The sequence below is a fragment of the Balaenoptera ricei genome, chromosome 20, assembly GCF_028023285.1.
Source record: "Balaenoptera ricei isolate mBalRic1 chromosome 20, mBalRic1.hap2, whole genome shotgun sequence".
Classification (NCBI taxonomy): domain Eukaryota; kingdom Metazoa; phylum Chordata; class Mammalia; order Artiodactyla; family Balaenopteridae; genus Balaenoptera; species Balaenoptera ricei.
This window is the reverse complement of record NC_082658.1, coordinates 42905039-42965986: the sequence shown is the minus strand read 5'-3', so window position 1 is coordinate 42965986 and position 60948 is coordinate 42905039. Positions and strand designations below refer to the sequence as shown.

At 43.3% G+C, this 60948-nt stretch overlaps 3 protein-coding genes across 3 annotated transcripts; 1 reads left to right on the top strand and 2 right to left on the bottom strand.

Moving 5' to 3' along the window:
* The first annotated feature begins 1076 nt into the window (after positions 1 to 1076).
* TAF15 (TATA-box binding protein associated factor 15) lies at positions 1077 to 31328 on the top strand. Its single transcript, XM_059907111.1, has 16 exons — positions 1077 to 1329; positions 7850 to 7889; positions 9389 to 9440; positions 9523 to 9607; positions 9690 to 9792; positions 11457 to 11650; positions 13068 to 13188; positions 20346 to 20380; positions 20993 to 21025; positions 23719 to 23828; positions 24885 to 25014; positions 28056 to 28148; positions 28843 to 28924; positions 29041 to 29129; positions 29237 to 29660; positions 30998 to 31328. The coding sequence occupies exons 1-16, from the start codon at positions 1077 to 1079 to the stop codon at positions 31035 to 31037; spliced, it is 1884 nt and encodes a 627-aa protein (XP_059763094.1). The 3' UTR covers positions 31038 to 31328.
* Positions 31329 to 39170: 7842 nt separating this feature from the next.
* On the bottom strand, positions 39171 to 51832 carry HEATR9 (HEAT repeat containing 9). The gene is made up of 15 exons (XM_059906424.1): positions 51745 to 51832; positions 50547 to 50596; positions 48771 to 48952; positions 48381 to 48507; positions 48098 to 48154; positions 47847 to 47903; positions 47101 to 47158; positions 46588 to 46718; positions 42686 to 42868; positions 42197 to 42289; positions 41971 to 42090; positions 40834 to 40907; positions 40307 to 40358; positions 39777 to 39863; positions 39171 to 39545 (listed from the first exon to the last, which is right to left on the bottom strand). Exons 1-15 carry the CDS (start codon positions 51830 to 51832, stop codon positions 39171 to 39173), a joined length of 1734 nt encoding a protein of 577 aa, XP_059762407.1.
* Positions 51833 to 54419: 2587 nt separating this feature from the next.
* On the bottom strand, positions 54420 to 60623 carry CCL5 (C-C motif chemokine ligand 5). The gene is made up of 3 exons (XM_059907476.1): positions 60458 to 60623; positions 58939 to 59050; positions 54420 to 54906 (listed from the first exon to the last, which is right to left on the bottom strand). The coding sequence occupies exons 1-3, from the start codon at positions 60531 to 60533 to the stop codon at positions 54819 to 54821; spliced, it is 276 nt and encodes a 91-aa protein (XP_059763459.1). The 5' UTR covers positions 60534 to 60623; the 3' UTR covers positions 54420 to 54818.
* Positions 60624 to 60948: the final 325 nt, after the last annotated feature.

The following is a 60948-nucleotide window of genomic DNA, read 5'->3' as shown; positions in this document are numbered from 1 at the left end:
CTCGAACCCGTGTCCCCTGCATCGGCAGGCAGACTCTCAACCACTGCGCCACCAGGAAAGCCCTGAATCACTTTTAAAAAAAAAACTATTTGTTTATTTGGTTGGGCCGGGTCTTAGTTGCCCGCATGCAGCATCTTCGTTGCCACGTGTTTAGTTGCGGCATGCAGGATCTAATTTCCTGACCAGGGATCGAACCCAGGCCCCCCGCATTGGGAGCGCGGAGTCTGAACCGCTGGACGACCGCGGAAGCCCCAAATCATCAAAAACACTTTTCCCCACTTAAGAAGTGGTCAGCTTCAGCACATCACCTATGGTTTGTCTCAGATGTCACGTCGCCCTTGGGGAAAATGTCCTTGTGTGCTCTCTGAGCTTTGATAGCCTCACCTCAGACTCGAGAGCTCGAGCCCCCTGTAGGCAGGGCAACAGAATAGTTAGACCCACAGGCAGTGGTGCCAGGTTACCAGGATTCCAATTCCACATTGGCCATTTACCAGTAGTGCGACCCAGGGCAAGTGAATTCTGCCTTCTCGTCTGTAACGTGGGAATAGTATTTCATCAGTCTGTTGTGAGAATTAAACGAGATGATGCAAGGTGCCTGACGATTAGAATTAGCTATTATCCTAGCACCGAAAACTAGAGCTCGACCCCCTACCCTGATGCATCCTTAGGGTCCGGTTTGTGTGTGATTTCGTTTTAAGGCACACGTTTGTTCCAGTATCACCTTGTAGTCTATCTGTTACTCGGCAAGTTAGTTACAACAAACCGGGAGGCGACTTGGTCCCGGAGTTCGTCACGACTTTCCGGCCCGGAGCTCAGCAACTCCCAACGCCCCCAGGTGGCTCAAGCCTTCTGCAGCCCAAGCGGAGCGAACTAGGACATACCGTTCGAAATTTCCTTTTCTAACCATATAACCTGCGTTTATAAGGCCTCTCCTCTTTCGCTTCCTAACCTCGAATTCTATTAGATCCAATGAAGTGAAAAATAGGACTGTAATCAGGACGTACCGGGTAGGTTCAGTCCCCTCCCCCATGCCGATCACGGCAGTGGTACGGCCTCTCCACAATTCCCTCTCAATAATGGTACCGTCCGCGGAGGGGGGAACGGGGATTCTGAAGTCCTCTGGTTTCTGGTATAGCACAGAGCCACCCCTCGAGCCGTGGCGTTGTGGTACCGCCCGCTGCCCTCTGATTGGCTGCCGAAGTCCCGCATTCGGGGCCAGCTCGCCGCGCCGCCCTCAGTACGGCTCCGGCCGCAGCGCCGCTTGGCTCTGGTATTCCTTGTTCTCGGCGGGTTGTGGGGGCTCTGCGCCGCGGCCGTTAGTCATGTCGGGTAGGTGACTCCCTCAGCGAGCAGCGGCAGCGGCGAGAAGGGGCCCGGCGGGGTTGGGCCGTCTTCCCGCCCATCGGAGGGCCCCGCGGGAAAGTCTCCGGTCCTGAGGGAGGCTGGGGTGGGGGGGGGTGGGGAGGGCGGACGCTGCCGCCGCCATGTTGGACTGGAGGGACGCACGCTCCCAACGCTCTCCGTCTGCAAATCCCGGCGGGAGCTCCTCGAGCCCCCTCCCTCTTGGCCCTGTCCTTGGAACCCGAGGCGACGTGCTGCTCCCGGGGGAGGGTGTGTGAATCGGGGGGCGGAGGCCGCTACGCCATCGCAGGGGCGGGGGGAGCCCGTGATTAGAGCATCGGCCGGAGAGAATCGGTGCTTCTGGTTCTCCGCTCCGCCTCAGATCTTTCAGCGAGGCCTCCGGCCAGTCATCTCGCCGCCTCGTCCCTCAGTTTCCCCATCCGTGACGTGGAGCTGGGCCTTCCTGACTCACCCATTCATCAGGTGGGGGCCTTGACGCTCTGGGAGCCCTTTTAAACGACGTAGCCTGACACGAAATCCTACATACATGTCGTCATTCCCTCCGCACCAGCTTCCCGGATTCGAGATGGGGGTGCTTGCGTATAATTCCTCTTCACCCTTCTCTGTCATCTTCACCTCTTCAGTTGTTTATCTCCTGCACGAGCTTGAAAGTGAGCCCTATCTATTATTGATGGGCTCTTATAGGTCCCTGTGGCATTTACTTTGAAACATACAGACCAAAGGAAAGGCAGTCTTCCATCAAGCACTTAAATTGACAGAGGCACCCCCGTTGTGTGGAAGAGAAAAAGAGGCCTTGGTCTTATCAGGACAGCCCGTTTAGATCTTGCGAAAGCAGAATATAAAGTCCGGGACGTGGGTCTGCTCTTGATTTAGCAGTCCAAGCTGCCACACAAGGCCCTCTGTTGTTAGGCACATCTCAGGCTGCAAAGAAAGACCCGGCTCTCCACTTGCTAGGCACCCATCATGAGAATTACATGTTACTTTTCAGGTGGAAAAGCAGAACACGTCCCGGAAAGCCCTATGGTTGGGGTGAAAATGACTGCTGGCAGAGTATTTTACATTTTTTTTAAGGGAGAACCTGTTGATATTAAAAAAACAAAAACACAACCACTCCCCCGCCCCCCCCCCCCCCCAAGTAATCCAGTTTTGCAGAAGAGTGGAAATATGTGACAAAAAGGAAAGCAGCAGGCTGAGAGGAGACCAAATTAGCAAGAATGGTTGGACAGGGGAATGATAAACATTCTTTAGATTAACATTGATGTTAAGCCAGAAGGTTGATCTTTAAGGGGAAGGGGCATCTATCTGATGTAAGAGGCTGTTAATTGCACAGAATTTGTCTCTTTAATTCTCGCTCAAGCAAGAAATAATTTCTTACCCCAAAGGTGACATTGGTACATATTTTACCAGGTGCATAATTTGGAGTGAAGTCTGGTAAAGCTCCATAGAAGTACACTCAGGAGGGTGTGTAACCCATCCGTGATGTAAAAAAATTTTTTTAAAGATTCTCCTACCTTCATGCAGAAATTTACCATTTCAATGGATACAGTGCTCATTAAAAACCATTGACCTGTCTCGATTTTTGACATAATGATTGGTTTAAAGCAATGGCTTATTTTTGTAGGACTGGGTAGCTTTTATGGAAAGTTATATTTTAGAGGTGTACCGTTTGTAAAATCCAGGATTTTCAGTGAGTCATAATAGTGTGTGAGCTGGGTCATCCATTATCACTGGTCTTCAAAATTACCAAGACAGCACTTACTTGTCATTTTGTAATTTGAGTTTTTTTTAACATCAAAATTGGCTTTCATGTCAAAAAGAACTATCTAATAATTGCTTGTTTCTACATTAAGTCAATTAGAGTTAGAATCTTTTAAGTTCTACTTAGTGTTGTTATATACTCTTTGTACATTTTGTAATTTGTGTATAAAAATAATACTTTCGACTTTGTATAAAAATAGGAATAATGCTTTTGACTTGTTTTTGATGAATGTTTAAGTGAATAAATTTAACAGAGCAGACTCTCCCCTAAACAACTAATGGCATTAAGTTTAGTTAAGTCCTTTAAACATTCCAAACTATACTTGTAAATTTAACTTATCAAATTGACTCAGCCACTACAGGTGCCTGACAGGACGGACTTATAAGCCTAATAAACTAAATGCTTACATAATAAATAAATCAGAGTTGTAAATATTGTGAGTCAGACTCTCAGACAAATGTGAATTATCTGACACCTTTGAAGTTAAAATCAAATCTAATATCAGTTATACATATAAAAATTACGAAGTCAAGAAACTTCTTTTGGCACTATGGCAGACTAAGATAACTTGTAAATCCTCTGTCTACGAATAACTAAAAATGCAAGAACTTACATAAAACAAAGGGTGAGCCCCTGCTGCCAGAAATGAAGTAGAAGCCAGCATGGTAGTCATAGAGGAGGGTGTAGGTCTCATTATTCAGAGACTTGGAGTTTATTGCCCAAATAACTAAGGACAGGAGATGCAGCCTTGAGACCATTAGAGCCATGTAATGGGAACCCTTACATAAAACCTAGATGTTTGAAGGACTGTATTTTCAGTGAAAGAATGAACTAGAAAAACCTTTGTACCAGCATAGGAGATAACAAGGAAGCCTGGGCCTTGAGTGAGGGAAAAAAGTTTTTTCCTGAGAATTTGTAACCTGGGACCTGTGCTTCATACAGTTTCGGTGTACATTTAGACTAGTTATGAGGTCCAGGAAACTTCAGGCCAAGAAATTTAACATAAAAATTGGTTCTAGACTGACAGTAACCTTGGGGTTCCTAGTAAAAACAAACAAAAAACCTTTTCTGAGGAAATTTCAGAGCCTAGGTCACGAGGAATCTTACAGAAAAAACAAGCCTTGTAGAACATAAGTTCACAGTAAAACATTGCAGAATTCTGGAAAACAATTCGCCAAAATGAGAGTGACAAATGACATTTGAATCCCTAATAGATAGTCTGAAAGCGAGTATTAATGTGTTTAAAATTATTAGAAACCTAAAAGAAGGAATCAACCCTAAGACCAAGACGTGGAAAATGGTTACGTAGATTTGAAAAAGAACCAAGTGTAACTTCTAGAAATGGAAAAAGTGGCTAAGTTGAATTGCAGATAGACCTAGCAGAAGAAATAATTAGTGAGGTAGAAAATAGATATAATTACCCAGGATTCAGTTCAGAAGGATAGAGATGAAAATTGAAATTTTAAGAAGCATAGGAAATAGATTGTGAAGCCCTGTCATACATCTAATATGAGTTCGAGAAGGAGTAAATGGTGAAGAATTAATAGATAGTTGAGAGTTTTCCAAAATTGATGGATCAAGAAGCAGTAGTCTCAAACATGAGACATAATCCATTCGTACCTAGATACATAAATGTGAAACTGCAGATTATGAAATACCAGTGACCAACCTATCAGAGGAAATAGAGAAAAGGTAAGATTGGTAGACTTCTTAAAAGTTTTAAGAAGCCACTAAATGATCTTTGGAATTTAGAGGAAAAAATAACGTTTGACCTTGACTTTTTTACGCAAATAAAAGACTAAGAATACCACTTTTCAGGCCTTTGCTGAAAGAACTAATAAAAGAAATCCGAAAGGGAGGAGTAGGATGCAAAAAGATACAGAGGAAGCAAATGCAGTAGATAAAAAGTATTGACTGTATGGAATCTAGAGTTTTAAAGTGGAAGCAAAAGATAACGGAAAGAAAAAGTGGAAGCAAAATAATAGGTGAAGACTGTGATTGGCATTATAGCATTAAAATCCTTGTGTGCTAGTGGAGGTCGAAGATCATTTTGAACTTTATCAAGAATGCATGTTAAGAATTGAACATACTCTTTAAATCACGAATAATAACTTATTAAAAGGACAGAATTTGAACGTCTAACTTCCAGAGCAGTAGAGGGGGAAAGGGAGTAAGGAAAATCCAATAGAAGGAAGTTAAGGAGTTGAAAAAAAAAGACCATGGTAAGTAGAGAGTCTAGTATAGGCTGGTAGGAATAAATAAAAAGTAACAATAATAAAAATATGAAAACATCAGTTGAAAGACAAAGATTTTCACATTGGGAAAAATTGATTTGGATGTATGCTGTCAAAAATGACATACCTAAAACATCAGAATAAGAAGTGTTAAAAGTATAGAGATAGAAAAATATTAATCAGGCAAACATCAACCAAAAGGAAGATTGTTTAGTTACATTACCAGTCAAAATAAAGTTTGGACATTTTTAATGATAGTCTTCATGTAATGTTAAAAGGAAATTCAAAAAAAAAAAAAAAAAGGACATTCACCAGGAAGCTGTAAATCTGTACTTTTATGTGCTTTAACAATATGGCCTCAAAATGTAGAAAGCAAAAAAACTCAGTAAAAGAAATTGACAAATACAGAGTCAAACAGGGAATTAAAAAAAATTTAAACATACTTCTCTGTGTAATTAATAGATCAGGTAGACCGAACATGAGTAAGAATATGAATGATAGAACTAACAAGCATAATCTTACAGATTTACAGAATTCTTTCAACATTTAGATAATACAGTTCTTTTCAAGCACATAGGAGACATTTATGCAAGTGGAAGTGTTTACCAAGGGGACAAGCGAAAAACACCAAATCCTAACAAATACATGGAATAGTACAGAAAATACCTTTTCTGGCTGCAATGGAATAAGAAGACAAAACCACAAAGAGTATCAAAACCCTATACACTTGGAAATAAAAGTGCCTCTAAATAATTCATGGGCCCAGATACAAGGCTCAAGTGTCAAGTACTCATAATGAGCAGTTGTTTAAAATGCCATAAATAACATTTATAAACTGATTTTCTCTGGTGAATGTAAAACATCTACTTTCACTAAGAGCTGGACTTGTTGGTCAATACGCTTATTTTTATATTCTAGAGTTTTAAAGTCAGCCAGCTAAAGAAGTCAGATTTACAGTTTCAGAGAGCTGAGGTGACTGGGTTAAGAGCTCTGATACTTATTAGATTTAAGCCAGGGTCATATGACATATGTGCTGTGTACTTCTATAATTTTTGCCTGAGCCAAAGTACAATAAGGTCTCGGACTCCACTCTGTCACTGGGAGAACCCATGTCAGTGCCTTGGGATATAATTTAAGTTAAAGCTTCATGCATCTCCAGTGTATGTATATTTGTTTTACTCATACACCCCCTCCTCCCACTGTAATCCTTTTTAGTTTCTCAATTGGTTGAAACTAACTTCCTTTGCCATTTGATAGATGCATCTAATCTCTTTATGATCCAGTTAGATTCTGTATCCTTTTCATATTTTTCTTATTTGGTTAGTTACAAATCTAGTCATCTTATTATTATGGGCAGTGATGCACAATTTTATTTTTCATCTCAGGTAGCCTTATGTCCACATTCATAAAAGAAGTAGTTTGTGTCAGGATTATCATTCAATATTTTAGTAGTTAAGGATTAAAAAAATTCTTGTTCAGTCTGATTGGAGATCTCTACTGTAGAAAAGTGGCAAATTTGATGCCACCCACTTATACAGCCAGTGACAGTGTTTTCATATTGTAGCTTTATATGAATTGAATGAAAAAGTCATTGATGTGATTTGATATTTGGCGGGTTTTCAGAACTGTTCAATAACAAATGGTTTTATTCAGATTAGATAAGGTTGGGCCTAATAGCAGTTGAAGACTATCAGTCATATTTTTGCAGTTGAAAGAGTATTTCATATGATATTCGTCTCTTACTCATCATTAATAAAATTAGGTCACTCATTTGAGGAGAAGCCTAAAGGGTAGAGCCTCTTCAAAAATTTTTGGAATAACCGACATTTTAAAGTATTGAGAAAAGTTCACAGTTCAAATTATTATTATTATTATTTTTTTGACATATATTACTCAACTCATGCCTTCCTTGGTAGTTTTTATTGCCAACAAGGAAGCTAGAGGTAAGTATTGCTGAGTCGGTATATACCAAGTGGCTTAGCTGCTTTTACCAAGTCTTTGGACATCTTTTTGTTGCTGCTGACAGCCAAAGCAATCCAATCCAATACAAGGGAATGGTGTATATGTTAGGCTGGCAAGGATATGAAGTAAATGTAATCCTGGGGATTTATCTTAAGAGTGTGTATTTTCCCCTTTTTGATCTTGATTAGTTTTTTAACAGATGTCTTTTTGTATATAAAGATAATACAGCTTGAGCTTTTGAGTTTTTGTTAAAAGGATGGGTTTTTCACTGACTTTCTCATTTGTTCACTTGGTTTTTGTGACCATCAGGACATGTTTGTAGAGTAGTTGTTTTCAAAGCTGTAGTTACTGTAAATAGCTAATACTATTGGCACAGATTTTTCCTTGCACTGTATTTTTAACTTCTAGTTTTTCTTTGTGTAGTTAATTTTTATGATATTTTCTTATCACATTGCATCTGTAAGAGCTAAAGTCAGCCTTTGAGGGAAGCCTAATTTTAAATAAGATTAAAAATTCTTTTTATGTGTTTTAGATTCTGGAAGTTACGGTCAGTCTGGGGGTGAGCAGCAAAGGTAAAGTATACTGTACATTTCAATAATACCATGAACGAGTAGAACTGAGAAAAAAAGATAAATGTAGTCAGGCTTTCCTCTTGAGATTTGATATCTTGATGTCTTAAAAGAGTTAAATCTTAGCTTGTGAAGGGGAAAGAGTCAGCCTATGTACATAGGTGCTGTAAGATATTTTTCTTTTTTTAAAAGGCTGTTTGAATCAGTAAATATAGGTGCCCCCTAGAGATTAAAACAAATCTCATAGGTATTATAAAGATTGTTTTCCTTAAGAAATTATTTAGAAGAAACAATTATTAAAAGGATTTAAGTATTTGAACTATAACAGCTTAGAAAAAGCATTTAATTTTTTTGATTGTATATAATATGCTAAATGTGTTTTTTCTGGAGTGGATTTTCTTGAAGCACTATGATAGAAGTGTTTAGCATTTTAAAAATCATCCTCACCATGCTCACAATAAACAGAAAAGTCAGTTTTTATGTGAATGTATACATGCAGTAGGATTCTCTTGCTTACCAGAAATACAGCCTTCACTTGTACTATAAGTGTTTTGCAGCTCAGTGTGAGATATTCGGAAGAGCATCTCAGATACCTTCTGTCATCAAGTTTTAAGCTTCATGGAAACAAAACTGATTTGATTTTTTTATTCTCATGGGGTAGACCCTCATAGTAGGCAACTAGCAAATGTTTATTCAATGAAATATGTTTTATAAAGTTAAGAAATTCTGTTAGCACTTGATAGCTCTAAAATAGTAAGATTTTTTTGGCATATGTTTTATTTTTCTTTGGTATATATTCAGAAAGTTTGTTTCTGACTTGTTAAAGCTTATATGCGCTAAAATTAAAGAAAGTTCAACTCTGAGAAAGCTGTGTGTATTCATTCATTCAGTCAACAAACTATACCATCCTATGCTATGACACTGGGGATACAATATTCTTTCGTTCTATGATAGTATTCTGAAGATATACATGCCTCTCATTAGTGAGGCACTAAAAATTGGACGTTTAGTGCCACACTGTGCCTTTTCTAGGATGTTAGAGGCAAATTTAAGGCAAATGGTAGGAAGAAATTAATCTGTCAAAGCGCAGCTAAATTGATTAAAGCTCTAACTTAAAGAGTCATTATTTTTCTGCTTCAGATATTTATTATGGGTTTTGCTACCGTGTAGTCACTCCCCTCCACCCCCAGCCTCCCACCCATCCAAGCATAATTCTCTTGGAATTTTCTAGCTCTGGTGAAGTTTTGTTTATTTGTGGGAGATTGTCGAAGCAAAACTTCTGGTGTGTGTTTGGCATTTAAGAGGTCTGGGAATGATTTCATTTGTGTCTTTGACAGTCTTTGGTTATCACCTTTCAATTTAGACTCGAAGAGGTAGGTAGATCGACAGTTTCTCAGGAAAGAAGCTTGTATTTGAGTTGAAAGTTGAAAATGAAGATAGGGTTAATTTAAGCTTTTAAATTCTAGCACATTTCTTTCAAGTAGTACACTTTTCTTTTACAGTTATTCTTCCTATGGGAATCAAGGCAGCCAAGGTTATGGACAATCACCACAAGTAGGTTAAATATAAATTGAGTTCTTTATAAATAGTTTTAATCTTAAATATGCAATGAAACTTGTATTTGCCTAAATTTCAGAGCTATTCTGGCTATGGGCAAACTACTGATTCTTCATATGGGCAGAACTATGGCGGCTACTCCAGTTACGGACAAAGCCAGTCAGGTTGGACTGATTTGTTAAATTTGCTGTTTTAGAAATTTAAAATCAGAACCTTTCCTAAATGGTATATCCATTCAATCTTTAGGTTATTCACAGTCCTATGGTGGTTATGAGAGTCAAAAGCAGAGCTCATATGGCCAGCAATCTTACAATAACCAGGCACAGCAAAACATGGAATCATCAGGAGGGTAAGGAAACAGTAAAAGTACTGAGGTGTTGGGAAGTGGAAATAACACTTTGGGTATTAAACAGTTTTCACTAACAAAGTCCTAGCTTTAAACTTTTATTTTTTTTTTCCAGAAAAGTGTTGATGGTGTATGAATTTCACAGTTTTGTGTTATAAAGAATGTGGAAGTTGTCAATATTGATATTTGATTCTTATGATGTGTTATTTGTACAGTTAGTTTAGCTGTAAATGAATGCACATGATTTAAATGTTAAAAAGTAAAATTTGGACCTCTGCTTTATACCTGAGATGAAATAAAAACCTGCCTATAAAAGGAGACTTACCAATGCTTACTTTTTATTTCCATTTTATTTTTTAACCATTTTAATGTATTTAATGTCCTTCTCAGGGACAAAAATATTAAAGAAAAAAGTGCCAAAATCTATGCACGTATTTCAAATACCCTAAAAAATGTTTTAATTGTTAATATAGTTAGGTGAATATTAGCAATTTTACAGGTATTATATATTTTTTTTAGAATTTTCTGATTTGAGGAGCCTGTACTTATTAATTTTAGTAATAGCAACTTACTTTTTACTGTGCTTTACAAAGTACACACGTAGGGAATACTATCCAGAAAGCGTGTTACATTAGAAGGCTCTTCAAGCCTGGTTAGTTTTAAATTTAAGGAGAATCTTTTCATAAGGATGCATTTTTGGTAATGTGACTTATAAATGTGGACCAAAGAGAAATGTTAGATTTGGTGTAACAGTCATTCTAAAGTGAAGGTCTAGGGTTCTGACCTTTGTGATGTGCTTTGGGTAGGGAGTCGGGGAACCGATCTTTATTAGATTGTTTTGATCATTTGATGCAGAATAAGATGTGACTATTAAGTTGTGAGGCCATTTTTGTCCCCCCCGCTTCTCTTTGAGTAAACATTAGAACTCAAATCCAATTAAGTGTTTCTTTCAACATTCCCATCCTGAGAGCAGGTAATTAATAGTCATATTTCTCAGAACATACTTAGAATTTTCTTTTTGAATTGCAAGAGAAAATAAAGCAGTCTCATTTGGTAGTTAGACTTTGTTTCAGTTAAAAAATGGCATCACAAAGCAAGTTCCTTCCTCTTACTCAGCAGATTAAAAGTTTGAATGATTTATTGCTATTTTCTAAAATTTACTATTATTGAATATGCTTAGAAGAATGTACTAAAGATAAGGTTCTAAAGATAAGAAAATAGTCCCCAAAATATTATTAAATAATACTGTTGTTAAAACTGAGATAGAGCCTTTTAGTGTAACTATTAAAAGGAGTCAGCACTTGCTGTATCATGTTTGTTAAAGAGTCAGACATATTACCGTACTTCATGTCGTCTTTAATTTTTTTTTAATTCAAGGAGATGATAAAAACCATAGTGATTTTCTTGCTTCTCTACAGTTTTCAAAGGTGTGTGTGTTTTTTCTCATAATGTGACACCTCTTCAGTGATAGTAGAACTGTTGTTTGAAAGTCATTCCATTGGTGATAAGATTCTGTAGATAAAAGAGCTAAATGATTCCTACCAGAAAAGGGTAGTAAATGTGGATGAGGTCTAGCTGGGCAGGCCTCTTATAGCGACCAGTCTCAGTCAGCCTGCTGCAGTAACAGTCCTTCTGTAAAATCGCTCAAGTTCTTGATTTCTGTTTAGCCAAGGTGGAAGAGCGCCTTCATATGACCAGTCAGACTATGGTCAACAAGATTCATATGACCAGCAGTCAGGCTATGATCAACATCATGGCTCTTATGCCGAGCAGTCAAATTATGATCAGCAGCATGATTCCTATAATCAAAACCAGCAGTCCTACCATTCACAAAGGGAAAATTACAGCCACCACACACAAGGTAAGATATGCTGACCTCTATTATTTTTCCTTTTTTCCCTTCATAGAATTGTGTATTGAATTTTGTATTAAAAGACCCACAGAGGATTTCAACTGTTTGTAAGAATTCAGAGTGACCCTGAACATATGTTCTGTCTCATGTCCATCAAAACTAGTTTATTAGATTGATATTTCTGAACTTCTTGGAGACTCCAGATGGTCACCTGATTTTTTGCTGGCTGAGTTTTTGAATTTCCTTTGTTGTCTCAGTCAACTGATCATTTGACAATGCTGCTGCTACCCGTTCTTTTTTATAATTTAATTTAATTTTTAAACATTTTTTATTTTTTGGCTGCACCGCGTGGCATGTGGGATCTTAGTTCTCCGACCAGGGATCGAACCTGTGCCCCCTGCAGTGGAAGCACAGAGTCTTAACCACTGGACCTCCAGGGAAGTCAATGCTACCAGTTATCTTGGTACTGGTGCTGTATGTGATTTGAGGAAATTATGATCCTATATTAGCCTTCTCTAACCTCACCTAAGAAGGACCGGTCATTCTTTCTTTTATATATATCACTTTATATATATCATGATATTTAGGAATCTGACCAGCCATGAAAATGAATGCTTCAAGGGCAAAGGTCCTGCCTTACTCATTTTGGTACCTGCTCGATAAATATTTGTTGAATAGTTGAATGAATGAATAAGTGAATGAGTAAGAGTGGAAGCTCATTCACTGAATATCTTCTTCAGTGAATATATTCACTGAATATCTCAGTTTGAAAATCTAGTTATTCCTTGTCTGTGTTTGATTTACATTGAAATATTTTCGACATGAAAAATATAGTAACTTTTAAGATTAGGGTATTCTTTTAAAGTATTGATTGACTGATTCATTGATTTGGTTGTACCAGGTCTTAGTTGCGGCTCGTGGGCTCCTTAGTTGTGGCAGGTGGGCTCCCCAGTTGCGGCTTGCCAGCTCCCTAGTTGTGGCATGTGAACTCCTGGTTGCGACATGCATGTGGGATCTAGTTCCCCGACCAGGGATTGAACCCGGGCCCCCTGCATTGGGAGCGCGAGCCTTAACCACTGCACCACCAGGGAAGTCCCTAAGATTAGGGTATTCTTTTAATTTATTAGAGTTCTGTACCTAATGTACTTTACTCAGACTACTCCATATTACCATCACATCAAATGGTGATATCCACATCACCATTTTGCTGTCTGACTTTGGTAGAATGGAATTTGACACACATATAATTCTCATACATTTAATTCCAGATGGTGTTATGATGACTTGCACTTGAGTTTTGTGCACATGTGCCATTTTCTGAAGGTCGCAGGTGACCTAAAGAGCTATTTAAGATTATGTTGTGGAAAGCCTTTGTCGGAAGTTTCAAGTTGTTTATGTATGTATGTATTAATTTTCTTTTTTGTAGATGACCGTCGTGATGTGAGTAGGTATGGAGAAGATAATAGAGGATATGGCGGGTCACAGGGAGGAGGTAGAGGGCGTGGGGGATATGACAAGGATGGAAGAGGTCCTATGACAGGATCAAGGTAAGTTTTTAGGTACAGATGTCTACATTTCTTCTCTCTTTTTTTTTTGTTGTTACTTAGCTGGTTTGATTCCATCATCTGATTTAGTTAAGAGGCCTAAAAAAGAGATTATGTTGTAGAGAAGAGGACAGAAATTCGAAATTTATTTTCAGTCTTAAGATGTCACATAAATTACCTCAAAATAGGCTTTGTTAGCCATTAGTTTATGTGGTATATATTAAATGCCAATGGAGAAAAGTCCCCTACTATGGTGTGGTTAAACCACTTAACTATGTTTTTCCTGCCAGAGCTATTGACTCTAAACTCCTTTAAAAGATGACTCTGGGAAATCCAAGTGTTTTATATGTAGAAAATACAAGGTAAGTTAATTCTAGATTGGAAGGTGGAGAGGCTGTTCTTTAATCTTGAATCCCCTTGGGAAGGGAAAATATTAGGAGGCAATAGCAGATTGTAAAGTTGGGGTTGGCAAATGAGAGAAAGATTTTATGTAACTGAACTATTTTGTCCCCATTCTTAAGTAAATAATTATTGAGATAATTAGTGCAATGTCACATACCATTGCGTATTTTGTCTAGACTAAGCTGTGGAAAAGGAATGACTTTGTAATTCAGCTTTCCTTTTCTACATTGTTAGTGTTATCAGGTTTTGGTATTTATGGCATATGTTATGAAAGGTGGCTTTAAAATTACTTTCAAATATATGTGTAAGTTTAGCGCTTTTGCTCTAAAAATAGGAATGAAAAAGTAGTTGACATTTATTGTCCTCAGATGAGGTTTGTAGGTTGCACATTTTGTGTGTACAATATACAGGCTTAAAAGATAATTTGTGTTCCTTGGGAATTGAAATTGTCAGCCTGTTAACTGACGATAATGTATCAATACCAGGTCACTCTTTTGCTTCTTAGGGACTGATTGTCTGTTCCCTGAGGTGACCTGAGAAAATCAGTTACATACAGCACTGTTAATTTTTCAAGTGAGCCAGGAATTTGATCTCATTGACTTTCTCTCTGTTTAGTGTATAGTGCTTTGGTCTGGCAAATCTAAAGTCTAAACATATTTGATAAATTTTTATAAGACTTGAACATTAAATGTCTTTTGATTGATAGTCAAAGTCAATATATTAAGGTAAAACAAGTATATTGTATGCCTCGTCATTATCATGTGGATGTAAGTGAACAACGTAGAGTGGTACGGTGCTTACTCTCTACCTAATAGCCTCCTTCCCTCAAACAGAATCCCAAACAAGATAACTAACAGGTATATGTCATTTTCCGGTTAATATGTTTTAGATAATTGGCTGCCTTGGGATGCTATACGTTTTACAGCATATCATAGGTTTAATTTTCTTCGTAAGGAAGTTATAATTATATCTATAGATTATCTATTAAACTATGACAATGTCTGACTGAGAATGGTAGAACCCCACTTTTCAGGAGGAGGAGGGTAGGGAAGTCTTTAAAAATATGTTTTCGTTTTTGAGAGATGACTTATCTTAGAATCAAAGAGTTGAAAGGACCTTGAGTGATCCTCCTGCTAAAGGAGGGACGATCTGTATCTTAACCAACCCGGGCGTACCAGTTAAGCACTTTGATAAACCTCTTTGGCAACATTTCAGTATAATTTTTGGCCCAGGTACTGAATCATGAACTAAGGTTTTGATTTTCAAATCTTTTTATTTAACTTTAGAACCTCTTCAAACAAAATCTTGTGTAGAAGCCCAGTATATATTAGGTCAAAATGATGGTGATCTGGTTCAAGTCAGGGTAGGGTTTTTGGGGGAGAGGTCTTACCCAGTTGCTGTCTGTATACTCCCTCCCTCCCCCCACCCCACCCCCTTAGCCAATAAATGGAATGTGTATGAAAGGCCTTTTTAAGAAATTTATGTGGATGATTATACTTACTCTCTATATTGGATGGGCAAACTTTTTATGTGAAAGGCCACATAGTAAATAATTAAGGCTTTGCAGGCCATGAGGTTTCTTTTGCAACTGCTCAGCTCTGCTCCTGTAGCACCAGAGCAGCTATAGACAACATATAAATGAATAAACATGGTTGTGTTCCAATAAAACTTCATTTATGGATACTGAAATACGAAGTTCATATAATTTTCATGCGTCACAATATCTTGTTCAGGATGTGATTTTTAGCTTATTTATAGGGGTGAAGTGTTTCAAATTAAAAAAAAAAAAAAAAAGCCCAGTTTCAGGGCTTTTTTCCCCCCTACACTTGGTTTTACATTTAAGTACCCAAAATACCCAAACATTTTTTGTTAGTCTTCATCAACACTCCCATTTGTGTTTGTAATCATCTTACTTAAAAATAGCAAGGTTGAAAATATGATCCTTTCAGGGCTGTTTGAAGAAAATCTGGCATTAGTTGGGTTTATAATTAAAGAAGGGGCACAGTTTGCAGGTGAAGGTGGGATGTGTGGTAAAGGATATGACATTCTTAGACTTAAGTTGTATGATTGCTTGACTGCAGGAAGAATTCAGACCAAAGGAAGCTGTCAGCTTTCCAGTTTTGGGAGAGAAACGTGAAGACTATAGGGACTGTAGGAAACAGTGTTTTTCTTTGAAAAAGCAGTTGCAGCAAAAAAGACTGAATTTCTAATTGTCATCTAAAATAGATCAGTGGCCTCCTACTGGACTAGAAGCTTAAGGCCATACATGTTCTCAGTGTTTTTAACTTTAGCATTGTGCTGAATGCATGGCAAAATTACTAGAACTTCATAGGTAACCATTTTCCATTATTAGCATGTCATCAAGTTAAGTAGATTTTTTAGGCTTTAATATCTCAAGTCTCAAAAAAGTTATCTTGAATTTTGAATGCCTTCGTGTAAGAGTTTTTGAATAGCTTTCTTAAAAACGTGCATGTGTGCTGGTGATAGTCTAGCCAGTGCTGCCCAGTATAAATATAATGGGGGTCAACTGTGAGCCATAGGTGTAAAGTAAAATTTTCTAGTAGCCACATTAAGAAAAATAAACAGCTGAAGTTAATTTTGATAATATATTTTATTTAATCTAACATATCACAAATATTTTATGTAATCAGTATAAAAATTATTGAGATATTGCACATTCTTTTTTTTCATACTCAGACTTTGAAATCCATTTTGTATTTTGCATTTAGAGTACATCTCAATTTAGACTCTCCATATTTCAAAAAGTCAGCAGCCACATATGACTAGTAAATGTTGTATTGGACAGTGCAGCTCTAGAATGGTAGATTCTTGGCCTTCTGAAATGTTGGTAAATTACTAGTATGAAAAATCAAACACAGAACAGTTTTTAAAAAACTAATCTTTTTCAATATTTAGCTAAGTTCCTTTTTCTCTCTGTGTATTGAATTTTCTGGGAATAAAGATTCCTGTATTGTCCTTTTACTTCTTGGCAGTTTTAGTCCTTGAATATAGATATATTTGGATTTTTAAAAATTAAATTTTGGGAATAGAGATTCTGTCAAAGTATATTTTCTTTCTTGACAAGCACCTGAAATTAAATCTGACTGTCGTCTCTAAATATGTAATGCTGTAACAGTGAAAGAACTCTCAGCGTCTACCCTAGAGTAGGCTGCTCATTGTGGTTTTGAACTTGGGACAACGATTTCTGTAGTTGAGTCAAGAATATACAATTGATTTTCTTATGCAGGGGGCACTCAGCCATAAAATTTGAGTATTCTTATATTATGTCTCTACTCTAGTAAATACCTCTACTTCTTTACGTTAAAATGTCCTTACTTCAGGAATTCTTTATGTGTACAAGTTTGCTTCTTTTTCTGGGAGGAAAACAAATTTGTTGTGGCAACATCTTGACTCAAATGTTCACATGCCTTTGTGTCTTAATTTGCTAGTGGGGCCTTAACTTAGTTTATGGAAAAGGGACATGTAACTTGACTGCAGATTTGAAAGAAAGATTCTTAACCACAGGCCCATCTTCTGTTAACTGATTTAATAGTGGTACTATTTGAGATTTATTTACTGTGTTTAATATAATAAATTTCCTAGTAAGGAACTATAATTAATTAATATGAAATTTCTTAATAAGGAAAGAGAAAAGAGACTGAAACATTGGAACTTGAAAGAAAGCCTCACATAGAATTATAGGTCATGTAGACCAGTGCTTCTCTAACTGTAATGTACATATGAACTCCTTGGGGATCTTATTAAAATGCAGATTCTGATTCAGTAGGTCTGGGGTGAGCTTGCTTTTCTGAGATGCTCCCAGGCTCTGCCTTTGCTGCTATTCCATAGACCACCTTTCAAGTAGTAAGGATGTAGACCATTATTTTGCGAAGGAGGAAACTGAAGCCTAGGGAGAATTACTGACTTGTCCAAATTTTCAAGATTGATTAGTGATAGTTAAGACTATACCCTGAGACTCTTACTTTGAAGACTAGTACTTTTTCGAATGTACTTATGGGTGTTTCCATATTTACGGCCATTGTGTTTGAAGTGTTCAGCTGCTGAATTTTCAAAGGAGATGCTCAGTAATGATGACTTAAGTTAAAATGCCGTTATATGGAGGAATAGGAAATTATAAACGTATTCAAGTGTCATTTGTTTTATATCCTTTATATTTTACCATGGGTGTGTCCTTTTTTAAAAAATTGTTCAAAGTTATATTGCTGACCAGAATAGAAATTTTAGGAACTACTTGATGTATGAAATTGCATATTTTCCCTCCATTGTGGCCAGATAAACAATTTGGTACTTGGTTAAGATGGCAGCAGAATAATTAAGTGGTGCCTCTTCCAGCACTTAATTGTGAAAATTTCCTATTTAAAAAAAAAAAAACTTTATCCTGGGTACTTTAACGTCCTGACATAGGAATGTGGGTTTAATATTATTATTTTTTAAAAAATTTTATTTATTTTTGGTTGCATCGGGTCTTTGTTGCTGCACGCAGGCTTTCTCTAGTTGCAGCGAGCGGGGGCTACTCTTTGTTGCGGTGTGTGGGCTTCTCACTGCGGTGGCTTCTCTTGTTGCGGAGCACGGGCTCTAGGTGTGCGGGCTTCAGTAGTTGTGGCTCACAGGCTCTAGAGCGCAGGCTCAGTAGTTGTAGCACACAGGCTTAGTTGCTCTGCGGCATGGAGGATCTTCCTGGACCAGGGCTCGAACCCCTGTCCCCTGCATTGGCAGGCGGATTCTTAACCACTGCGCCATCAGGGAAGCCCGATTTAATATTTTCACTAGGTCTTTTCTCATCATTTTTAGAGTTCTAATGATCATCTTTGAAGAAACCTGAGATACCTTGTTTCTAATAAGATTTTTAGCAATTTAATCTCAGAACTCTGTTTGGCTTCCTTTCCTTAAAGAGTTAAGCTATGATATATAGGCCATTTAGAAGTATGGGTTGGTGGGAGGGCTTGGGTGATGTTCTGAAAGATAGGTCTTAGACACTCAATAGGAAACTATATATATGAAAGACCTGAGCTTCGCTTTGTCTGCATAGCCTTGAAATAGTGTTATTCTCCTTTTTAGATTTCCTGGGCATCAAATAAAAATTAATGGCGAGTTAAGATGCGTGTGTCCATACCTATGCTAGTTGCAAGGGAATTTTTTTTTACGTCAAGGTAGTAGAATAGACTTGTAAAGAAAAAATTCTTTCTCATTTAGTCAGAGTGGTTTTTCTCAGGATGGCTCAAGAAAAGCCATCTAGAGGGCAGGGTTATTACTAAAGCAGAGGCTTTTAAGCAGTGAAGAGACATTAGTATATTGGATTAGTTTCTTGGGTTATAGTAGAAGATGAGTAGTAGTAGAAAATTAGATATCACCATCTGAAAACTTTGGGTGTTTTTGTATCCATGTCAGCACATGAGTCTTAGAGGATTACATAATTTGGTTAAGAGAAACAAACTTTCAGTGTATGAGTATTTTAAAAAGTTTCTTGATAAGAGAGATCTTAGATTTCTTACAGAAAGCTATGCACACAAGGGCCATTGACTTGCCTGGCAGTGGAAATTGCCAAATAAAGTCATTTTCTTGTGGAGTACGTAGCATTCTGTCTCTGATATGGTCTACTGATTGGTGTACAAGAGCATTTGGCAGCATGAATTTCAGTAGCTCTGCTGTGAAGAAAGCTAGCATGTCGCAGTGGGCATGGAATAGGAGGGCAGTTTAAAGTTATGCTTTCTTTTAGTGCTCATTTTACCAGATATCTGAATGATTTGAATTTTTAAGACTGCTTTCATTCAGTCTCACTTTTGTGTATATTTGTACCTCACTTTTTTCTTCATCTCATAAAACCCACTGTTTGCTATCACAGTAGAACATAGTGCTCGAGTTTTTACCTCTCCCATTCTGTTATCAAAATTTTAACCTTGCTTTATATTTTTCTTCTAGTCTTTTTCTCATATTTAACAAAAATATCCCCTTTAACAAAAATATTCCCCTTTAAGGGAATATTGACATTCATCTGAATTCTTAAACTTTTAATAAAACTTAATTTATATATTTACTTTGTGAATCTGTGATGGTTACTTACAAGGATTTTGGAAGTTTTTTTTTTTTTAACATCTTTATTGGAGTATAATTGCTTTACAATGGTATGTTAGTTTCTGCTTTATAACAAAGTGAATCAGTTATACATATACATATGTTCCCATATCTCCTCCCTCTTGCGTCTCCCTCCCACCCTCCCCATCCCACCCCTCTAGGTGGTCACAAAGCACCGAGCTGATCTCCCTGTGCTATGCGGCTGCTTCCCACTAGCTACCTATTTTACATTTGGTAGTGTATATATGTCCATGCCACTCTCTCACTTTGTCCCACTGACGTTTCATGCCTTGGTATTATTACTGTTTTTAAATGACTTCTTTCCCCTTGGAAAGAATGTTTATCATTCTTCCTGTTGTGCCTCCAGTTTAAGTGGATTTGAGTATTATCCCTTTGGCTTGGGGTTGGGAAAATTTTAAAATAAGAGTATATTAGGTATGTTCTGTAATAAGCTTGAAAAGGCACCCTTGTGGAGATAGATCCTTGGGAAAACATTTAGGTGAAAACAACATTTTGAAGTCTATGAAATGAAATTTACTGGAAAGTTAGAGGTGCTACTGTTTTCCTGGGCGCTCAACTTGTGACAGTTAAGTATAGATTGAGCCCAGGGCTCAGCACATTGGAGACCTAAGGAAGAAATCATTTCTTCAATTTTTCCTCTGCAGTGGTGGTGACCGCGGTGGCTTCAAAAATTTTGGTGGTAAGTGCTGAGTATCCCAAAATGTTTCAGTGGAAATGCTATATAAACCTAAAAGCCACCAATATCCCGCAGACGTAGTCTAAGCCCTTTCTTACTCTGTTGAGGCTGGTGTGTGTTGTGTGCTTAAAAAAAAATATGTATATGCATATATATATCTCAAAATATTAAAAAGACAAAGTTGATCTCAAACAGTCCAATGGGTTTCTACACAGTGAATTTGCATGAAAGAGTCTGGTGACCAATGAATGAGACCTTCACTGGATTTTGTCAATATGTTTTTTAATAAAGGTAGCTGACGTGGTGTTTTTAAATTATTAGGGTTTTCCAATCAGCCTTCACAACCAGAGCTTAAAAAAAGTGATACTAGCGTAATGCCAAAGTGGCTGGTGCTGTCTGGGACAAGTTTAAGGGAATATTGACATTCATCTTGATTTCTTAAACTTCTAATAAAACTTAATTTATATATTTACTTTGTAAATCTGTGATGGTTACTTACAAGGATTTTGGAAGTATTGACTTTTCATGCCTTGGTTATTATTACTGTTTTTAAATGATTTCTTATGAGTTGCCTTAAATAGCTTTCTTTTTCTTTTTCTTTTTCTTTTCCCTTAGGTCACAGGGATTATGGACCCAGACCAGATGCTGGTAAGGTTTATGGTAGTTTGTGACTCTGCCATTAAGAGAATGTTAGTTTTCCATTTTTTCAAGGGAAAAGTGTGTGTGTTTGGAGGAGTTAGTACAGAAGGAAGATTTGATTTGATAATGCTGCCAGAATCAGGGAGCTTCACTTCTAAAGATGTACCAGCAAGAAAAATTCAGGGGGATTGATTGGAAAGTTTGCCAGGAAAAATTGCTATGTTTGCTTTCCCATGCTCTCTACTTTTTCTTTTGTGAAGAAATACTTGATTTTGTACTGCTAATTAGCATTATTTATTTAATTACTGCAAATCAAGTATGAGAGAATTGGTATCATTGGGGAATTAGAATAGCTGTGTTTAAGAAAACATTACAGTGGATTGATAGTCTGCTCAGTGGGCCTAAGAAACCTGAATTCATATATGAGAGAATTGTCTTACTCTGGGCAGAGGTCACTAATTTCTTTTCTTTTCTTTTTCTTTTTTTTTTTTTTTTTTTACGAAACATCTTTCTTTCTACATGTGTCTTTTTTTTTTTTTTTGGGCTGTGTTGGGTCTTGGTTGCTGCGTGTGGGCTTTCTCTAGCTGTGGCGAGCGGGGGCTACTCTTGGTTGCCGTGCGTGGGCTTCTCATTGCAGTGGCTTCTCTTGTTGCAGAGCACGGGCTCTAGGTGCGCGGGCTTCAGTAGTTGTGGCACGTGGGCTCAGTAGTTGTGGCTCGGGCTCTAGAGCACAGGCTCAGTAGTTGTGGCGCATAGGCTTAGTTGCTCCGCGGCATGTGGGATCTTCCCGGACCAGGGATCGAACCCGTGTTCCCTGCATTGGCAGGCAGATTCTTAACCAATGCACCGCCAGGGAAGTCCCCAGAGGTCACTAATTTCATGTGCCTTTATATTTTCAAATGAAATTCAAGGCTGCCTGGAGCCTTTTGAAAGTTATGTAGAGATTAAAAATCTATTTGAGCCAAATTTTTTAAAAATATTAATTAATTAATTATTTATTTTTGGTTGCATTGGGTCTTTGTTGCTGTGCGCGGACTTTCTCTAGTTGTGGCGAGCAGGGGCTGCTCTTCGTCGCGGTGCGCGAGCTTCTCATTGCAGTGGCTTCTCTTGTGGAGCACGGGCTCTAGGTACATGGGCTTCAGTAGTTGTGGCACGTGGGCTCAGTAGTTGTGGCTCGCAGGCTCTAGAGCGCAGGCTCAGTAGTTGTGGCACACGGGCTTAGTTGCTCCGTGGCATGTGGGATCTTCATGGACCAGGGCTCGAACCCGTGGCCCCTGCATTGACAGGCTGATTCTTAACCACTGCGCCACCAGGGAAGCCCCCCAAAATTTTTTTTTTTTTTTTTTTAAATTTATGTCATACATTTATAGCTACTTTATTTATTTATTTATTTATTTTTGGCTGTGTTGGGTCTTCGGTTCGTGCGAGGGCTTTCTCTAGTTGCGGCAAGCGGGGGCCACTCTTCATCGCAGTGCGGGGACCGCTCTTCATCGCGGTGCGCGGGCCTTTCACTATCGCGGCCCCTCCCGTTGCGGGGCACAGGCTCCAGACGCGCAGGCTCAGTAGTTGTGGCTCACGGGCCCAGCTGCTCCGTGGCATGTGGGATCTTCCCAGACCAGGGCTCGAACCCGTGTCCCCTGCATTAGCAGGCAGATTCTCAACCACTGCGCCACCAGGGAAGCCCCAAAATTTTTAATGTATATTGAAATCAGAACTTTTGTTTTTATTAAGATGCTAAAGTATTCTATATGGATGGCAATTTCTGAATTATCCCTTGATGGACTGAATTTATGTGCATCTTTCTTATTTTGTTACACTAATCCAAAAGTGTGTGTGTAAGGTAAGGTGTGTGTCAAGGTGCCCCTACCCTCTGGTATATATAAAGCTTATTGCAATGAATGGGAAACCAGCAATTCTGCTTGGCTTGCTTGGAAGTCCAAAGTGTCAGATTTGGGCAATTTTCTACTAGAAGCTTTAAAAGTATTGATTAGCCAGAAAGAATTAAAACTCTCCAAAGAAAGGAATGCTACTTTATTATTTTTTTTAATTAATTTATTTTTTTAAATGAATATATTTATTTGTTTTTGGCTGTGTTGGGTCTTTGTTGCTGTGCGCAGGCTTTCTCTAGTTGCGGTGTGTGGGCTTCTCATTGTGGTGGTTTCTCCTGCTGGGGAGCAGCTCTAGGCAGGCTCTAGGTGTGTGGGCTTCAGTAGTTGTGGCACGTGGGCTGAATAGCTGTGGCACACGGGCTTAGTTGCTCCGCGGCATGTGGGATCTTCTGGGACCAGGGATCGAAATTGTGTCCCCTGCATTGGCAGGCGGATTCTTAACCACTGCGCCACCAGGGAAGCCCAGGAATGCTACTTTATACTAACTTTCTTCATCTCTTCCTGAGCTTGAGTCCTGTATCTGAATCTGAAGAGTGAGATTTGTAAGATCTCCCTTAATTGGTCTATGTATTTGACATAGTGTGGACTTGATCTACTTTACGTGAAGTTTAGTTGTGAGAATTGACCTACCAAAGAACTGTTATGACCACTTTGCATGTTTATCTAAGAGCTTTCGTATATTGGTCCTTTTTCCTTTTGGTCACAGAAATAGTTGAATATTGAATAATAAATTATTATTCTTGATTACTAAACAGGATGTAGTAAACCTAAGGAATATGTAAAATTAATCATGGTTTTTTTTATCCCCCATAGATTCAGAATCTGATAATTCAGATAACAACACAATCTTTGTACAAGGACTTGGGGAGGGTGTGTCTACAGATCAAGTCGGGGAGTTCTTTAAACAAATAGGAATTATCAAGGTGAGTAAAAAATTGGCTTATGTTGAAAATCTCATAATTATTAACATATTCTGGTTAAGCTACATAGGTTACATAATAAGCCCATACTCCAGTAAGTCTTGTCTCTTAAAGTTCCCTGATGCACATGCTCACCCATGTCTGTAGGCCTTTGCTAAATTTGCTAAATACATGAAGATTTTATTCCTTGCTTGTGTTTACCTTTCCACAGCCTTCCACAGCTTTGGCTTTCAATCTTAGGACTCTAAACATAGTCTCTGCCTAGCTCCTAAAATTGTGAGAACCAAATGAAATTGTGAAAACATTTTAATATTCTGAAATGCCAACATATGAAAACCCAAGTTATTACTAACAACTTTTTATGTTGGTATTTAATGTCTGCTATATATTTGCCCAATATAATAATGCTTTATTTCATAACTTTATTGTACTTAAGTGTCTTGTGCACTGTTTGTTTCATGCATATATTTTCATCTCCAACTAGAAAGCATTTAGATCAGTGTTAGTAGATTGAAGCATTTGCCTGATATCAGTTTGCAATTGCTCTTGTTTTGGTGTCCGTGGAATTACTATTTTTTTCTCCTTCTTGGAGAGTAAAAATTTCTTAAGAAATTATTAATTACACATGAAATATGTAAAAAATTCACACAGTTCTTGTCTTCCACTCCCTTCCCAGCAAAATCCAGTGTGTGCACCTTAATGGTAATTTATTTATTTGCTTGGTGAACATTCTTCCTGGTCTTCTTTTTTTTTTTTAGTTTTACGAGGTATATATTTATATGAAGCATTATCTATGTTTTCTTTTTTTGTGGGTTTAAAGAAATTATACATAGATAAACCAGTATATACTGTGTATCATTTTTATAGTTTGGTTTTCACTTAATGTATTTTAGAGAGTTTTCCTTTTCAGAACCTACAGATAACTTCATTTTTTATGTTAAGTTGCTAGTATTTGTAGCATGGATATGTAAATTCCTTTAAAAAATAAAATTTTAATTATCTATGTGGTTCATGATCACTTTTTCTTAAAATACTAACACTCACTTGTTTGTTCCTCAGACAAATAAGAAGACTGGAAAACCAATGATAAATCTGTACACAGACAAGGACACAGGAAAGCCAAAAGGGGAGGCAACAGTATCATTTGATGACCCTCCTTCAGCTAAGGCAGCCATTGACTGGTTTGATGGTATACCTCATTCGTATAGTTTCTTTTTTTAAAAAATTTATTTATTTGGTTGTGCTGGCTCTTGGTTGTGGCAGGCGGGCTCCTTAGTTGAACTCGCCAGCTCCTTAGTTGAAGCAGGCAGGCTCCTTAGCTGTGGCTCCAGGGCTCCTTAGTTGCGGCTCCAGGGTTCCTTAGTTGCGGCACGTGGGCTCCTTAGTTGCGGCATGCATGTGGGATCTAGTTCCCTGACCAGGGATCAAACCCAGGCCCCCTGCATTGGGAGTGCAGAGTCTTATCCATTGCGCCACCAGGGAAGTCCCTCATTCATATTGTTTCAATGTGCGGTTTGGATAAACGTTTTCTAGTCTTGAAGTCAAAACATGTTCTCATAGACGGTGATTATCTTCATGTTTACTTTTTTAGATATTCTATTGAGAATACAGGCCAGAGTTTTTACATACCTTTAGAAATGAGATGAACTCTGTCTAAAATATTTCCTTATGTCATGCTTTGTGCTTAAGGCCACCCTGATAGAGATGTAGAGGGTTGGCCTGGTTGACTATATTATTTTTAAATTTAGGTTAATTTCCCTTCAAATATAATGTTAATACATACTTAGAAGAAACAGTAAGACTTTTTTTCCCCCTGAAAATAAGAAAATATGGGAGAGTAGAAGAAAGGAGTAAAGCATCCATAGTTCTCTACATAGAGACAACTACTGGTATTAACTTTTCCTTCCAGTTTAAAAAAAAAAATAAATAAATAAATAAATAAATAAATTAATTAATTAATTTATTTTGGGCTGTGTTGGGTCTTCGTTGCTGTGCGCGGGCTTTTTTTCTCTAGTTGCAGCGAGCGGGAGCTACTCTTTGTTGCGGTGTGCAGGCTTCTCATTGTGGTGGCTTTCTCTTGTTGCGGAGCACGGGCTCTAGGCACGTTGGCTTCAATAGTTGTGGCAGGCGGGCTCAGTAGTTGTGGCTCGCAGGCTCTAGAGCGCAGGCTCAGTAGTTGTGGCGCACGGGCTTAGTTGCTCCATGGCATGCGGGATCTTCCCGGACCAGGGCTTGAACCCGTGTCCCCTGCATTGGCAGGCGGATTCTTAACCACTGCACCACCAGGGAAGCCCCTTCCTTCCAGTTTTTTAAAATAGTTTATCATTATACTCCAAATGTAGTTTTGTCTCATGCTTTTTTTTCACTTAACATCTTAACATAGTCATTTCCCCATGTTATTATAAATTCACTGTTTTCGTTGTACCCTAATTTAATAATAACTAACACTTACTGCATGTTTATTGCGGTTTATGAGCTAGGCATTGTTCTAAGAACTTTATGTGCATTAACTCAGTTTGATCTTCACAGTAACCCTGTAAGATGTACCCTTTTATTACCATTTTACAGATGATGAAACTCAGGCACAGAGAAGATAAATAATTTCCGAGATCACAGAATAAGTGGCAGGGTCAGGACTCAAACTCAGGCAGTCTAGCACCACTGTCTCTGAAGTGCTAAACTATGCTGGATTGACAGGCACTTGTGGTCCCTTCCAGTTCCAAGATTATTGCACCTGTGTCTTGCAAGACATAATTGCATTTCTTTACTTCTTCACAGATGAGATTCTGATACTCTGTCCTCACCTCCATTTTCTTTACTTTTTTGCACTAATCAGGCCCCATCACCTTGCTCTTGAAGGCTAGGTCCATTCTCCCTCACTTTTCTGCTTGTGTCATAGTTTCTGTGAATCATAAAATTATCATAGCTTATGATATGTTAAAAAATTATTGTGCCTTTCCCTCATAGGGCAAATGAGCCTCTTAACAGTAACTCCGTAGTTCAACTCTCACCAGGTCTTTTTACAGCTTTTAAAATACTGATCCATGGGTTGTTTCCTATTTAAAAGTGCTTATCATACCATCTGACATTGTGGAAGGTTGCCAGTCACAACAATTAGGACTTCGGTGAGAGTGCTAAGACTCCTGGATTTATAACTATTTTATGAATCCTTGGGCACCTTTTCCTTATATGTCAGTTCTCTTATTTAATATAAAGTGAAAATTTCTGTCTCTAAGGCCCTGGGACAGCAGAATATGTGTATGTATGCATGTATATAAGTAATCACATATGCACACATTAGTTTTTTTTTTTTTTTTTATAGTGGGTAATGTGAAGACTTCAGATGAAATAGATTGAGAAACTGATTGGAAATTGAATGCAAACTAAGACCGCTTGACTGTTACTGAAATGAATAGCCCAGTTTTTTTTTTTTTTAAAGAAATTCACGTTCTTTTATTTATTTATTTATGACTGTGTTGAGTCTTCGTTTCTGTGCGAGGGCTTTCTCTAGTTGCGGCAAGTGGGGACCACTCTTCATCGCGGTGCGCGGGCCTCTCACCATCGCGGCCTCTCTTGTTGCGGAGCACAGGCTCCAGACGCGCAGGCTCAGTAATTGTGGCTCACGGGCCCAGTTGCTCCGTGGCATGTGGGATCTTCCCAGACCAGGGCTCGAACCCGTGTCCCCTGCATTGGCAGGCAGATTCTCAACCACTGCGCCACCAGGGAAGCCCACATTAGTTTTAAAGATACTACTGGTCTAAGGTAAAAAACATTTCAAACGGTACCAAGAGTATATAAAAAATGAGTTTCCTTTCCACCTTTTCACCTACTGAGAGTTAAGCACAATAGGCAGTGTATAGACAGGCATATGTGTGCACATCCATGCACATACACACTCATTCCCTTTAAAAAAAAGAAATGGTAGCATACTACATACATTGTTCTGTACTTGGCTTTTTTCATGTAAAATTTTAGATGTTTCTTTTTTGTTTTTTGGTTTTTTTGGTTAGTAAGAAATGACTGTCTCCTTGTGACGGATCTTCTCTATTCAGTAGATTGTGTCATGTTCTAGTACAGTTACCTTGACTCTTTGGAACACTAGTGTGTTTGAATTTCTGTGAGGACATGTCAGTTATTCCTCTGAAACTAAAAATTTCTAAGACAGTTTTATATTTTTGAGAGGTGGAGATGTAGAATAGCATTTCTGCAAAACCATTTCTTTTTTTTTAGGAAAAGAATTCCATGGCAACATCATTAAAGTGTCCTTTGCCACCAGAAGACCTGAATTCATGAGAGGAGGTGGAAGTGGAGGTGGTCGACGAGGTAAAATACTTGTTGCTCACAGGCCTGGGTATTACACAGAGGGTTTGGATTTGAGTCCATGTTCTGTCCCTATTGTGTGAACTTGCTACTACTTCTCTCTCCCTATCGGTCTTTTTCCTTCTATCTTAAAAGTGAGGTACACAATAGGAGATTAGGTAAATAAGGTGTCGTAATAGCTAAGAAAGTGGTGGAAGAAGGTTCCAGAAATCTCTCTGGAAAGCTATATAAAGCAGTTTGTTATTCACCTGGACATTAGGAGGCAGTTGTTTAAATGATACCTAATTAGGTAGTTAATCTGACCAGTTTGGGAGTTCCCTGATACGTTGATAGTTACTTGCAACTCGTTCATTTCCGTTGTGTCTAATTCCTTAAATTTGGAGTATGTCTTCTCACTTAACCTTTATCACTGAGATTCTCAAACTAAGGAGGGCATTATAGAAAGTGGATTTCGAAGTTTTTTAGTGCATTATTTGCACTTTAATGTGTGCCTTGGGGTCTTCTTCCACATCTCCTGCATTGACTAAATAAGTAAAGCCCCAAATCAAAGAATCATGGAGTCCTGCCATAAGGGGTTAATTTTTGGGGGGCTGCCCAGTTATTGATGAACACTTGCTCTTAGTTCTTTCGTCTGATGCTTTTCCTCTGCTTTGTTTATGTCTGCTACTGATTCCTCCCCACTCCTTACTTCCCCCAGGCCGTGGAGGATATAGAGGCCGTGGAGGCTTTCAGGGGAGAGGTGGAGACCCCAAAAGTGGGGACTGGGTTTGCCCTAATCCGTAAGTATCCCATTTATTTTGGTGGATGTAAGAGTTGGGATTGGGGTTGGAAGGTACAAGAGGGGGTTCTGAATCCATTGGAAACTATTGAGCATTTTATTTTCCTCCTTTCTCAGGTCATGTGGAAATATGAACTTTGCTCGAAGGAATTCTTGTAATCAGTGCAATGAGCCCAGACCAGAGGACTCTCGTCCCGCAGGAGGAGGTGAGTCAGCCTTTAACAGCATCTGCATGCCATTAATCTTCTGACTGGCATTAAGGAGACTTTCCATTATTCTGCTGGCCTTACTAGTTTGCATTTCTACCTTGCAGATTTCCGGGGAAGAGGCTACGGTGGAGAGAGGGGCTACAGAGGTCGTGGGGGCAGAGGTGGAGACCGAGGCGGCTATGGTGGAGACCGAAGTGGGGGGGGCTATGGTGGAGACAGAAGTGGCAGCGGTGGCTACGGAGGGGACAGAAGTGGGGGTGGCTATGGGGGGGACCGAGGAGGTGGTTATGGTGGAGACCGTGGTGGTGGCTATGGAGGAGACCGAGCAGGCGGCTATGGAGGAGACCGAGGCGGCTATGGTGGAGACCGAGGCGGCGGCTATGGTGGAGAGCGAAGTGGGGGGGGCTACGGAGGAGACCGTGGTGGTGGTGGCTACGGTGGGGACCGAAGTGGAGGCTACGGAGGAGACAGGAGTGGCGGCGGCTATGGAGGAGACCGAGGTGGCTATGGAGGCAAAATGGGAGGAAGGTGAGTATTGGAATGTACATGCTAACCTTTTTACCTCACTGCTCTTAGATTTTAGAGTCTGAGCCCTTTTCATCACATTTTCTTCTTGTCCAGTTTTTAGAACTTGAATTTCCCATTGTCAACTCTTTCAGTTAGGTTGGAGAAGATCCGTTTAGTTTCCTGCTTAGCAATTCCTATAATTTATTTTATTTTGGAAATTCTTATTCATGATCTTTATATTTGGATGAATATAGGTAAATGTGTGTGTATTCTTTCTCATAGCTAAAGATAATTGAGATTGAGAGATGATTTGAAACTGTATGTAATTCAGGGATTCTTAATCTAAGTGAGGGGAGAGCACACCTTTTATAGGCGTGTGCTTTTTCAAATCACATGTGCTACCTTGCAGTTGTTTCCCTGGAGATTCTGTTATACCTTTTCCAGATGAAAATCACTGGTGATACTGATGGGAGTGTGCTGTGCACGTGAAAGCTGTAGAGGCAGAAAAAGTTGAATAACCAGTGATGTAAAATAACTTCAATTACTGTGCCAGAGACAATATAGGGTAGCAAGAATTAGTAAAGCATGCAGTTAAGAGCACAGAGTTTGGAGACAGACTGTCTTCTTTCAAATCCTGGCTCCACCACTTATTAGCTGCTTGATAAGCAAGTTACTTAACCCTTTGGAGCATCAGTATTCTCATCTGTAAAATGGGGCTAATGAAATCTCCTTCGTGGAGTTGTATTAGATTATGTTACAACGGTTGCCATGGTAACCATGCCATGCCATGGGGCCATGGTAATCACTGTATAATTGTTAGCTATTAGTAATTATCATCTATTAAACACTTCTTACTGTGTGGCAAATCCTGTGAAAGTGTCTTTGTATACTTTAGTTCTAGTCCTTCTGTCAACCCCAGAGGTAGATGTACTTCCCATTTTACAGAGTTAGAAATGTTGAGTAACTTTTCCAAGGTCGCATAGTAAGTGGCAGATCCAGAATTCTTACATGAAAGTGTTTGCTTGCTTATTCCACTATACTACTCTTCTTTTTAGCGTGCTGGAATGACAAAGTCTCTGACCTGAAATACCACAGTGGTTTAGAGTCCTTATTCTGGATGGAAAAATTTTTAAGAGAGTTAGTGATAGCAGGGCTTCTAGGAACTTTGTGTGTCTTAAAGCTGATAAATTAGACATTTAGTAAGCACCTTCTAGGAGCAGAGAAATATATTAGGCATGGTGTCATTCTTATAGAAATTGTCAAGCTGATGCTAGTCACCAGCACCCTGAAGAAGTGTCTGATGCTTCCCCTTGGTAGAAAATTAGAATTTAGTCTGGCTCTTTATTTTTCATTCCTAGAAACGACTACAGAAATGATCAGCGCAACCGACCATATTGATGAGTGTTTTGAATGTTCCTTTGTCTCTGACATGATCCATAATGAAATTGCCAGAGTTTTGCCTGCTGCTTTCCTCGTGGCCTCTTCTTGCGTAGTGAAATTAAGTGACATTTGGATTTTTATTTGGGTGGGAGGGCTGGGACAGTTTTTCTTTTAGAAATGTCCATTGAAATATCCCCCTTTAGTTTCCAACCTTCTTCTTCCCAACCCTTGAAGCTAAGTGCATTGTAAAATATTGCCAAAATGGAAAGTGTTTTGTAATACTGCAATAAAGGATGCTTGTTTTGTGGACTTTTGTACATTAGTGCATTGTTCTGTCACACTCAGGATGCAGTTACAGCAGATTCGAACTTTAAAGAATTAGGAAATGAATTCTACTTCATGAAATTAAAATGTTACTTCCAACCATATTTATTGAGTTCCTACTCCGTTTAGAATAGTAGTTTCCAAGCATGACTGCATATCAGAACCACCAGAGGAGGTTGTCAAAACTCCAGATTCCTCGGCCTCACCCCAGGTCTACTGGATCAGAAATTGCTGGGATGTGGGGAGGTAGAGCTGGGAATCTTAATTTATCTTAAGATCACCACGTGGTTTTGATAAAAACCAGGTTTACAGCTGAGAACCGTTTATTTAGGGCAGTGTTCTAGACGCTGGGAATATGGGGGTCCAAGGGCTAGGAAGGAAGAGTAAGGGTTTGACAAACCAGGGTTAAGATACCAATGTACATAACGTGTTATTTTTTTTTTAAATTTTATTTATTTATTTATTTATTTATGGCTGTGTTGGGTCTTCGTTTCTGTGCGAGGGCTTTCTCCAGTTGCGGCAAGCGGGGGCTCTTCATCGCGGTGCGTGGGCCTTTCACTGTCGCGGCCTCTCTTGTTGCGGAGCACAGGCTCCAGACACGCAGGCTCAGTAGTTGTGGCTCACGGGCCTAGTTGCTCCGCGGCATGTGGGATCTTCCCAGACCAGGGCTCGAACCCGTGTCCCCTGCACTGGCAGGCAGATTCTCAACCACTGCGCCACCAGGGAAGCCCCATAACGTGTTATTTGATATTCTTTAAAAAAACTATTTTTCCTACCCTTACCAAGGGTAAGGCACTGCATCAGATGCTGGATATATTGCTCATCAAGCAAACAGACAGTATATAGTTTGATAAGAGCTCCAGTAGGAATAGTACAAGGTGCTTTGAGGGCTGGTTGGAAGGATACTTAATCCAGTCATGTGGGATTGAGAAAGCTTGGTGAGCCTTGAGGGAAGAGTAGGAATTGGCTAAGTAAAGAGGCTGGGGTGAGGAATTGGTGTTCGCAGCAGAAAACTGACATGAACAAATATTAATAACTCAGGAGTTAAAAGAGTGAGGAACAGGCTGTGCACTTGAGAATTGTATGTAGTGCATTGTGATTGGAGGAAGAAGTTTAAGAATGGGCATGCAAAAGATAAGACTGGAGAGGTAAGCCAGCTCTACGATAAGGTCCTTGCATTTCATTTTCCCCCTGCCTCCATATGGGGAGTCATTAAAAGATTTTAAGCACGGGAATGGCCTGACCTGAGTGGCATCAACTGAAAGATAATTATGGCTGCCTTGTAGAGAGGCTGGACTGGAGACAAAATGGTACACCAGGTGAGAGATGATACAGGTCTGAGCTCAGATAGTGACTGGATGAGGAGGAGATAATAGATTTGAGAAGTGAAGGGGGAAATTTGATGGGATTTGGCTGGATGTCAGAAGTGGGGAGAAAAGAGTCAGGTTTCTGGCCTGGGCAGTTGGGTAGATGTGCTGTTCATTGAAACAGGAAACACTGGAAAAGGAAACAGGTTTGGGAGTAAGATGAGGGAAATGAATTCAGTTGTGGGTAAGTAGAATTTGGGGCACTTGTGAATGTCCCTTCCAAGTAGGGACATTCATTCAGCAGCTGGGTGTGCAAATCCACAGCTCAGAGAACAGCGGCACTCAACATTACGTGCCACTGATCTTCCTTACTGACTTCTGTCTCCTTTGCTAGCTTTACTTGCCCTTTATGTGTTAGAAGTTTCTCAGTTTGTTCTGATCCCCTTTCTTCTATTTATACTCACTTTTTTCCTGGGTTTTATGTGGTGATGACTACACCAAATTTATGTCTCCAGTCTGTCTTCTTCCCTTAACTCTGGATTATATCCAGCTGCCTACTTGACTTTTCCACTAGGATGTATTTAACATAACTTTTTTTTTTTTTGGTGACTCCGCTGGGACTGAACAGAACTTCTGATCTCCAAATCAATTTCTTTCTTCCTAGTATTCCTCATTTCAGTCTTAATCTACCCAAATCAAATCAGATAAAAAACTTAGAACTTACATTTGATTTCTCTTTCACTCATCCCATACTTGCAGGGCCTTTTAATTCTGCCTCCAAAATATATCCTGAAACCATCTTTATATTCTTTTTTTTTTTTTTTTTTTTTTTTAATTATTATTTATTTATTTATTTATGGCTGTGTTGGGTCTTCGTTTCTGTGCGAGGGCTTTCTCTAGTTGCGGCAAGCGGGGGCCACTCTTCATCGCGGTGCACAGGCCTCTCACTATCGCGGCCTCTCTTTTTGGGGAGCACAGGCTCCAGACGCGCAGGCTCAGTAGTTGTGGCTCACGGGGCCCAGCCGCTCCGCGGCATGTGGGATCTTCCCAGACCAGGGCTCGAACCCGTGTCCCCTGCATTGGCAGGCGGATTCTTAACCACTGCGCCACCAGGGAAGCCCCACCATCTTTATATTCTTAGTTTCAATCCTGGTACAAGCTACAGTCATCACTTTTCTGGATAACTGCAATAGCCCATTAATAGGTCCCCCACAATGTTGCCCTTCTAAAATCTATTCTTCACACAGCAGCTAAACAATATGGTAATGATGTAAATCAACCTATATGTCATGCCTCTTTAAAACCCTTTCAGTGACCTCCCATTGTATGTTGGCTATAAATTCCTTACCTTGGCTTACCAAGCCCTGTATGATCTGGCCTTTGTCTCCACAACCTCATAGAAGAACATTTTTCCATACTAGCCTTACCGTAACCACATTGGTCCTAATCTTGATGATACAAAACGTGCTTCTGTTTTAGTATCTTTGCATATGCTTTGTCCAGAATTCTCTTTCCTCATATTCACATGGTTGACTCCTTTTCATAACAATGTTGGGTCAAATCCCACCCTCCCTCCCAGGTGTTTGCTGACCTTCGTATCTAAAATACTTCTTCCAGTCACACTCACATCACCTCTTACAATGTCCTCACAGTACTTATCACTATATGAAACAATCTTTTTGTGGTTAATTTCTCTCCTCCATTAGAATGTAAGTTCCAGGAGAGTAGGGAACCTCTTCCGTTGTTCACTGTTCTACCCAAGTACCTAGAACAGTGTCAGACACAGAGTAGGTACTCAATGAATATTGACTAAATGGAAGACTCTGTTATTATAGATTTGAGTCATTAGTATATAAATGGTAATTAAAGTGATGAAAGTGGATATGATTAAAATAAGAGTAGTGTAGTGGTTTTCCATCTTAGCTGAATACTAGAAGTAGCTAGGAACTTTTTTAAAATGCAGAAGATGTCTGGGCTCCACTCCAGAACAATGGAATCTGTGAGGCCTGGGACATTTAAAAAACAAAAGCCCCAATTGATTCTAATGGTTTTGGAGTCTAGAGAGAGAAGAGCCTAGGACAAAACCCTGAGAAGTACCAATATTTGAGAGATAATAGCGAATTCCCTGGCGGTCCAGTGGTTAGGACTCTGTGCTTTCACAGCTGAGGGCCTGGGTTCGCTCCCTGGTTGGGGAACTAAGATCCCACAAGCCACGTGGTGCAGCCAAAAAAAAAAAAATAATAATAATAGAAGAGGATACTGAAACAGACTGGGAATACCAGTGAGGTGTCAGTGGAACCCAAGGGAAGAGTGGACTTCAAGGAGGAAGAAGCTAATGGGGTCAAGTGCTCGAGTTGGCCAAGTCGTATAAAGGATAGAAAGCATTCATTGTATGTAGCAATATGGAGGTTGTAAATTATCTTTGCACGAGATTTCTCAACCTTGGTGCTACTCACATTTTGGGTTAGATAATTATTTGTTGTGGAGGGCTGCCCTGTGCTGCGTATAGGATATTTAGCCACATCCCTGCCCTCTACCACAAGACACCAGTAGCAGCCCCCAGTTGTGACAACCAAAAATGTCTCCCGACATTGCCAAGTGTCCCTTGGTGGGGGCAGAATTGTCCCTTTTGAGAACTGCTGCCTTAGCAAAAGTAGTTTTGGTAGAGAATTGAATTCTGAACCCAAACTGAAGTAGGGTAATGAATAATAGAAATTAGAGGAATGGAGACAGGTAATGTGGACAACTATTTAAGAATCTTGATTATGAAGGGTGATTAGAGGTGGGGTGAGCTAAGGAGAGGAGGCATCTAGAAAGGGTTATGGGTTTGTGGGAGGTTATTTTTAAGATGGATGGGAATTGATTATGTTTATACACTCTGAAAGGAAATGGGGAAAATTGATATTCAAATTCCTTGAAGGAATGGCACCCAGAACACTGGTGGAGGATTTTGCCTTGGAAGAGGAGGGTGCCTCTTGCACTGTAATGGAGGTAAGGTAAGTGCAGATGCTGATAATCGTAGTAACAGATGACTGACATTTATTGGGAGCTTACTGTATGCCAGGCAATTATAAGCAATCTGTATGTGTTAACTCATTTAATTCTCATAACAATGCTGTGAGGCAAAGAGGTATAGGGAAAAATATTCCTTTTGAATATAAAATCAGAGAAGAGGTGAATGGTGTAAATGATTTTGATTGCTACTGGAAAGGGGCTTTCAGAAGGGACACTGAGGAACAGAGACCCTGAAAGTTTAAGCAACTTACCCAAGATCGCATCTCTAGTAAGTTACAGAGGTAGGACACTAACCAGAGTATCTGGCCTTAGAGCCTGTGCTATCGACTACTATATACAAGGATTCTTATAACAGGTGGCAAGAAGTTGAGGTAATTTCATCTGATGTCTTTTATTTTTTTCCCCCGAAGAGAAATTATAATGGCCTACTGAGAGTTGGGGAGTAATAGGATAGAAAGTTTGAAAAGACTGTAGGAAATGTGAAGAGAGCAGAGAAGGCTTGAAATTGTGACCAGGAACCATAAAATTGCCAGACAGCAATAAGAACTCAGTTAAGATAGGAAGCAAGTATTTTGAGGGAACCAGTCTATGGATGTGTGAGTTTTCTCCACTATAATCAGCAACCTGGTTATAGGATCAGAGGCAATTTGATTCAGGGTTGGGGATCTTACTAGTCAGAGAGAGAGATGATAGTGGAAGTATGAGAATAGTGAGAATAGTAGTTGATGGATGGAGTCCCGGCTGAGTAGAAATTTAAAAAGTAAGGGGGGGCTAACAGGGAGAATGTAGAGAAGTCAAGACCTTAGTGTTATTGATGCGATTCAGAGGCCTGGTAGTGGGGATAAAAAGAGCTGGAGAGATAGAAGGTTTGGGTCAGAAAGTAGATGTTCACGATTTTGTAGATGGAGCAATTCCTGGGGATGACAAGGGCTAAGTGTGGCCGTGGCAGTGGGCAGCTGAAGTGAAAGAGAGGGAAAAGCCTTTGTAGTTGAGCTGAGGGACTGAGGGACTGAGGAACCGAGGTGTTGGATGGTTGTCCATAGGGATGGTTAAAGCAAGACTAAGATTCAGGCAATGAATGAGAGAAAATAAGGATGTGGGCCAGAGGGTGGGATAGCTCGTTTGAGAGCCAAGACCCTCGGAGAAGCAATGACAGGACATTGTGACACTGGAAGGAATGTAGGAGGATGAGCAACACCTGACATTTCAGGAAGAGGCCAGTTCAAGAGCAAGGTTTCAGTTATAGCACAGATGTGGGGGAGAATGTTTGAGGAAGAGGTAGAGGTAGAGGGTATAAATCCTTTTTTTTTTTTTGCCATCAGTGGGAGTATCCAGAGATCCCATTAGAAAGGGAGGAGAGGTAAGAGGGGGACTTACATTTTGGATGGTGTCCAAAAAATCCATCCCAACATATCCTGATGGCTGAGAAGAGTGGGCATTTCAGGCCTCTGAGAGAAGTTGGCCACAGCTTGGATTAAGCGTGTTTCTAAGAATATTGGGTATAGGTAGCTCTGGTACTGGGAAGGCTCTGGTACCTTGGTGGCATACCAGACGGTAGGTGCTCTATGCAGACCTTTATGCTCCGTGCTTTTTTTTTTTTTTAATATTTATTGTATTGTATTTATTTTCTTTATCTTTTTTTTTTTTTTGGCTGCATCGGGTCTTAGTTGTGGCACGCGGGATCTTCGTTGAGGCATGCGGGATCTTTTGTCGCTGTGCGCAGGCTTCCCTAGTTGTGGTGCGCGGGCTTCTCTCTAGTTGTGACGTTTGGGTTTTTCTCTCTCTAGTTGTGGTGCGCGGGCTCCAGAGCGCGTGGGCTCTGCAGTTTGCGGCACGTGGGCTCTCTTGTTGAGGCGTGCGAGCTCAGTAGTTGTGGCATTCAGGCTTATTTGCCCTGCGGCATGTGGGATCGTAGTTCCCCGACTAGGGATTGAACCCACGTCCCCTGCATTAGAAGGTGGATTCTTTTCCACTGGACCACCAGGGAAGTCCCCTTGGTGCTGCCTTAAATCTTCTGGTAAGGACTGGTGAAATTAAGATTGAGGTCCTACTGAGCAGAGACTGGTATCTGGCTGAGTAATGAGACATCCCCTGGAGAGACCCGTAAGTATGGAAGAGGAGGGGTTGGAAATCTGTGGGCAGGACTTTGCAGGAGTTGAGAGCCTGAATTATGTAGTTAATAAGGCCTTGTTTGTATCCACAGGCTGTCAAGACCCAGGGAAATTTGGATTAGGTTGCTCACCGGTGCAAACCTACAGAGTGGGCAAAAGAAAATAATCATTTTTCCATCTTTGGTCTTTGTGCCACACTATTAGAGGCAGTGTTGCTTATACCCCAGAATAGTGAAACTACTCTTTTGGTTTTTACTTACAACTCTGTGGAGCAAAACATGAATTTGGAAGTGGTAGGGCAGGTGGGCAGATAAATCTCAGTGACATATACCATGCTGGATTCAGAATAACTGGACTACTCTAGGACCTGGAATGTGGGGAAGTAGAGGGAACATTTATGTCACTTTGGGCTTTCCTACTCGATGGGAAGAACTTGACCTCTCATTAGACCACTCAGTAAGACTGAGGAAGTAAAAGGACTTTTTAAATCTCTGGTGGTCTCAGGCTCACATGGCAACACTGAAGAGAGGAAAGGAGAGAAAAGAAGTCCACATTTGAGTGCCTACTATGGAATGCCAGGCACCGTTAGGCTTTATATTATTGTTTAATCCTCATAGGAGCCCTCGGAAGTAGTATGCATTAATCTGTTCATATTGTAGCTGAGGAAACAGAAAGATTCAGTAACTTGTCCAAAGTCAAAGAGCAAGTGAGTAATGGACCCTAGGATTTGATTTCAGATTTGTCTGACGCCGAAGTCTGGGCTTTTCCTTTCTGATGGAGAATGTAGCTTTTTGGGATTGGTGTGATTGGTCCTATTGGCAAAGGGAAACTGAAGCCTTCAGTAAAAATAAGGGAGAAACTAAGGCAGTCTTAGAGAGTAAATAGAGTCTGTCAAAGGGAATGACCCTGAGGTAGGTAGAAAGCAGGTGTAAGAGAAGAGACAGCAGAGAGGATGGTTGGTCTTGATTAAGCCTAATTTATCTCTTGACCACTGATAGGAAATGGGAGGGAGGGGCAAGTTAGTAAGAGGAAATGGTCCAAGAGCCAAGCTGTCCGGGATATTCTCCCATTTTCCCCTTAGCAGCCACCTCTGGGCAGAGGCTCAGCTTTAGCTTTGTCATCAGATTCTGGGCATAGACAAGGACTTGATTTAGGAAGGCAGGCTGGCTGTCCAGAGCAGCTTTGTCTCATGGAAAGGACATGTGGCTGAGTAGGGGAGTGACCAGCCAGGAGTCAGGAGACCTGTGTTTCAGTGCAGCCCCTGAGGAACGGAACAGCAGTGGTAGGTGGGGTGATGCTCATTTATTCATGGAAGATCAGTATAGATTGTTTTCTCAGGGGAGCCTGAGAAGCATCCTTAAGGAGAGAGCGGGAACTCAGCCAAAAGAACTGACCTAATTGGAGGTCTCAGCAAGGATCCGGAGCTGTTTCCTGATCCCTCGTGGCCAGGACCCTGTGGCCTGTGACTTGTGTTTTTGTGGTTTAGAGAAACAGGATGGAAAGGCAGAGGTACCAGACCCTTTCTGGGCATTTAACTTCTTCTGTTGGTCTGATGTGGCACTGGACTTTGTAAGAAACAAGGGGTTCAGCTGTGCAAGTTGAAAGTCTTGGATATTTAACTCTTCTGGTTTCTCAGGCTCTTTCCGGAACCTCGTGATCTCTACATTCATGCTGGTCTTAGGCACTTCAGATACAAAGAGAACCTTGTTCTTCAGCTTGTTTTGGATCCAGGGATCAATCGAGGCCCAAAGAATTAATGTTTCTTGTAGCTGCATTGAAACAAAGGCCCTGTGGCTGGCTCACTTCAGGCCAACACTGGGAGGGGCGGGGGAGCTCTGGCTACAGGCCCCTCTGGTCCCAGGGAATGAGGTCAAGGGGACAGTGTCTACGGGCGTATTCCCCTCTCCTCCCCTCTGACAAAGAGCACGTGGCGTGAGGATAGGTGGGAGAGGCTTGGAGGAAGGGTTGAGAAGAGGAAGAGGTGGGTGGGGATGCCTTACACTTTTCTTCACAGACGGGCTCTTTTCCACATCCAGCATGTCTAGGACCAAGTGGAACACTTGTGGGCTGCGGATCCCCAGGGCGCCCTGGCAGAGGCAGGATGAGGGCGCCTAAATAGCCGGCCCCGGGAAGATGCCCCGTCTACACTCTTCCATTCTAGTGCCCTTGTGATGACCCTGTGCCTGGAGAGGAGATAAGGCTTCCCAGCAGAGGTAGCACTTTCCTTGCCTTTTGGGGCCACTTCATTGGGTTCTGGTACAATTTTTTCACCAGAAGAGTCAAGATAGTTTCTACGTGTAATATCTAAGCAATGCCCCTCACACCCTTCTCCTGTCCCTTATCCCACCCACCTCCAATCCTGAAGAAAATCTTCTCCTGAACGCCTGATAGGGCTGGAATTCTAAAATAAAAAAGCAAGCAAACAACCTCCCCAAACTTTACAGCCCTTTCTTCCCTTCAGTAACTCTGCTGGACTGCCCGCTCCCCCTGCCATCAAAACATCTGGTCAGAGTAGCGGAGCTGGCCTTACCAAAGAGATGACTGCTTCCTGGCGTGCAGTGGCATTTGAGCTCATCAGTTGCCTGGAGAAGGGAGTGAGTGTGTTGTGGTCCAGTTAAGGGGAGGGGAGCAAGGCTGGCTGCTTCCTACAGTCCAGAGTGAGTCAGGCATAAGGCTGATGTGTGATGTTAATTTTATTAACGTCCCCTTCTTATTTCTTGGGTCAGGAAAGGGGCTGGGAGGGGAAGGGTAGGTACTACGGTTTTCCAGGGGGCACTAAATGGCGATCAGGACTCGCATCTGTCCAGAACATTGCCTTTTACAAGTCCCTTTCATGTCCTCATCTTAATCGGAGCTTTATAGCAACCCTGACTGGTAGGTATTATCAGCCCCTTTTTACAGATGAAGAAAAGCCCAGAGGTCAAAGAGTGACTTGGCCAGGGGCACAGGCCAGTGCGAGCTGAGAATGGGCCGTGGGTTCTCAGCTCTCTCTGACCCTCTGTCCCCTTCTCACAGCCTCGGATTTGGCCCTGGCAGTTCCCAGCCCAAGCCACTCACGCCTCCACCAAGTTCATCATTGTGGGCTTCATCTTGAGCTCTTCCACAGTTTCAGCAACAGCCTGCCTCATAGCCTGAAGAGGGATTAAGGTGAGACAAGGATTCAGGGGTGTACCCTTAAGTGCTTCTCAAACCTTATTGAATGTTTACTTTGTGCTACATATATGATCCTTGCCTCGAGGAGCTCACGCTCTGGTGGGGAAAGCAGACAAGTGGAACAGTCAGTCACACTCCTGAACTAAGTGTAGGGGCAATAGGAGGGTCTCCTAGCTCAGTCTGGGTACCAGGAAGACTTCCTGGAGGAAGCGATGCCTCTGCTGAAACCTGAACATGGAGCATGAGTTAACCAGGTAGAGGGCTGGGGGCAGATTTCCCGGGCAAGAGGGAGAGCATGCACAGAAGCCTGGAGGCAAGGGAGAGCGCAGAGAGGTTAGGGAGCAGAAAACAGTTCAGTTTGGCTAGGTGACCAAACGGACTCTTCAGAGTGGGGCACTCTGAGTAATTACACTGGGACCACAGGTATAAATCAGGACGGGGTGTTCCTAAGCGCAGCTGGTGTGTGGCTCTGAGCGGGAGTGTAGTGGGGCTAGAGACGTAGGCAGGACTTGGGTGGTGAAGGGCAGTGTAAGCCCTTCTGAGGGCTTGGGGAGCGATTGAGAAGTTCTATGCAGAGGTGAGCCGCAATCTGATTCACAGTTTAGAAAAATGTCTTCAGCAGTTCTGTGGCTGGTTTTGTAGCAAGCTATAACAAAGATGAAAGCAAGGGAGCACAGAGGAAGGCAGGGTGATTCTGTTGTTGGTGATCTGGGAAAGCTTCCCATAGGAGGTGTTGTTTGGACTGGCTTGGAAGGGGCAATCGTATTTTAATAGGCAGAAGGAGAAAGGAGTTACTTACCAGTGGGACTGAAAGCATGCGGCAGTTTTCCACCTTGCAGAGGAGGGAGAGATGACTCAGGGCATTTTAAGCTGAGAGAACGGCCCGCATGAAGGCAAGGTGGCTTGAAAACAGGGGCTGCATTAGGGTGAATGTGATGCTTTGGGGGGCAGCGTGGTGAGAACCAAGACAGGGGGTTCTTTAGAGAAAGGTGGAGAGACAGGTTTGAGCTGCCTGGACTTGGGAGTTTTGGTCTCACTTACAAAGAAGGGTTCATTATACGTCTTCCTCCTGAGCAGGTCAAATGTGAGTCCTTCCAGGCCCTGTGCCTGGATCTGTTCCAGCCCAATGGTCTTGAGCATCTGGCTGGCTTCAAAACGGTGCTGAGGGCAGGGGTGGGGAAGACATGAAGGATAGACTCCCTTCCTCATCCCCCAGCCCTGTCCTAGTCCTGGAGAAGGAAGGGTACTAGGCAGCCCTAGAGCTTACCTCAAGGACACTGGAATAGCACAGCTGGTCTAGGATGGTCCTGATGACCGTGGCTGAGTGCACACCCATTATCTTGACCAGCATACTGAGTGCCTGTGGAGGTGGGCAGGGCGGGCTGGGGTATACCAGACCAAGAGGCATCTGGATGGCCAAGCGGGCTTGAGGGCTAGAACTTGTAGGGAATAGGTGGGGTCCTTTCGCCTCCCTCTTGGCCTCGTGAGTGAGAGCATAAGTTCATGTGTGCACACACATGCACATACGTGCATGAACACCCATACACATTGAATGTACACAGACACGTGTACATTTAGCGTCCATACGACCCAGTACTCGTATGTATATACATACTGACGAAACACACAGAGGACCCTGTGGTGCTCCTTGCGGGAGCTTCTTTTCTCTGGGATGAGGATGACAGGGTCCACACCCCACCAGTCAGCACCGGTTCCCCAGTGCTCCCCAAGGAGCTCGTCCTCCTGCCCCTCGCACCTGCATCTGCTGGGTCTTTGGCCCTTGGTGCAGGCACTGCAGCAAGTACTCTCGGGCTGTGCTGCTACAGGGCCTCAGGAACCCCAAGCACAGGGCCGCCTCCACTGCTGCCTTGTTCCCTGACTTCTTTATCAGCATCTGCAGCACAGGCACCAGCTTCTCTCCATCCTCGACCTGAGTCCTCTGAGAGGGAGATGAGGGACACGGGTGGTGGGACTATGTCTTCGGCCAGGCTTTGTCAGGAAGGCAATTCATTACTGCTTCCAGACCATTCTCCCTCCTCCTTAAGGTGAATCTCACGTCATGAGATTATTTTACCCACTTCCCTTATTTTTGCTGTCATCTACTTGCTCCTAGGCCGCATCCTTTCATTTCTCTATGACTTTTCTTGTGGATGGATCAATGTTACTCTCTAACACTTCTGCCGTCTTAATTCTTGGCATTTGAAAAAATATACATGTCATTGATCCAAAGCCTCTCCTCCAATAACCTTGTCCTCTACTCTATGTCAGCCACTAATTCCCACAGAGAGACTTTATCATTACCCATTACTGCAACTTCTCTATGACCCCTCCCCACCATCTTTCTGCTTCTCCTCTGATGTCAACAATTGTTGGACTCCACAAAGACTAACAATTCACTGAGCACCTTTTCACTGCTCCTCACTTTCTTCCCTCTTTACCCAGCTTCAGTTCCATGGTCCCGCTCACTCAACTCCTTTACCCCCTCTTGCTTCATTGTACTCAACTCTCCACCAACTCTGTGCCTGCACTTCCTGGCGGGAAACAAAGTTATGATGACTAATCTTGCTTGAAACGTATGAACACAAACCTCGTGTAGACCCTTAATGCTGACTAGTGATCGGACTGCTTTTCCTCAGGCAATTCTCTTTCCCACCCTTCTAATTCATTCTCTTTCCTCTGGAACCTCTAACACTTCTTCCTCTATTCTCTTAAGTTGATGACCTTGCTTCCTACTTTACTGAGCAAATAAAAGCAACCGGAAAAGAAGTTCCAGAGACACTTACCACCACTTCTATCCAACTTTCAACACCTGCACCCATATGTTCTTCCTTTCCACGTGTTACAATGGACCATGACCATCTATCTAAAGTCAGTCTCTCTTACTCATGTGTTCGAGCTCATCCCTTCTCATCTGCTCAAGAATATTGCTGCATAAATCTTCCCACCCTCTTCAAAATGATCATTTTCCTAACGACTGGATCATTACACCTCAGCATTGAAACATGCTGTTATTTTCCCTTTTTCTAGTATTTACCCCTGCTGCTGACTACGACTCTTTTCAGCAAAACTTGGAAAGTTGTCCATGCTTGCCGACTCTAACTTCTTTCCTCCCATCCTCTCTTAAATCCACTCTATTCAGGCCTTCACTCCCACTTTCCCACCAGAATGGTTCTTTTTAAAAAATATTTATTTATTTATTTGGCTGCGCCGGGTCTTAGTTGTGGCATGCGGGATCTTCACTGTGGCATGTGAAATCTTTTTAGTTGCGGAATGTGGGATCTTAGTTGCGGCATGCGGGATCTTTAGTTGTGGCATGCGGAATCTTCAGCTGCAGCACACGGGATCTTGAGTTGCGGCATGTGGGATCTAGTTCCCTGACCAGGGATCGAACCTGGGCCCCCTGCATTGGGAGCGTGGAGTCTTAGCCACTGGACCACCAGAGAAGTCCTCACAATGGTTCTTGTTAAGATAATCAATGATTCCCACATTGTTAAATCCATTGGATCGATTCTCAGTCCTTCTATTATTTGATATGGTTGATTTATCTCCTTTCCTTGATATATGTTCTTCACTTGATTTTCAGAATGCTGCACTATTGTTTGTCTTCCTACCTATTGGCCACTTCTCAGTATTTACTGGTTCTTCCTCTTATCTCTGACCGCTTAACATTGGGGTGCCCCAAGGCTTGATTCTTGGTTCTTAGTGATCTCATCTAGGTGAATGACATTATATGCTACTTATATGCTGACAACTCATAGATTTCTTCCTCTAGCTGTATATCTAACTGTTTACTTGCTGTCTCCCTTGGAGGTCCGGTAGACATCTGAAACATAACTTGTCCAAAATTGGGCTTTTGATATTGTAGTACCTCCAAGCCTGTTCCACCTGCAGCTTTCTCCATGTTAGTGGGTAACAACTCCATCCTTTCAGTTTCGAGGCCAAAAACCTTGACCTCATCCTTGTTTCCTTACTGTCTTTTTTTAATTTTAATTTTAATTTTTTAAATTTTTGGCTGTGTTGGGTCATTGTTGCTGCGCGCGGGCTTTCTCTAGTTGCGGTGAGCGGGGGCTACTCTTCGTTGTGGTGTGCGGGCTTCTTATTGTCGTGGCTTCTCTTGTTGTGGAGCACAGGCTCTAGGTTCAGTAGCTGTGGCACGCGGGCTCAGTAGTTGTGGCTCGCAGGCTCTAGAGCGCAGGCTCAGTAGTTGTGGTGCACGGGCTTAGTTGCTCCACGGCACGTGGGATCTTCCCGGACTAGGGCTCGAACCCGTGTCCCCTGCATTGGCAGGCGGATTCTCAACCATTGCGCCACCAGGGAAGTCCCCCTCACTGTGTTTTATAACTCACATTTAACCTGTCAGAGTTTTGCTTTAAAAATGTATCCAGAATTGAATAACTTCTTACCAACCACATTGCAACCACCATGGTCCAAGCCACCATCGTATCTCACCAGGATTGCTTCAGCAGCCCCTAACCAGTCTCTCTGCTCCCACTTTTGCCCCCCGCCCCTGCCCATCTTTTTTCAGCATAGCAGTAAGAGTGAACCTTCTGAAACATAAGTTAGATTATGTTACTGCTTTGCTCAAATACCTGTTCCACTCAGAGTAAAAGCTCAAATACTTAAAAGTCATCCAGAAGGCCACATATGATCTAGTCTCCTTTAACGTCTTTGACCCAGCTTCATTTCCTCCTGGTTTCTCTGTTCCCACTCCACTTCCTTCACGTGGCCTCCTTGCTGTTCCTTGACCACGCCAAGTGTGCTCCTGCCTTAGGGCCTTTGCCTGGATTTGTCCTTCTGCCGGGATGCCTTCTCTCAGCTATCTGCAAGGCTCACCCCTCGCCTTCTTGTCTGTGCTCAGACGACAACTTCCAAATGAGGCCTTCCTTGTCCTCCATGTTTAAAAGTGCAACTCATCCCATCTCCACTCGGCATTCCTGATCACTCTCACCTTGCTACGTAATTTTTCCATTGCACTTGGCACCTCTAACATACTATATAATTAAATTTATTGGTTATTACATGTCTCCCCCCACTAGAATGTAAGCTCCACGAGAGCCAGGATGTCTGCCTGTTTGGGTTGCTGACATATCCCAAGGGCTTAGGATGGTGTCTCGCACACGACAGCTGTTTAATATATGTTTGTTGAGTAAATGGATGAGTGATGAATTCTGTTTCACGTGGAGCAGTGATGGGGTCAAAGTAAGAGGACCCTAAGGGGGAAAAGTCTTGAGTAGTGTCAGCAGACTCTCTTGCTCCCTGTCCCCTTTTGGCTGAGGTCTTCCTTTAATAGGTTATTTTAAGGATGATAATAATGATGATGAGTTATCACTTAAAGAGCACAGGCGTTGAACTAGGTGCTTTACGTATATTATCTCATTTAATGTTCTCAACAATGCTATAAGATAACTACTCTATCCATTTTAGAGACGGACAAATGACACCTCTGAAAGCTGGCTTTTCAGAGGTTGTATGACCAGTTAAGTGGCTCTGCCAGTGCTTCTGTCCAGGGAACCTATTCCACAGGGGACTCCACAAGGACAACGTCCTCCGCCATCAAAGCCAGGAGCTAGGTTACCTTCTCCCTGGCTTAACCCCGTGCCAACACCGTCAATTACCTTGTCTTACCTCGCCCCAGTGACTGACTCTCCTCCCAATCACCTGGTCTTTGGGGACAGCAGCCCAGGAGTTCAGAGACACCCGTAGCGTTGTCAGAGTATCCATCCTTTGCCCCTCATTTTGCCCCTTCAACTGCTTGATGAGAGCTTGGATCACATGCTTATTCAGGCAACCTGGACGGGGAGGATCCTCAGGTCAGGGCGGAGCCTCAGGGCTGCTCCTCTCTGCCGGAACCCATTTGACCCCTGTGCCTTCAAGACAGAAGTTCCAAGTTCTAGGTCACAGGGTTGCCCGTCCCCTCAAGACACCAGAGCGGCTGGCTGAGCATGACGGCCGTTCCCAGAGCCCGCTCTCTCCCTCCCTCCAATCTCCTCTCGCTTTTCACCCCGCCTTCCTCTCTCTGCCCAACAGTACATCAGACAATTCCCAGACCCTGCCAACGGTTAGGTGGCAGTGAGTGTACAGTCCAGTCCCTCCGGTCCTTCCCCAAAGGGCAGCGTGGGCTTCCTTCCGCACCACCCGCCTTCTCCCCGCCCAGGGAGAGGACGTACTCACCCAGGATGGCCAGGGTTTGACAGGCCTCACACTTCACTTTCTCTGGGCCAGTTTGGGCCTGATTTAAGAGGCGGTGGGTGGGAACATGCCATAAGGTGGTGGAATGTCAGAGCTTTCAGGATCATCTCAGCTTAACTTTTCATTTTACAAATGAGGAAACCGAGGCCTAGAGAGTGACCTGTTTACGCTCAAACACAGGGTACAGGCAGGATGGTACGATGGAAGGAACACGACTTGGGAGTAAGGCTTTTGTTCACATCCCTGTCTGGTATCTGGTAGCCACGTGGCCTCGGGCAAGTCACTTGGCCTCTGAGAGCTTTCGTTTTCTCGTTAGAAAAATGCAGCTACTACTACCTATTCCTAATACTGGAAGATTTAAATGAGATTCTGTGTAAGAACACAGACCCCCCCCCTTATAAATTGGCATATAGGCACAGGCATTGACTTAGTTAAGGTAGAGAATGAACTCAGTCCCAGTTTTCTCCTGGCTTTTTAGTTGCTCGTCTTTCGTGTTAGACAAAGGGGATCTTCATATTCCCCCTTCCCCATCCTTTTAGATCAAGCTGCCCTTTAAAGAAGCCAAGGGCATGAGATGGGGACATGCCACACAAGGCAGCTCTCTCCTCCCTGGATCTGACCCATAGTCCTTGAGCCCGGCGAGCCTTGTCAGTGCCCATGTGCCAATGCTCTACACACCTCAGGCTCTGTTTCCTCCTCTCCTGAACTCTGTGCAGCCCCAGACTCACCACCTGCCATAGTGCTTCCATGATGAACTTGTCTCTGACGCCCAGGCACCCCAGAGCCTGCAGGAACAGGGTTAGAGGGAAGGGAAGAGACCTTGGACACCACTGCCGGGAATTTCCATCCTCTGGACACGGCTGGAGTTTATTCTGGGAACATCACTCCACCCTTGCCCTCCACCTCAAGCATCTTTCTGCTCCCCAGCTCAGCCAACTCCTACCTGTAACCACGCCCCTCCACCCTTGCCACTTCTCACCTGTGCTGCATAGAGTTGCTCATCCTCTCTGGGAGATTTCAGGCTTTCTGTGAGTTCCTGCCCATCAAAGCGAGCCAGTGGAAGGGAAGAAAGGGATACGTAGAGTTCTACAGCTATACTTTCAAACTGGAAGGAGCTCATCCAGTCCAATCCCCTTTCCTCCCCTCCCTCCGTTTTGCAGGCAGCAGGCAGGGACTGAGGGCGGAAGGATGGTGTGAGCCCCAGGTAAGGGCACCCACAGAAGGAGAGTCTCCCCATTCTCCCCCCAGCCGTGGTCCCTGACCTTTAATCTTTGCCACTTCAGGAGGTCCCCAGTAGGGTCTAAGGGCTTAGATTCCATCTGAGGCTTTACAATCAGCTTGCTCATTGGGAGATGGAGTTTTTGGATGAGGGTACCCTCTTTGAGGTACCTGTGTGAGAAATTGCACAGGTAGCCCTGGTCCCCTTGTTCCCTCCCTCCTTACTTCACACACTCTTCTCTGCCTCTGGTCCTCAGCCCAGCTCAGAGGTGAGACCAGAGGAAGAAAGATGAGCCTCCTTCTACCCCAGGGTCTTCTCTGAGGTCTGGAGGCTGACTTGCACCACGCCCAGCCCCACTCCACCCCTTTCTTCTCTTCCCTTCCTTTCCTAGAAGATGTGGAGGGCGTGGAGAACAGGAAGAGGCCCAACACACCTAGGGCGATCTCTCATTTTCCACAGTATCTTCTGGGCCTCCCGTTCCTTTTGCTGATTATACAGGGTGTGCCAGTGCGTGTAGATCTCAGGCTGCGTGGAGTAGCAGTAAGGTACGGAGTTTGGCTTGCTCGGGTGCTGCCTCCAGCACTCCGGACTTGGGGGAAACTCTTCCTTTGGCATCTGGGGGTGTGAGTGGCAGAGCAGTCACAGGGGACATTGCTCAGCCAGGAAAAGGGCCAGGGTGAGAAGGGACTAGACGAGGGAAACAGCCCTTCAGCCTGTCATCTGAGCTGAAGTCACAGCCACCTCCGAACCCACTATGTGACTCGGGCAAGTTACTTCACCCCACCAAGATCTCAGTCTTATCATCTGCAAATTGGAGCTAATAATCCTTGTTCTGTACCCCTCCCAGGGTGGTTGTGAAGAACAAATGACATAAAGGTTGTGAAGCCGTTGCTGGTCTGCAAATTGATCTGAGTACAGTTGGCCCTCTGTATCCGCGGGTTCCACATCCACGGATTCAACCAACCACAGATTGAAAGTATTTGGAAAATAAAAATTCCAGGAAGTTCCAAAAAAACAAAACTTGAATTTGCCACGTACCCAGCAACTCTTTACATACCGTTTACGTTGTATTAGGTATTATAAGTAATCTAGGGAGGATGTGTGTAGGTTACATGCAAATACCACACCACTTTATACAAGAGACTTGAATATCCATGGATTTCGGTATCCACAGGAGTCCTGGAACCAATCCCCTGCGGATACCGAGGGACAACTGTACACAGTTTGGTTAGTTGAGCATCTCAGAGTACTTTGAAAAAGCCTTCCGGGCAAGGAGATGGAAAGGCAAGGGGCAAGGGAGATGTGGAGTAAAGAGTGGGGGGCAGAAATTCAGGCTACAGCTCCTTCATTCAGGCATTCAACAGATACTTAGTGAGCACCTACCATGTGCCAGGCACTAGGTGCTGGGGATACAATTATCACCCCTGCCCTCAGGGAACTTAATAGTTTTGTTGGAAAAGCAGCATTTCTTCAAATAATCTATCTCTTATACAATTGTGGAACTGTAGCTCTGGTTGCAGTGGAGGGTTTTGGATGGGTCAGGGGCTTTCTCGGAAGGTTTGGCTAGGATTCATTCCTGTCTCTTCTCAAGCCTTTCTGTCTCTACAACAGATCTCTGAGCAACAAGGAAGAGGGGCTTCAGCCAGTGGTTCCCAGTGTGGTGACTGAGAAGATCATCATAAGAGTTCTCGGGTGATTGTCATGACTTCAGAAAATGGGGCATTGACTCAGTATGAGTAAGGTTGTCAGATTTAGTAAAAACCAAGCAAATAAAAAACAGGATGTCCCGTTGAATTTTGATTCCAGGTAATGAAGGCAATATTTAGGACATATTCATACTAAAAAATATTCATTGTTTAGCTGAAATTTAGATTTAATCAGGCATCCCATTTTATCTGGCAACTCTAATGAGGAAGATCCCTGTGTTAATAAAAATGACTCATTATTAAGCCCTGCCTGCATAGCCTAAGCCTTACAGATATTATCTCATAGCAACCTGATAAAGGGAGATGGGCAGGGGTTGGCTTGTGACAGAGGATACTCCTGAGGCTCAGGGAGGGAAAGTGACTTGTCCAAGGTCACACGTAGTTAGTGGCAGCCCCAGGGGTGAGTGTCAGGGTTCTGTGAACTAGCCTTAATGGGAAAGGATAGTCTGCTGCCCATCCTACTTCAACAAAGCTCCCAGGGTGGCAGAAGTTCGGGGTCTTACCTGGTGGCAGGACAAGGGCAGGAGAACAGGAGCTGTGGCTCTTCTGAGTTCTGTGGTACAAATGAGATGGCAATGACAAGGGTGGATTGAAGAGTCATCATTCCAGTCTTTCATTTATTTAGCATTAGCATTTAATGAACGCTGTATCAGGCACTGGGAGGTAAATAAGGCATTGTTCCTGTCGTTAAGGGACTCATACTTTTCTGGTATCTTGGTCTGTGGAACAGTAAGATTGCCATAGCCTGGGAGCTTCTCAGAAATGCAGAGTCCCAGGCTCCACCCTAGACCCACTGAGTCAGGATCTTCATTTGAGCAGGATTCCTATGCACGTTGAAATTGGAGAAACACTGGTCTAGCAGAGTGGTTCTCAACCCTGGCTGGGTATTAGAATTATTTGAGGGAATTTTTAACATGCCTCAGTCCTACATCAGAGTAATTGACTCAGATTCTCTGAGGAAGGGGCCCAGGCATTTTAGAAAGCTCCCCCGAGGATTCTAATGTGCAGATAATGGTGAAAACCACTGGTCTCATTCAGTGGCTCTCAAACTTGCGTGTGCATTAGAAAGAACTGGAGAGCTTGTTAAAACACAGATTTCCTTATCCCCAGATGAAGACTCATCCCCAGAGTGTTGATTCAGTAAATCTGGGGTGTGGTCTGAGAATTTGCTTTTCTGACAAGGTACTGATGCTGCTGGTCCTGGGAACATACTTTGGGAACCACTGGTCTAGCCGGTGAGACAGAACTGTTTACTGGTGATTAACAGAGGGAAACAAATGTGAAGATGGATAAAGGCACAGGTGGTCCAGATGAGGGGTCCCTAACCTGGTTGGGAGGAGCAGGAAGGGTTTCCCAGAGGAGATTATACACAAGCTGAGTCTTCAGAGCAAGTAGGAGGTAGCCAGACAGATGAGGGGGAGGAGCAGAGGGCACGAGGAATACCTTCAAACCTTGGAGTTGTAAGAATGGGGTGCAGATGAGGGGGCAGAAGCTGGGGAGACACAGAGACATCCCACCTTAGAGGGCGCTGGAGACTTACCTTGAGGGCTGTGGGGAGCCTTGAAAGTATCCAAGGGTCTGCCCTGCCTCTTCCCATGGATCTGCTGACATCACCCAGACCCCTGCCTGGGAGTGGGTGCCAGGGAGCTTTCCTTTTCAGGTCCCTGTCCCTGACTCCACTCCTGTCCATTTCAGCCTCACCTTTGGTCCTTTCTGGATATTCCAGCCATGGGCACTTGAACATCGACCTGTTGATGTCAGAGATGTTGACTGATTTTTCGTAGGCCATCCTCTCCTCCTGGGGGAAGCAGAGAGCACCTGGGTTGGGGAGGGCACTACAGGGACTACTCCCTTGTGGGAGCAGGGTCACAGCTCAGGGAGACCTGTCCTCTGTGGCACAAGAGGGGCTAGTGAGGTGTCTGGGCTTCTGGAGGTAGAAGCCTCCAAGTGCTGGGCAACCAGATCGCCTAGGTAAATAGAACACTCCGGTTCCATTCTGGAGTCCCAGCCTTGGCATCTACTTGCCGGTGGATTGAGCTAGTCACTTTCTCTCTGGGAGCTTCACTTTCCTCATCTGAAAAGTGGGAAAGCCATGCTTGTCTGGCTAGGTAGAGGGGCAGTGGTGAGGCATAAATTCAAAAAGGAAGTCGAAGTGTTTAGCGAACTTCAAACTCACGTAGCCCACGTTAGAAGCAGGGATTGTCCTTAGGATTAGTCATCAGGAAAATGGCAAAAAAAATGGGAAAGCCCTATTCATACACACGCCTTCCTCCTTGGCAGCAAGAGACGGAACTCTTTTTTTTCCTTTTGGTCACCGAGCACATTTATTTTATTTCATTTTAGAAAAAAAAATCTGAGTTTTAAAAAATACGTGGGGATTTCCCTGGCGGTCCAGTGGTTAAGACTCCGCACTTCCCCTGCAGGGGGCCTGGGTTCAATCCCTGGTTGGGGAACTAAGATCCCACATGCCTGCCGCCCACATGCTGTGAGGCGCTGCCAAAACTCAAAAAAATAAAAATAAAAGAAACTCTGGAATTATTAAAAAATATATATATATATAAGAACAGCAATAATAAAAAAATGCAAATGTGGATAGTCACATATATTGACACTGAAAAGTAGAAATGCCATCGCTTTACAGATTTTATCTCAGAGTCTATCAGCTGTACATCAACTTCCGTTGCCACGAAGAGCTGACTGTCGTAGCGTCCTCGTGCTCGCTGAGCCACTGCTTCTGTTGAAGGTTTCACGTCATTTGTACCACACAGAATTCCTTTCATTGCTTGCAGTGATTGCTACGCTGCAACCTCGACACCTAGCATAGTGCCTGGCACACAGCAGGCAGCTCGCCGAGGCGAGAAAACGCAGGCCACCGAGTCCTCCGACTGGACCGTCGCTTCCAGTAAACTGACGTGCTGCACTGAGAAAGACAGCGTCACCATGTGGTTTTCCTGCCGAGAATGTTCAACCTGAATCTAAGTATGAGGAAACAGTAGACAAACCCACCTTAGGAAATATTCTACAAAAATCCCATCTGAACTCCTGAAGAAAATATCAATATATCTTAAGGACACAGAAAGTCTGTTAAAGGACACTAAAAAGACCCGACAGCTAAATTCAATATGTGCCTGTCATTGGAGCCTGGATTTTAAAAAATAGCTATAGAGGACATAATTGGGACAGTTGTGGGGATTTGATCATGGACTCTATGTTAGAAAATAATATCGTGTCAGTGTTAAATGCTACTCATTCTGTGGCTACGCAGAATGTCCTTGTTATTAGGAGATACACACAAAAACTGTTGGGGGGAAGTGATATCACATCTGCAACTTTCATTTCAGAAAAAAATGTACATACCAACCATCTGTATAATATACGTGTGTGTGTATATACACACACATGTATATGCACATAGATAAAGCAAATGTGGTTAAATGTTAATGTTTGAATCTAGATGAAGGGTATGTGGGTATATTCTTGCAAATTTCACTAGGTTTGAAATTTTGCAGATTAAAGATGGAAAAAAAAAAGCAGCAGCTTTGGCATTGGACCTTGGACCTGGTGCGTCTAAATGTTAATTGTACCACCTTCCACCCCACCTCCCCGGTTTTTTTGGTTTGTTTGTTTGGTTTTTGTTTTTGTTTTGCTTTGGGGCTTTGGGCAAGTTATTTCCATCTCTTGCCAAGGGTTTTCCCCCACTGTAAACAGGGTTAATAATATTCCCTGCCCCAAAGGGTTATGAAGATGAAGGATGGTGAATGTAGGGAGCTGACAATGCCCGGTGCAGAGTGATCGCGCAGTTAACGCCGGCTCTAATTATGCGGATATATTTGCTAAGACAGGTTCACAGGAAGGAACACATCGATGGGAAAGTTGGAATACTCCCACCTGAAAAGTGCTGGTGCCGTGGTAGAAAACCACAAAATCCCTCCTTCTCTTTATTTGAAAGAACTGAGGTGTTTTGGGAGTGCCCTGAAATCCCATTCCTGGGGCACGAGTGGTGTGTCAAAGAAACCCACTGCCGGTAAGGGGTAGGGTGGGCTAGGGTGGAAGCCAGCAGAGTAGGCGGAAGGGCCGACCATGGTCTGAGGAAGCAGGGAGGTGTGTGGTGGGAAGTGAGAGAAACTCTTGGGGCCTCGGGGGTGGGAGGTAGTGACTGTTGTCTCCCTTCAGAGTGGATGAGCCACTGGTCCCTTTACCTGCTCTGTCCTGCCCAGGCCCCTTCTCAGAGAGCCTGTGCCCCCGGGCCTACTCACTGCATAGGGCCACAGCCCCCAAATCCAGGGTGGACACCAGATGTGACCAGCCCTGGATCCAGTGCTTAATGCTCACGAGGAAGGGGGGGTTCCCGACAGGAAGTCAAACCAGGAGCCAGCTTTGTAATTGCGTTGAGAATTTTAATGAGAATCTGATTTCTTACATTTGCCAGTCAGCCCTTCCCAGTGAGGGGCTGAGATGGGCGCTTTGGTCATGGGGCATGACCGCAGGAGCCCAGTCTCCCTCCCTCCTTCGCCTCCAGAGGTGCTGACATCCTTCCTGACTGCAGAGCGGTGGCCGGGCGAGGGCTCTGAAGCTCGGAGCCTAGAGACCTCCTGTGCACAAGGCAGAGCCCCAGGAGCCCTGGGAGGCTTTTACAGCAGCTGCTGCGGGTGGTGGAATCTGTGCCCTCCAAGGAGCGGGCGGGAGGAGGGCACTGGGGGGAAACCTCCCAAGCTGGTTAGGACAAGAGCAAGAAGCAAAGTTTGCACAAGTTCAGGTTCAAGGCGTCCTTCATCCTAGCTCAACTCTAAAACGTTGATGTACTCCTGCACCCATTGCTTCTCTGGGTTGGCGCACACCTGGCGATTCTTTCTGGTGATAAAGCTGTGGGAGAGAAGAGGGTGAGACCTGGTCAGTGCTGGGAGAGCCAGTTTTGGAGATGAGGCGGATTGAGGCAGGGGGGAAATGATACTGGGTGGGTTAGTTTTGGAGCTCCATACGATTGTATTGGTGGCGTTCAAGGAAAGAACATTTTCTCTTCTGTTGGGTCAAAGGGCTCCAAGCCAGAAGCAGTCCTGTGTGCACTTTAACCCCCCGCCCCCCAAGCCGCAAAAACACATGCAGCCTGGAGATCTAAGGGGATACGGGGCCCTAGGAGCCCAGGGTTGAGCTGGTCAACCACTTCTCAGCGCGTCCTGTTGCAGACCCTGTGCTGGGTGGTGAAGATGCAGAGAAAAAGAGGTGTCCTCCAGGAACTGAGTCATGGCTGAGTAAGTGGGAGACGAGGTGGTGAAACAAATGTGTGATCTGGCCTTAGATAACACAGTGCCTGGCAGGCACACATAGACACTCGACAGAGGAACCCATCTGTGTGTGCCTGGGTGAACGGAAGAAGGGCATGAACTTGAGTCTTGATTTCACCACTTACTAGTTAGATCACCTTGGGCAAATCACTTAGGGCCTCTGAGTCTATACGTTTACCTCTAAAATGTGGAGAGAAATAATTCCTAGTTAGCACAATTGTTGTGAAGCTCAGATGAGATAGTATATATAAGTTAGTTTTGAAAAATACCATGCATGTGTTGTTATTGGGGTGCTGCGGGACCTCTGCTTTAGGGTGGATCAGAGCCACATGAGCCCAAAGGTCCCGGTGCTGGACACCGTGGCTCGGAGAGGTTGAGGACCCTGAGATACTGGCAGATGGCAAAGCACTTCTACCAATTAACCGGCCAGAATGTGCAGGCTGGTGAGGGCGGGAGGCCTTATCTCTACAGGTGTTGATGGTGTAAGTTGGAAGGCTCACAGGCTGGGGATCATGGGCTACATCCGGCTGCCTGCCTCACCTGTTTGCTGGGAGACTGGTTCTCTCTGAGGGACACCCTGGGCCTGGCCAGCAGTGCTACCCATTAACGTGTTACTGTGGAGCTAGTCCTGCCTATGTGGACCGTTCTCATTTTGGCTTCTCCTTCAGGATGCTTTCCTGCGCCTTTCTGAGATGTTTCCAGACAAAGTGAAGGCTTAGGTTATCTGATGGGAATGAGGATTTCTTGGCCCCTTTTCGTGCTCTATCGTGGAGAGCGTTTTTTCTCCGGGAAGCTGCTTCCCCTTCTCTGAGCCTCACTCAGAGGCACCTGACCACCTCTCTTTCTCCCCTGCCTGGGGCGCAGAGAAGAGAAAGGGAGCAGAAGGGGTGTACTGGGCTCTGGTGCCTCCTAGTATCTGTCTGCTTGTTTGGGGTGGTGAGGGAGCTTCCGATGCAGACCCTGCCCTCGGCAAGCCAGGTGTCATACAGGAAATCCTGCAGACTTACTGTCCTCTTTCCTCAGCCCCCTTGGCCTGAGGTTAGGAAGTCGAGAGGCCAGGAAACCGACATCTGGGGGGAGGGTTGCCCAGGCCTCCTGCTCCTCCCCCTGCCTGCTGAATGTGATACTGGCTAGCAAACCCCCGTTGCCAAGCCTTCTCTCCCTGCCCGCTCTGTGGGGAGCCTCTCCTGGCCTGACTTCCCTCCACCTTCACCTGCCCCTTGAGAGCAGGTGTGCTCAACGTGGGTGCCCTTCTCCCCTGTGCGCTTCCTCAAGTCTCTGGCCCTGGCTCTGGCACACCGTAGGTGCTTAATGGATATTTATTGAATGAGTTAGTGACTGAATGTTTTGCATTCACTCATCAAGTTTCACTTGTCACTTCTATGTATATAATAATACATTTAGAGGGGGAGAAGGATGATGATATAAGTTAACAACTTATCAGGCACCTAACTGTGTGCCAGGAAATATTCTAATTTTATCTTTCTTTTTATTATTCTCACTTTGACCCAGTGAGGGAAATACCTCTATTTTACTGCACTTTGCAGATGAAGAAATTGAGGCTCAGAGAGGTTAAGTGACGGGCCCAAGCTCATGCAGCTACTAGCTGGCAGAGCTGGGATTTTAATAAAGACAGACTAGCCGGGACAGCCAAGACTGCTGTATTCCTGCCACTATGACATCAGGAGACCCCTTCCTCCTATAAAAAAATGTCTCATCTCCGGCCCCAGCACCCTTTCCTCAGCTACAAACCCTTCGTCTTACATTCCCTGCTGGACTTTCCTTAGAGTTGTTGTGCTGGCACCTCGGTCCTTTCCTTTTTTTAAAAAAATTTTTTAATTTTTATTAATTAATTAATTTATTTTTGGCTGTGTTGGGTCTTCGGTCCTTTCCTTTTTAAACAGCTCTTCCTCAGGACTTCAGGGGGCTACACCTTCCCCCTTCTCCACGTCTGGGTTGAAACCTCAGCATCACACTCAACCCCTCTCTCTTCCTTGCTACCGACCTCACAGCACTTGCCTGGGCTTGCTGATTCCGCCTCGGAAGCTTCCTCACCCCGTCTCTCCTTCCCTTCAGGTGCTGTTTAGCCTCAGTACCACTCATGTGGACAACAGCAGCCTCTCCACTGGACCTCTCTTGTCTAGACTTTCCCCGTTCCAGCTCATTTCACACTTTTGCTTCATTGTGCTGACACTCAAGGCCCTCAGTGCTTTCCTAAACCGAGACTCTACAAAAACCAGGGGAGAGTCTTGGTGACATCCCCTCTGCCTCATACACCCCGTCCCTCAGTCCAATCCCAAGTCAAACAGCACTTTTTGCAGCAAACTTTGCCTAAATCCCTTCTCTTAGCTAAGCGCTGAATTGCGGTGTGTTCCGTCTTTCCTTTTGTAACGTTCGTATGCAGGGTGCCCTGGTCATTGCTACATCTGTCTTAGACTGTGAGCCCCAGAAGGGCAGGGATGGTGGTTTACTCCACTCTGCCTGCCCATAATAGGTGCTCAAAGAAGGATTTTTTTTCCTTTTGAACAATACTTGTTTTCAGAGATAAAATTAGTAGTGCTACATTTTTTTTGGCTGTGCCACGTAACATGTAGGATCTTAGTTCCCTGACCAGGGATAGAACCCGCACACGGAGTCTTAACCACTGGACCGCCAGGGAAGTCCCAGTAGTGCTAAATATTATTACTATACTTAGAAAGATTCATCAGGACCAAAGGCCAAATCTGAATACCTGTAACTTTGCCAGTGTCACAGAAATTTTTGGATTAAAAAACTTCATCGTTATATGGAAAACTTCATGATTGCCCCATTTTCATTCTTTAAGTCTCTATCATCTTAAACTTCTTAAGCCACTATCGCTAATGACCTTGCTAGGGTAGAAAGAGGAGGCTCCAGAAACAGGCTCCATCCCTCCCTCACTTACTGTGCAACCTTGGGCAAGTCACCAAACCTCTCTGGGTCTCACTTTCATTATCTGAAATGTGGAGAAAATTATGAATACCTGTCAGGGATGTTATGATAAAATGTAGAGATAATGCATGTAAGATATTTGACACACAGTACGCACTTCCTAGGTAGCAAGGATTACTATTTTTCTAAATGTGGTAGCTTACGTATTTAAAGGAGAATCTCATTTCATTATTTCTTCATCAATCAATAACTTATTGTTTTTTAACACGCTTGACTGCAACTAGGGCCTTGACCTCTGACCTCTCCTCTTTAGTTCCTTTTGAAGTTGCAGGTGGATTTGATTGGGTGTAGGATATGGGGGACGGCGGGGTTCTTAACTGGAAAGGGTTGACTGAGTCGATCTTCTCCACCCAGGGGCATGGCAGACCAGGTTCAAGTAACGGTCACATCCGTAAAGATCAGAGACCTAACCTAGCCCATCAGAGTGGGGAGGATCCTTCAGGAACACCTTGTCTAGCCTTTTTCCATGATAGCTGGGGGATCTGAAGCTAGAGAGGGCGGACCCATGGCTATTTGAGCGGCCGGAGGGTGGGTGGGAGTGGATGGGGCGCCATCTCTGAGGGCTCATGGCCGGGGGACTGGCTCTGGGGCAAAAGGTGTCCCTCCCTCACCCCCTGGAGGGTTCCACAGGGCTGAGACTCACACGACTGCTGCCATGGAGCACTTGCTGCTGGTGTAGAAATATTCCCGGAGGTGGGCGCGGGGCAGCGGGCGGGAGAGGTAGGCAAAGCAGCAGGGTGTGGTGTCCGAGGCATCTGGGAGAGGGAAGAAAGAAGACTCCTGGATTCATTGCCAGCGCACACTGGGTATGGTGCTAGGTGCTTTATATGAATTATCTTTTTTAAAGTGTTTTGGTTTTTTTTTGTTTTTAAAACATTTATTTATTTATTTGGCTGCGCCGGGTCTTAGTTGCAGCACATGGGATCTTCGTTGACTCATGCGAAATCTTAGTTGCGGCATGTGGGATCTAGTTCCCCGACCAGGGATCAAACCCGGGCCCCCGGCATTGGGAGCACGGAGTCTTAGCCACCGGGCCATCAGGGAAGTCCCTATATGATTTATCTTGAACAGACTATTATCATCCTTTGGCTGAAACTGAGGCTCAGAGAGGTAAAGTCACTTGGCCATGGACACACAGTGCCAGAGTGGGGATTCCCTCACCTAATCCTTGAGCCTTCCCTCTATACCACGACCCCATGCCTTTGGCTCTGAGGGCATCCTGCGTTTCCTCCGGGCTTGTCTTAGGTCTTCTGCCCTTATTTTTGCTCTCCTAGGATCCTCAATGGATTCAGAACTTGGTTTCTTTGAGACCTAGGGTGGGTTGCGGGGAGGTTTCCAAAACTTAGACTTCATGACTGAGCCAGGACCCCTAAGAGAGGCCTGAAGATGCATATTTTACCCTGGGACCCTCTGGCTGAGGCATACTGAGAAGGGCTCTGAACAGAGAAGGAGGACTTTTTGTTGGTCAGTTAATTCAGGATGGCCCCGGGAAGTGTCAGTTGCCATTTCCCAGCAGAGTAGTAGTGTTTCAGAGCCAAACAGAGCTGGGTTTGAACACTGCTTTCCTTACTTCCTAGTTGCGTGACCTTGGACAAGTTACTTAACCTCTCTGGGCTTCTATAAGTCGAGGACAGCTATTCAAAGAGTAGATGTGAGCGTTAAATAAGATGATATTTGCAAAGCAATCAGCACAATGCTTGACCCAGAGTGGGCATTTAATTAGATTTTGTTATCCTTTATCAAGTCCCATTTTTTTCCATCTGTGAAATGGGGGGGAATATGACTGTCCCAGGAGAGTTTTACTTAAGTGCTTAGAAGCTTCTTAGAAACCCTGCTGCTGCTAGACGTGAGTTAGTCGTGTTTGGAGGTCAGCTCGAGCTGCCCCTGCCTGCTAGTATCCCCAGCATCAGTCCACACTCAGCGAGCACCTGTAGGGCTTGGGGTGTAGACCTTGATGACACATACAAGTTGTTCAGAGGGTCCCTGCCATGAAGTGGCTTTGAGATCTATCAGGGACAACTGAACATCTGGGTAAAGCAGTACAGGAGAATGTAAATCATAGGGTTCAGATGGTATAAATGCGACAGTTGAAAAGAGGGCGAGGTCTGGGCCAGTCTAAGGGTCGGACCCCGGGGGCTGTGGTGGTCAGGACCTGGACTTACATGGGGAGGCAGATGCAGGAGCGCAGAGGGCAGCCATGGCGAGGATGACAGCGAGAGCGGCGGCGGAGACCTTCATGGTCGCTGTGAGCAGAGGCTGTGGGAGATCCACGTGCTGTCTCAGGATCCTCGGCGGGGATCCTCTGCAGCTCAGGCTGGCCCTTTATAGGGAGCCCGGCCAACAGAGGGGGCGCCCTCACTAGGGGAGTTTCCGAAAGAGCAGCCACACACTGGCTGATATCATCGGTGAAATTGCGCAAAACAGAAAAGAAAACTGAAATAGCCTCCGGAAATTTGAGTCTCTCTCTCTCTCCCTCGCACCTCTCTTCACTGCCCTCCAATCCAGAGTGAGCTCATCGCTTCCCTCTTTGCCCTTGAGAAGAACCAGCACAAGCAGCGGTGGTGGAAAAATCTCTTCCTCTGCTGCCATCCTCAGCTTCGTCTGCCAAGGCAGGGGTCCTCCCAGAGGTCAGGAAGCTGCTTCCCTGGGGACA

Excerpts from the sequence above, each read along its gene's own strand:
- TAF15 (XM_059907111.1), top strand. The coding sequence starts at position 1,077 with ATGGTACCGTCCGCGGAGGGGGGAACGGGGATTCTGAAGTCCTCTGGT. Across the intron at positions 9,441-9,522 it reads GTTATGGACAATCACCACAA|AGCTATTCTGGCTATGGGCA; the intron begins GTAGGTTAAATA and ends CCTAAATTTCAG. Across the intron at positions 9,793-11,456 it reads AACATGGAATCATCAGGAGG|CCAAGGTGGAAGAGCGCCTT; the intron begins GTAAGGAAACAG and ends ATTTCTGTTTAG.
- HEATR9 (XM_059906424.1), bottom strand. The coding sequence starts at position 51,832 with ATGGCCTACGAAAAATCAGTCAACATCTCTGACATCAACAGGTCGATG. Across the intron at positions 42,290-42,685 it reads CAAAGACCCAGCAGATGCAG|GCACTCAGTATGCTGGTCAA; the intron begins GTGCGAGGGGCA and ends CCACCTCCACAG. Across the intron at positions 40,359-40,833 it reads ATGATGAACTTGGTGGAGGC|GCAACTGATGAGCTCAAATG; the intron begins GTGAGTGGCTTG and ends TCCCTTCTCCAG.
- CCL5 (XM_059907476.1), bottom strand. The coding sequence starts at position 60,533 with ATGAAGGTCTCCGCCGCCGCTCTCGCTGTCATCCTCGCCATGGCTGCC. Across the intron at positions 59,051-60,457 it reads TCCTGCATCTGCCTCCCCAT|ATGCCTCGGACACCACACCC; the intron begins GTAAGTCCAGGT and ends TCCCTCTCCCAG. Across the intron at positions 54,907-58,938 it reads TGCTCCATGGCAGCAGTCGT|CTTTATCACCAGAAAGAATC; the intron begins GTGAGTCTCAGC and ends TCTCTCCCACAG.